The 72,089-nt window shown below is 37.3% G+C and overlaps 2 protein-coding genes, 2 long non-coding RNA genes and 1 other non-coding gene across 6 annotated transcripts; 4 read left to right on the forward strand and 1 right to left on the reverse strand.

The window, feature by feature from the left end:
- Positions 1-14,000: 14,000 nt before the first annotated feature.
- On the forward strand, positions 14,001-17,395 carry LOC113349260. Of its 2 annotated transcripts, none has more exons than XM_026593195.1 (6): positions 14,001-14,121; positions 14,219-14,615; positions 14,856-15,958; positions 16,161-16,336; positions 16,638-16,801; positions 17,125-17,395. In XM_026593195.1, the coding sequence occupies exons 2-4, from the start codon at positions 14,267-14,269 to the stop codon at positions 16,230-16,232; spliced, it is 1,524 nt and encodes a 507-aa protein (XP_026448980.1). In that variant the 5' UTR covers positions 14,001-14,121; positions 14,219-14,266; the 3' UTR covers positions 16,233-16,336; positions 16,638-16,801; positions 17,125-17,395. The 2 variants fall into 2 exon arrangements, with proteins under 2 accessions (XP_026448980.1, XP_026448979.1); XM_026593194.1 differs by having other exon boundaries at positions 16,161-16,289.
- Positions 17,396-19,715: 2,320 nt separating this feature from the next.
- On the forward strand, positions 19,716-21,937 carry LOC113349261. The gene is made up of 3 exons (XR_003360034.1): positions 19,716-19,756; positions 21,272-21,352; positions 21,442-21,937. It is a non-coding gene; the product is annotated as an uncharacterized LOC113349261 (long non-coding RNA).
- A 1,976-nt stretch (positions 21,938-23,913) lies between these two features.
- On the forward strand, positions 23,914-26,978 carry LOC113354010. Its single transcript, XR_003361644.1, has 5 exons — positions 23,914-24,093; positions 24,319-24,550; positions 24,640-24,730; positions 25,854-26,046; positions 26,558-26,978. It is a non-coding gene; the product is annotated as an uncharacterized LOC113354010 (long non-coding RNA).
- A 453-nt stretch (positions 26,979-27,431) lies between these two features.
- TRNAL-AAG lies at positions 27,432-27,512 on the forward strand. The gene has a single exon. It is a non-coding gene; the product is annotated as a tRNA-Leu (tRNA).
- An 802-nt stretch (positions 27,513-28,314) lies between these two features.
- Positions 28,315-30,345, reverse strand: LOC113352063 (protein translation factor SUI1 homolog). Its single transcript, XM_026595939.1, has 2 exons — positions 30,145-30,345; positions 28,315-28,740 (listed from the first exon to the last, which is right to left on the reverse strand). The coding sequence occupies exons 1-2, from the start codon at positions 30,343-30,345 to the stop codon at positions 28,315-28,317; spliced, it is 627 nt and encodes a 208-aa protein (XP_026451724.1).
- Positions 30,346-72,089: the final 41,744 nt, after the last annotated feature.

Consider the following 72,089-nt stretch of genomic DNA (forward strand, 5'->3'; position numbering starts at 1 on the left):
CACCAGCAACACCACCATTATCGCCAACCACCACCACCAGCAACACCACCATTATCGCCAACCACCACCACCAGCAACACCACCATTACCGCCAACCACCACCACCAGCAACACCACCATTACCGCCGACCACCACCAGCAACACCACCATTATCGCCAACCACCACCACCAGCAACACCACCATTATCGCCAACCACCACCACCAGCAACACCACCATTATCGCCGACCGCCACCGCCACAAAAAATGAATTTCATTGATCAATATTCAACAAAATAAGAAAAAAATGATGAAACCAAACAGAAAAAATGATGAAACCAAAATTGGTTTCACCAAAACTAGATGAAACCTAATTAGGTTTCATCATTTTTCCACATATTGTCATTTCGCCAACACAGCTTCAATGATGAAACCAAACCAAAATAAACTAGGCAAAAATGACCAAAACTAGATAAAACCTAATTAGGTTTCATCATTTTTCCACATATTGTCATTTCGCCAACACAATTTCAATGATGAAACCAAACCAAAATAAACTAGGCAAAAATGATGAAACCAAAGTTGGTTTCACCAAAACTAGATGAAACCGAAATTGGTTTCATCATTTTTCCACATTGTCATTTCACCAATAACCACCGCGACCAACACCATAACCACACTATGGTTGTACGGTTCTGAGTGGCCATAACATAGTTTTGCTACTCCATAACCACGGATCAAATTAACTAGTTAATTAATTTAGAATGGAATGCTAATACGATAGCCTCTCCTGCACCGTATCTTTATCATATAATCAGGACTGCCCATTTCAACTCCATCTCTTAGCTGTTCACATCGTTCCTCGATGGATTTTCTTGTCAACAGCCCCGCAAGAACTACAATATCATCCTTAGATATTGTCACTTATACTCAATACATATATTAAATATCAACAAAAGAAAACACTGGGTGAAAATAGAAGTACTGAAACAACTCAGAAAACAACTAGATGGTTCTACAGCAGAAGTAGCATATGCAAATTAGGATAAAAATTCTAAAGAGTGATGACCGGAGAAGGAAACATACCATTTCTCCTGATTTAGGTAGGAGACCATTCCACTTAGGAATGGCGTGTGGACGCCCTACATATGCAGTATTTGTTCCAGTAATGTCCTGCGGATTTCCAGAACATGGGCGTCAAAGATTGCCTGAGCTTCACTCTCCTGAATACAAACCCAAGAAGCTTAATTAGACATGATAAAATAAACTTTAAAAAGTACTAAAGAGCAGAATTGATCAAAATATAACATGACATTACCTGGAAGCAAACGACAAGATCTCCAATCTCAACTGTTCCACATTTGGAAGGCTCGATAGGGATAGAACGCTGGCGAATTGCCTTACATATATGCATTCACCCATTCATTTTACTCAGCACCAAAGTTAGCAAAGAGTACTCATTCTTCCTTCAGAAAAACATAATTCAAAAAGATCATGTACCTAAAAGATATAATTCTAACTTACTAACAAAAAAGAACCATAAAAGTAGCATGACTGACAACAGAAAAAAGAAAGATACTTCAGACTGGAGTATTACTAATCTAGTCGACAACGATTAAATCCTACAACAGGCACAATTAGCATACTTCAAATGCGGATGATTGCGTTCCTCACAATCTTCATATATCCTCAGCCTATGCTTCAGATTCTACTCAACCCCCTACAGAACCACCTCCCTCAGAAGCTGTTGAAGCTCATGATGCAACTGTTGTTACTACAGAACCTCCACCAGCTGAAAAATTCACCACCACCAGAGCTTTAGAAAGACCAACAACCTCCTGCAAACCCAACTCCACCATAGAATACCAAACCTTAGATGCCAACACCACCACCAGCAACACAAAAGCATAGAAAACCAAAAATAAAAAACAGATCAGTAAGTACATATATCCACAGATCTAAACCCCAAATCAGCAAAAAATAAAGTAGTTGCTTCAATCTCCAGCTACTGCTCAACCCATTCTCAGTTCAGCCTTCCCAGCACTCACTTCAGCTCTGCAACATCAACTTCTCAACAGCACAACTAGCACCAGCTGAACCCTTACCAATCTCAATTCCAGACCACCTGAAATGCCATGGCGTGACTGCACTCAGTTCAACCATCAACTTCAGTTCAGCTCAGCTCAACCCACACAATAATTCAGTTCCATTCACTCTTCCATAACTCAATTTCCCATTCAAGAATTTCACCTGCAATTGCTTCTTTCCATACTGCACATAGCACAATCTCAATTCTCAACTGCAACCCTAGCCACTGTATTTCAGAAGCTCCATAATCCATCGCTCCATTCACTGCAGAATCCACCAGATACAGCACAACACAATACCCATTATTCATCACTGGTTGTCTCCAAAACTGAGTTGCAGATGCAAACCATCTTCTCAATCATGTATTTTTTATCATCACAATAGGAACTAGTATAAGTAAACCACAGCCCTAATCAAGAATAAAAACACTTCAATCGAAACTATTACCTACAAAATCAAGAGCTTAAAATTTACCCTAACCCTAATATTAAAAATTACATTTCTAAACGTGAATATGATGAATAAGAATGAGTCAGATGATTACCCAATAAGGTTAGTCACAAAATTAAGAATCGAGAACTAGGGTTTGTTGTATCATGAATTTCTTCAAGCAGCAGCGGCAACCCCTGTAATAAAAACCCGAAAAACTGCTCAGATTTGAAATTAGTTGGGAGATGGTGAAATAAATTGAGAGAAATAGCAGAAGAATTTAGCATCACTTCAAATACAAAAGAGTTTTCATTGTGGAAATTTTCTTCCTGGTTAATGGCTTGAAATGAATCTGTTGAATGGAGTATTTTTCTTCAGAGAGGAGTCGGCTGTGAGGAAATTCGTCACCAACCCATATATGTTCTTCTTGTTCTTCAATTGTAATTACAGTTGCAACCCTAATTTCACCAATTTCTTCATCCGATCTTACAGAATCATCAAAACATCACCAGATCCACCTGTGTTTCCTTCTGATTTTTAAAATGAAACTATGGTTAGGGTTTTGATTATGGTTGATGTGACGTGAAGAGGAGTTGGGGATAAGAATCTCGAATTCTTCACCTCTTGAATCAGCGCTGTTCTTCTCGTGCAGTTCCATTGTTGTTGCTGGTGGTGGGAGAAGGAGACGGAAGAAAGAAGAAATCAGAGAAGAAGAAGAAAAGGTCGAAGGGTATGTTTGGCTTTTTTAAAAGTAACAAAAACTAAATTTACACATTATTATTTGGCTTGGGGTTTTTGTCCCAATTTTATTTGAAACGGTTTTTATTTGGTAGAACTAATATGACCGGTTTTTTCTTATCACTAGTTTGTTCACCTAGGGGTTTTGTCACTAGTTTTGTTCCTATTTTAATAACGCAAATAATTTTGTGTTATTATACTAATTATTAATTTATATATTAGTTGGATAAATTTAAAATTTAGTCGGGTTATTAATTTAGTACAAACAAAATAAAATACTGGGCTTAAAGAAAAAACATCATTGTTGTAGGTTTATTCCTGAGAATCACGTCACCCATTTAGTTGTCATAAGACTCGTAACATTCTCCCATCTCACATCACACTGCATTAATTAGAATAAAACAACCACAAGTTAGAGTGTATTTCTAAATAAAGCACAATCACCAAAATTTATCATACATCATAAAATAATATATCATTAAATTTTTTGTTCTAAGAAGATAAACATTTTACTCTCAGATAACTCTTTCTCTCGGTACTGTTTCCAGGGGTGAAACTAGAGTCTTGCTTATCCAAATTCGAGTCTGGCTTTTGGATGTCGACACCTTCACTTCTCTTTCACGTGCATTTGTACATGCAATTATATCTCTCTGTCATAGGGAAGACCAAATCTTTGAGTTTCCTTATATCTGCATGCAATTACATCTCTTCATAATTTCGAATTATTCCTCAACGTTACACGTTACTTTCCTTTCTAACTGCATCAACATCATCACCCTCCACCGGCAGAGATAGCTCCACTCAAATCAACCCAATTCAGCTAACATCTTTAGCAAGCCAAGTATGACCCCAGACTCCATTTCGTCTGGCTAACTTCGGATGCAACCATCTCAATCTCGGCCACTCCTTTCTGAATCCAGCCATATCACCCATTCATGATAACACTATTGCTTTAATCAGTCCTCGACATCTCCATCTCGTATACACGGCCATCACAACCAACACCAATTTTCCATCGCAACCAAACAATCACTTCATTCCCGTCGACGATCCATTATTGACAGCCATGAGTTGTCGGCACTGACTACAATAGTTGTTGTCGAACCATCACCAAGCACAGATCCATCTTCGCACCGTTCAACTTCAGCTCCTTGCCAAATTCAGGCCACAGCAAACTGCCATCGGGACATCATATAATACCACCGCCAGCCAAACCCATCATTACTGAGCTAAACCGAAACTCCATTCCATCTCCAGCCACCACTTTTCTTCACGACTTCAGTTCATATGCAGCCGAGATATTCTGAAGAACAACTATCAAAAAAACTCCACTGACTCCTGTCATTCATCACTCCGGGATAATTTCAGTTCAAGAATTCGTCTCTCTATATGTTCTCGTCACCAAGATACCCCCAAATGTCGCTTTACTTCCATCTTCTCAATCGAGACCAAAATAGGGTAAGAACCCATCTTTGCCAGCAGCTCTTCGGTCTTGTGTATCAGCTTCTCGTTCCCGGCCATGGCAGCAGAAACTCTCACTTCAATCGAACAGCAAACCCATACTAACTAACCAATCTGCATCTCCCTCTACTTTTCAAACGACCGCCACTGTTGCTGCTGCAGATGGAAGAATGGCTAGATTGATGAATCTGTAGCTTGGACCCATCTATTCTGTCTGTTTGACTGAACCACAGTTCAACCAACTCCTCTATCTTTCGAACTCCTAGCTGCAGCACCAGTTTAATTAACAACCTCATAAAAATCATCACTGCCCAAGTTAGTCGAACTCAGGTGACTGGATATAAACATTCCAGCCATCACGTCTTCATTCTCAATGCCTCTCTGCAAATCTTGTAAGTCCACTGCATGCGCTAATTTCAGCCAATAAAAGATTGGTACTTTGAATCTGAGTTGGAGGACATAAACTCCACCACTTGTCTCACCATCTCTGGGTCTGTCTTGTGTGCTGCTGATATATATAGAAATACCAGGCCAGCCATATTTTGTCATTTTCGTCACAAACGTTTCTGATTAAGTCGTTTATTCATCGGTGATTGAGTTTGTTTGTACTTTCTACAAAAGCACTAAAACAGTGTCATTAGTCAAAATATCGAGTCCTAACTAATATAGATATGGGCATAAAATGTAGCACTTACATGCCTATCAGGTTTTCAAAACCGGTAAAACAACAACTCATATTTCAATTAAATCAATAAACAATATCAAGAGTTAGTTTATTCAAATCATAATAGCCTCAAAACCATATGTATTGAAATCGAAAGTGGTCTAATGCTCTAAGTGGTTTCAATATAAAACCTTAGCTACAAATTTTAGCAAAATAAATATGGATTTCTCAAAACCCACAAAAACAATTACAAGAAAAATAGAGGAAAGAGTAAACCATTGTCACCGAATCGTCTCTTTTCCGTTCGATCTCTTATTCTTCCGCTCTTGCCTTCACGGATGTCTAAACTGCTGCCCCAGTCTGGGCGTATGTAGCCTCCCGTTGTCGGAACCCCCTTTCTGTTCATCTCGTCGAAAGTATATAGTTGTTGCCAAGTCTTCTAATTGGACCAGACAAGCACTAGCAAAGGCCCGGTCCAAACACTACCGACACCCAACTCCCTAAATCACGCCATTACCAAACATCCGGCCAGATTATCAACTTCCATCCCGTGATCTTCCGGATATCGTCTGTTACAACTTGCAACCAGTTCAGCCATTGTTTCATCGATTGCCCATAGCTCAGCCATCAACAACAACACCATCTCCGACCACTGCCCATTCAAACTACAACAAGTACGCTGTCCAGCTCTTCTCTTCCTAACTCAAGTGACGACACCACTCTTCCAATTTGTATCCTTCCCCTATACATTGTGAACTGCATCCGAACCAACACCTTTCTTCATCACGAGCTGCACCATCACGAAATGACATCGTAGCACCTCTCAGATTTACTTCCTTCTCCATTCTCATCTTCCTTTACCTCCTTCACAGACATGACAACAACATACAAAGTCTGTCCACAACATTAGGTTCGTAGTTTCCATATTGATCCATCTTCACTCGATTAAATCCAGCCACCATTTATTGCACCATTTCAACCAAGACCCACCTAACTATTGAATCTGACAGCACTTCAGGCCATCTTCTGATCATCTAGCTACCGACAGCAACAACTATGGCAGCAAAACTCCTTTTATTTCCATCTCTTATCATCTGAATGTGTCTCTCGATATCAAACAGACTAATCTCCTTCTCCTCAGCCTTTTTACAAACCAGTTGCAGGAAGGCCTTTGTGCTTTTGGAGGTCCGATTGTTGCCTAACTACGGGTTATAATCAGCTCACTTCTTCGATCATGTCTGCTATCTTGAGGACTTCATCTAAGCCCCAAGTTTAAACTCTCGAAACCAAACACATCAACCATAGCATCAACATCTCAGTTCTTCGTTTCAGCACTTTCATTAAGCCATCCAATTCAGTCAATACCCATCAAAATATGTTCCATTCCCCTGAATTCCAGTTCTCTTCCACCATTGCCTTTCATTTCTCGCACATCTTCGGTCATCGAACCAATTCATTTCACGCAAAGAATCTTCAATTTAAATTCCACCATTTTCCGTTCAAACCTTCTCTAATTCTCGAGCCTTTCTTCTGGTACATAAAAATTAGATGGGGAGATAAAAGCGCACCACGCGTTGTGGTTAATTAATGGACACGTTATTCATTATCAAAAAAACGGAGCGTTGTTCTAACAATTTTTTTTTTGAAATGTTATCCATTATATTGTTTATCATTATAATTGAATTTATGCAAGTTGTACGTATTTAATCTTAGTAGATACGTCCATCTAATTATAATCGATTATGAAACTCGTTCATCGTAGAATTCGTATCTGAAAAGATAGATAACAACTTTAATCACATAACAGAATTCCGATTGGATTATTTGGATACGACTAGATTGATCTTGGATATTGATTTTTGAGATCGTTCAAGTACTAACCTTAATAATCAGGTTCGCATACTCTTATCTATACTGATTGAGAAGAGGTTAGAGATATAAACTCTATATACATATGATGGCTGTCGTAAGTGCAATCAAATTAAATCACTTATTTCCACACAATTAACTGGTAATATAATGGAAGAAGGATCATTTCCACGAAGAGCAGTGAATTTTAGTTGTCAAAGTGTCACAAAAAGGGGTTTGTTTTAGATTTTTGAACAAAGTAAATAAAAACAATTGAAAGTATTAAATTGTAAGCAATAGAGAGAGATGATCGAGGAATCCTTATTTGTTAATAAATATTCATTGAAGTAGTCTATTCATCTATTCGTCATTAGTCATGGATTATCACCAACCGTAGAATAACATGTACGCTTAGTTATTCCCAAAATTCCATAAATCACTGGATAACATATACGCTTAGTCACCAGATTCTATCCATTTGAACTACCTTGAGGTACGTTTACAAGATATAATTCAGTCGAATGCTTTAGGGTTTGTGAATTTAGGTTTGATCCTTGTAATTAGACTTAGTACGCTAGGTCTACTTGCTAGGGTTGTGTCTACACACGATTGCTTTACAGAATCCCTCTACAAGGTTTCACGTTATCTATTTGTGCAAGGAATTATTCAAAAATTAGGGATATCCTAACCCTTACTAGCAATAGATTAAATCAATAAAAATATTTAATTGGCCACCTAAACAATCTATCGATCAATCATAAGTATTTTTTTAATAGTAAACACAAACGATAATCATATGAAGAAATCAAAATAAATTCATATACTGAACCAAAATCTTATTTACAAATTATAATTCATCCTCAATCAATAGGTGTTTATCTACTCATGGATGTAGAAACATCCATGATATACATATAAGAAAAGTTAAGAGATATCGTTACGATTGATGAACTGCTCCAAAACCCAAGCTTTCACTTTGTATGTGATTTCTCCTCCCCAAGACTTACAATTTCGTGCTCTCTCTCTCTACATGGACTAATAACCATTTAAATAGATTTCCATTGCTTGGCCCTCAAGTATCTAAGTCGGTTAAGGAACCCGACCCTAAATTATAATTCTATCCTCAATCCGACTTGAGGATCACTAGTTCCCAAAGAGAGGAAGATACACATGTATCATGCACCCCCCCCCCCCCCCCTCAAGAACTTGAACTCCTATGAAAGTTATATTTGGAGGTTAGGGAACTCGAAAGTTCCTTTCACCCTTCTGAACCATCTCTCTTTACTGGAAACTTGACCTTGACGTCTAATTTGAAAAGCGTCCATATCTCCTCCTCTTGTCTTAGTCACTCTTCGCTCCATAATGCAATCTTATTCGAGTGGTTCTTCTTCTTCCTCGTCTTTTTCTTCAAAAACACCAGATGAAAATGTAGTAGTTTTCTTCGTCTTCGGCTTGGGTGTATAAGACTTCATGTATGTTTGTAGTGCATCCACCTTTTCTTCCATAGTTTGTAGTTTGCTTTGCTTAGGATCATCATCTGACTTCGTCATCCTTGATCCCATTGTTCTTTTAATGTCTTCTTGCTTTTCGAGTAACTCACCAAGCTGTTTGTAGAGAGATCTAGTGAAGACCATAAACCACATGGATCTTGTCGGGAAACCGAGGTCACGTTCATCTCTAACCGGCATGTCTATATAGAAGTCAATTCCATGAAACATCCTACTTTAGATAACTTAGCTCGAATCCATCTCTTACATCTTTAGATTAGCATGATCGAATAATACTAGCACGAATATATAATAATACGATAATAGACAATCACACACGACACAAAGATTACGTGGTTCACCTTTGTAGGCTACATCCACGTCCAAAACCACCCCGAGAATCTTCATTATCGTAAAAAGTTATTACATCAACACACTTCATATAATCAACTAGTTATATAACCCACTAGCGCTAAACGTTAGAAAAAACAAGACATATTACGAAGAGTTTGCCTCTTCCTTTGTTCTTCTTCTTCCATAAACTTCCACCGCCATGGTTGCTTCAACTTTAGACAAGAACATGAATAACATCATGAATTCTAGCTTCCCCCATATGAACCCTAGAAACCCTAGATTTCTCCCATACACGTTCTCACTACAAGTCACTCTTCTCACAAAGATTATGCACCATCACCGACCATCGTAGGACACAATGGTTGTGACCCAATCACTCTCATAAAGAGAGAGGATTCTACAAGAGAGATTTCTACTCACAATATAAACCCTCTTATATAGTAGACAAATCCTTGCTTCCCAAGTCTTGGAGAACTTCTAAGAATAGTCTTCCACCTTAATTAGGAAATCCTAAACTTGGAAAACACTCCTACAAACCGTCACACAAGTTTCCTAATTCAAGTAAACCTTGTAGACATTCCAAACCCGAAACTTCCCTTTACCCACGGTTTTGACAACATTATATCACTGTTTCTGCTTCAAAAACGGTCACCTAAAGTTCAATTTCAGTCATATGGTTTTGTATACGGAACAAAACCCCAACAATCACCACCTTTTGTGACGTGAACAAAACCACCATCTTCACTCAAACAAGGCATGCATCGTTGACAACCTTTTGCAAGGCCATCCTCGCAGACATCATCACTAGGACGAATCAAAATTGTCTTGTGCTTTGAGCTTGAACGACCACCTAAGCCAAATTCCTCCTTTGCACTTGCACCACCGGAATCGTTATTCGTCGATCTTCTAGCATCATCACAAACAATTTATTCATATAATTTATACAAGTTTCTGCATGACTTGTATCAAACTACTTCGTCGCCATGATCACTCATTATTCCACCTTCGTAGAATTCTTATTCTTCGACACATGTCTAACACTTGACATTGTTTTATCTGAGCCATCAAACAATTCCAGACGGACTTAACCGACTTCAAGAACCAACCATCTTAAGTCATCCTCCATGTAGACAAAACATGCTACAATCTTCATATGTTGTGTATGAATGATTGTCACTTAGCACCACCATGATTCAAAACATTCTCCTGGCAATATTTTGCAGACACCAGTTGAACCCACGAACGATCTTCTCTTGCAAAGAAAACACATTCAACACGAATCATAGTCACATCAAGAAAATTGTCGAATATTTCTTAATGTCGTTCTATTCTTTGTTCGGTCTTGATTTACTCATCATCTTTACGAACTATATCATTCTGCTACGAACCAAGATTTTTTCTTCTTTGAAACCTCTTGTTCAAATTACCGAATCTCTGCCATCTTTATCTACGCTCACTGCACCACTTGTCGGGAAACCGAGGTGACGGTCATCTCGAACCGTCATGTTTACATAGAAGTCAATTCCATGAAACATCCTACTTTAGATAACTTAGCTCAAATCCATCTCTTACATCTTTATATTAGCATGATCGAATAATACTAGCACGAATATATAATAATACGATAATAGACAATCACACACAACACAAAGATTACGTGGTTCACCTTTGTAGGCTACATCCACGTCCAAAACCATCCCGAGAATCTTCATTATCGTAACAAGTTATTACATCAACACACTTCATATAATCAACTAGTTATATAACCCACTAGCGCTAAACGTTAGAAACAACAAGACATATTACGAAGAGTTTACCTCTTCCTTTGTTCTTCTTCTTCCATAAACCTCTACCGCCATGGTTGCTTCAACTTTAGACAAGAACATGAAAAACATCATGAATTCTAGCTTCCCCCATATGATCCCTAGAAACCCTAGATTTCTCCCATACCCGTTCTCACTACAAGTCACTCTTCTCACAAAGATTTTGCACCATCACCGACCATCGTAGGACACAAGGGTTGTGACCTAATCAATCTCATAAAAAGAGAGGATTCTACAAGAGAATAGATTTCTACTCACGATATAAGCCCTCTTATATAGTAGACAAATCATTGCTTCCCAAGTCTTGGAGAACTTCTAATAATAGTCTTCCACCTTAATTAGGAAATCCTAAACTTGGAAAACACTCCTACAAACCGTCACACAAGTTTCCTAATTCAAGTAAACCTTCTAGACATTCCAAACCCGAAAATGCTCTTTACCCACGGTTTTGACAACATTAGATCACTGTTTCTGCTTCAAAAACTGTCACCTAAAGTCCAATTTCAGCCATATGGTTTTGTATACGAAACAAAACCCCAACAGATCTATCATAGAAACTAAACTTGCTTCTGGTACCAACTTGATACATATTGATATATGTACCTTAGTGACTATTATTATTGAGGCGGAATTCATAATAATAATAGACGAAAACTAGAAAACAGAACACGCGAGAAACAAAATTCGAAGAAAATATCTTCTCTAGATTATGAAAAAAAACTATTACATTCTCTCTTTGTTACGGTCACAATCTCTCCAGGTAAATAACCTTTAACTATTTGCTAAGTTTGCTTATACAATAATTAATTGCGTCACAAACTTCTCTCAAGGTGATTTGTCTCACAAATCTCCCTTTCTAGGTGTGTCTGTATCACAAACCACGCTATCTAGATATCTTAGCTATGATCTAAACATCTCTATTTATAATTTTAACGGTTTCCCAAACCTTCTAGGAATCTATTTCCTTATCTAGGAATAATTCCTTATCGAGGTATATTTCCTTATCTAGGAATATTACCTTGTCTAGGAAGTATTTCCTTATCTAGGTATACTTTCTTACTTTGGTTTGGTTTCCCAAACCTCCCAGGAACCTATTTTTCCTTCTATAGGAATAATGCCTTAAATCAGTAATCCCTCATAAATTATAATATTTTTATCCTCAATCCGACTTGAGGATGATTACTAGTTCCCTGAGAGAGGAAGATACACGTGTATTAGTGTTCAAAGGGTGAGCAATATCGTCGGTCGTGGTCGAGGGGGTATTAACATTAACGATGTGGATAATTTGCAGAATTGGCTGAATTTTAGGACTCAAGATGCACAAACAATTTCCTTCTCTGAACCTCATAAAGTGAATTTTATGGCCAATATAATGTGGCATTAATGGAAATCCAGATGTGAGCTTGTTTTTGAAGACACTTAGAAGACTCCCAAAGACACTTGTTAGTTCCTGCAAAAATAATGCACTTCCGTGATCGAACTAAATCTGTAATAACTCCCAAATAACATTAGAAATAACCCTAACAATAGGAATAATACCTGCACTAGACCCCCACATCACTGGAATAAACTAAACATTGATGCTTCTTTCAGTATAGTTTCTAATATTGTCGGTTTGGCCTTAATTATCAAATATTCTTGAGGAAAACTGGTCAGAACAAGAGTCTTAACTGATTAGGCTAGAGATGCTGAGCAGGCTGAAGTCCTAGTAATGATGAAAGTTGTGTTTTAGGCCAAGCAACCTCAACTCGAGCAGTTTATCATTGAAGGGGAGATAACAAAAACGTGATTGATGCAATGCAGGACAATTTCTGGTGTCTTAAATGAGAGAATCTACATATCGTCCAACATGCTAAGGAATTTTTTCAAAGCTTTCCTAATGCTAGAGTCTGTTTTACTAATAAGAATGCCAATAAGGCAGCTGAAGCTTGCCAAGTTCAGCAGAAGATATAAATGTACTAGAATCTTTGAAGAGGATATCCCTGTTGAAGCCAAAAGCCAACTCAGTTGGGATGAAGTTATGTCAGCTAATAGTGTATGTCAGTGAGTTGTCTAGTCTTTTTTCCGTGTGCATGTGTGAGTGTGTTTGTTGTGTGTTTATTTATCTGTTTAGTTTGCTCTTTCTTGCTTAATGAAGATCTTCTTTTTTTCTTTTAAAAATAAAATAAAATAAATAAAAACAAAAAAAAAATCAAATTGAGTACGAGATATAAAAGATCTCTTTACGTACAGATCTAGCCATCTAGGACTCCTTATGTCGATTGAGGGGAAAAAAGGCACCTTGACCTATTTCCATTTTTTTTGATGCCTTAGACTAGTGGTCCCTAGACTACATCCAAACTCCTTAAATTGGAGTGAATTTCAGCAATTACAGGATTCGAACCCCTACCTCCGCAGTGGGAGGGAGCATGCCAACCACCAGACCACTTGGTGACTGACACCTATTTCCAAAAATAGATAATTAAGATTACGCCTCTAATTGATAATGATTTTTTTGCTATTAGTAAAAATAAATGGATAGGTGTTGTAACATCTACTTCAAAATAACCATATTTTGTTTAATGATGTGACCCCAGTTAATTCCATCGACGTCAAATCGTGGGCTCCATATTTTTACACAAAAAAAGAGAATAACTAACCATCCTGCTGAAAGGGTGGCCCTGAAAACAAATATAGGGTGTTTGAATACAATCTGAGAAGTTACTTTGATTTAATTAAATCGAAAAATCAGTTCGACGATACAATTTCAGAATAATATCTAAGAGCACCTCTGCATGATTGCTAAAAACGGGTGTCGGGATTAGCAGCGGTACCGTACACGTGATCCGACAATCATGATCAATTATTTTTTGTTTTATACTATATAATGGTATTCTTGTTGGAATTGGTATCAGGCTATCAGCGTTTATATAATGTTTGGATACACATTTCGAAGTCACTTTTGGATTTTTGGGAGCAAAAATATCAGAAGTTAGTTTGACCGTTTCGGTATATAATTTCAAAATGATTTCTACAAATAAAAAAATTAACTTTTTATAAAGCAAAATGTTTTTATTTCTGCCCCTGACTTTTGTTTCTGATATCCAAAGTGACTATAACCAATCACGCACTCAAAGGCTCAATAGACATACTTTTCTCGCAGTGATAAGAGGAAGTCGGCCATCCTCAGGTGTTTGCCGAGAGAACCCTAAATTAAAATCTCCTATTCCTTTCTCTCCCTCGCTTCGATTTTGGTCGCTCCAATATTCAGGTAAGAAATTAGGTTTCCTTAGTTATGTATTGATACGGTCCTTAGGTTAATTTGTCTTAGCATAATCGTATCTGAATTGATTTGCAATGCTTTGTAGTCAAACACCAATCAACTGAACAAAAAGACTTTGTTGCTGTTCGCAAACATGGTGGAGCTGTTCTTAGCTGAACTTCAGTGTAAAGATGATGGTAATGATAAAGATGATGATGCAGCACGAAGTATATCAATGATGAAGAAACTGGAATCTGTTATATGGTCGTTGATAACATCTAATGGTCGATCTGAGTCTAGATTGTGGCTTTGCAATACTATAGCATGTTCAGATTCAGTTACGCCGCAAGCTCAACGGGAGCTGTTTGTGAGCTTATTGAGGTCTAAACCTTCCGATGTAACCCTAGCTTCTCAAGTTTTGAGAATGATTATTGAGAGGAGACCTAACAAAATTGGGCATATCATAGCTAAGAAAAGTCGCTTACTCAAGAAATTCTTTAAAGGTATGTGTTCTTCACATAAGTAATACACTTATGATTATTATTTTTTGGTTGCATTTTTTTTGTACTGTGCATTTTTTTTTCTAGTGTAACTTGATTTTCGCAACCCAACATTATCAGAGACACATAAAATTATTGGGTTCAAATTTGCAATAGAGCCAGCATAAGAATGTGACCAAGACATAATCATTAAGTTATATTGATAGAGTTAACGCCTAACGGTCAATATTGTTGATGGTGCAGGAAACCCACAACGTATATTGCAATGGTTTAGTAATTTTGCTGGTGTTGGTGAATCTGGGCATAGAAAAGGTGCTAGAGCGATATCTCAGTTTTCTTTTGTTAACCGGGATATGTGTTGGGAGGAGCTCGAGTGGAAGGGGAACCATGGGCAATCACCAGCAGTAGTTGCAACAAAGCCTCATTATTTTCTTGATTTGGATGTGCAGCGGACAGTGGAGAATTTCCTTGAATATGTACCAGAGTTTTGGTCATCTGAAGAACTAGCAAACTCGCTAAAGGATGGTGAGATATTACAAATAAATACAAAGTTCTTTGTAGATTGTTTTGTTGATATGATGTATGGGGAGAACTCAAAAGATATATGGGAAGTCATTAATGAGTTCTTTCTGGATGAGTCATTCTCTTATCTTTGCCATCATCTTCTAATACTTCTTGAAGAACCAATTCTTTTCAAGTTCTTGAAGTCACTTCAAAAATATCTCACCATAACAATGGATTCCAAGTGTTTCACTCGTCCATCTTACTGGCTAGAGGTGTTGTTGTTTATGCTCGATGACTGTGCATCTGCTAGTGACTTACTTCTATTAAATGCCATTCTTAACCAAAGCCGCCAGCTTTTACGTCTTGTTCGTGACCAAGAGCACAAAGAGCAGTATGATACAATTGAAGAGGTTTTGTTGGAAATGAACATGTCCTCAAGCAGCTCCAATGTTCCTTTCGTGATAAAAGGTATAACGAAAAGGAAGGCGGAAGTGGTGAAATTGCTAGGCCTTTATTCTTGGATTCTTCAGTATCAAATGTTGCAGAATTGTGAAACTCCCGAGTCGTGGGAAGCCTTGTTTCTCAAGAACGGTATAAGTTTCCGGAGAGTTGAAAAGTATGATTTGCTACCAGATAGGTTCTCAGAAGGAAGTGGGTCTGATTCTGATGGTTGGAATTCAAGCAAATCCAAGAGGAAGAAGAAACAAAAAACAAAAAAGAAAAGAAGAAGAGATTCTGGTCGCAGGGATGCCGATGCAGATCTTGATGTATCAAGTGTTTGGCAGAGTTCTGATAGAAGCTGGTTACTCTCATCTGATGGTTATTCTTCCTTATGGAACAAGGTTTGCCTCCTTTCACTGTGGTTTTTCTTTCAGAATTCTTTATGTTGAGGCTAAGCATCAATAACTTGCTCAAGTCTCTTAGGTTGTTTCTGTGGATTACAAGTTTCTTTATTCATATACCTTCTGAATTCTTACCACAGGGGGTTAGACAACTTTTGCTGATGTATATTTTCTCTGATTTTGTCATTTCTGTGTGATGTAGGTGGATTTGCCAGAACACCTGGCTAAGCATTGCCTTTCTACATGGATGAAGCAGGTGTTTCAAGTGGAATAATTTGTCGAGTCGATTACTGTACACATGGATTTCATATGCATATCCCCGAATGACAGGGTATGGGATAGCTCTTTAGTGCTGCTTCAAATAGAACCTATGTCAATGTGAGATAGTACTTTGGTAGTACGGTACAGCTTTTGTACCTTGGGTGTTTTTTTTTTCTTTTTTATTTCCAGCTTTTGTACCTTGGGTGTGTATTTTAATTTCCAGTTTTGTGACAAAGTGGCTGCGAAAGGGCCTTTTCACCTTGTGATATTTTTATTTTTTTTTGAGAAAAATGCACACATTCTTGTTTTTCAATATTGACTTTGTAGAAAACATGTTACTTTAACCTGGTTTTTATCATCAGTCGTTGGGGAATATTATTTTTATGCACTCCTTTTGAGCCATTGTTTCTAATTCCAGGTTACGCGGAAGTAGTGCTCCAAAATTCCTCAAAGAACGAGCCATGAACATCCTCCAACATAACCCTAGCTTCTCAAGTTTTGCAGATGATTATTGAGAGGAGACCAAACAGAATTGGGCCTTTCTTAGCAAAGAAAGCCGCCTACGCAAGCAAATCTTTAAAGGTAAGTGTTCTTTACACAAAGTGTTACTTATGACTTTGCATTGTATTTTGAGTTTTTCTCTTCAATTCAAGATAGTAACTTGATGATCCCAACCGAATGTTATCATACACACATGAAATTGATCTCCAAGGTAAAAAATGTGATAAGATTATAACCAAGACATAATCGTTCGGCTGTATTGGGAGAGTTGAATTGTTAATATTGCTGATAGTGCAGGAAACCCTCAGCGTGTATTACAATGGTTTAGTAATTTTTCCGATGTTGGTGAATCTGAGCATAGAAAAGATGCTAGAGCCATAACTCAGTTTTCTTTTATTAACCAGGATATTCGTTGGGAGGAAACCATGGGCGATCACCTGCAGTAATTGCAACAAAGCCTCATTATTTGCTTGACTTGGATGTGCTGTGGACAGTGGAGAATTCACTTGAAAATGTACCAGAGTTTTGGTCATCTGAAGAGCCTGTAAACTCACTAAAGAATGGCGAAATATTACAAATAGATACAAAGTTCTTAGTGGATTGTGTTGTTGATATGATGTATGAGGAGAACTCAAAAGATTTATGGTAAATCATTGATGAGTTCTTTGTACAGGAGTTATTTTCTCATCTCTGCGATCATCTTCTCACACTTCTTGAAGAACCAGATCTTCTCACGTTCTTGAAGTCACTTCAAAAAATTCTCACCATAACAATGGATTCCAAGTGTTTCACTCATCCATCTTACTGCTGGAGGTGCTGTTGTTCATGCTTGATACATGTGTATCTGTTGTTAATTAAAGCCGCCAGTTTTTACATCTTGTTCGGGACCAGGAACGCAAATAGCAGTATGATACAATTGAACAGGTTGTGTTGAAAATGAATATGTCCTCAAGCAGCTCCAATGCCTCCCTTCGTGATAAAAGGTATAAAGGCAAGGAATGTGGAAGTAGTGAAATCGCTAGGCCCCTATTCTTGGATTCCCCACTATCAAATGTTGTAGAATTGTGAAACTCCCGAGTTGTGGCAAGCCTTGTTTCTCAAGAATGGTTTAAGTTGTCGTAGAAAGAAAAGGAGAAGAAATTTTAGTTGCAGGGATGACGATGATGTATCAAGAGTTTGGCAGAGTTCTGATAGAAGCTGGTTAATCTGAACTGATGGTTATTCTTCCAAATGGAACAAGGTTTGCTTTCTTCCATTCCTGTGTTTCCTTCACTGTTCATATTGTCTGGGCCCTAGTTAGTAAGTTCGCGAATCATTCGCGAATTTTTCCGTATCACGAATTTTACCGTCTTATTCGCGTACGTTTGCAACTCCGAAACCAAGTCGCGTATTATGTGGCATTCCCGGATTATTCGCGAGTCGTTCACGAATTTTACTTATCCCGAATGATACGTCCGCTTAATTCGCCATAAATTATTTAGCTTTTACTTTTCAAAGACTCCATTTTTTGGGCTTTACTGCCTCCCGAACATACACGACCGAATATTAGACGTGTTGTAATTTTTATGAAACAAAAACGACTGAAGAGATTTGAAGGTGAAGGTGAGAGAGATCTCAAACTCACTAACCAAGCATCTAAACCACCATACGACGTCCTCTTGGATAACTAATGTTGTATATATTATTAATATCATCATATTGAGTTTATTTTTTCCTTAAATAACTCACACATATGCATAAAAATTGGTCTATGACCTTATAAATACAAATTATTTGTTATATATAGATACCGAATTTTCAGAGCCGAACTCACATTTATAAATCGAATTATACACGTACGTATGCCGTTCCGAATTAATGACGAATCACATCCCGTTGACCGAATTTTGGACCGAATCTGAATTTTACAAAACCGTATAATACTCGTACGTTTGTCGTTCCGTACGTTTGCTGAATCCCGAATTGTTAACTAGGGTCTGGGCTAAGCATCTAATCTCTTAATGAGGTTGTTGGTATGTTTTCAGGTACATCTGATTTGTACTTCTTTCTTTATTCATAGAGCATATAATTTTTCTTACCAAACAGGGTTAGTGAGTTAGTCAACTTTTGCTGATGTAGACTTTCTTTGATTTTGTCTTTTTCTTTTATTCAAAGGAAAATTTTATTCAAACAAAATTGCTGAGTCATGAGCAACACTATGTCCTGATCTCCCGACTGACTTACAAAACCAGGCTGCTCTCCCTGAACATTGGCCCTATGAACCACGGGACTTGATTCATTGACAGAGTTTATTAGATTTTCACTATCCGATTCAAAAACGACTTGGTTGAGCTGCCCACCTAGTTGCCTCCAGTATATCCCTGCATTCCAATTCCTCTGCAGCATACTCTGGATTCAGTCCTCTAATGAAACTTCCATTTGCTTTTCCGGTATCCATTAGCCCCTGTGAAACATGTAATGATGTTGTTCAACTTCAGGCTGTCAGTTTCAAAATAAAAATAAATAAAAATCAGGATGTCAGGAATCGCTATTTGAAAAAACCTAGCTTAATTGGGGGCCATAACTTCTAATTGGGGGCCATGCACTACGGGACAAAAAAGGTCACTCAATCCTAATTTGGGTCATCCCTTAAAAAAAATATTTTCTAAATGACAAAACTGCCCTTATATGATTAGTATTAGGAATTAATTAGTTTGATTAGTGTGATAAGTGTATTTAGATTAAAATCTGATTTTAGGAAAAAAAATTGTGGAAAATGTGTTTTATGTGTTGAGAAGAAGAGGAGGAGTTTTGAGAGGAAAACCTAGGGTTTTTACAAATGAGTGATTCAAGTGGAGGGAATGAGATTGGTGAAGCTTCAAATAACAACAATGATTGTGTTGATGGTAAGATTGTCTCAACTAATGATATGGGTTGGATGTTTGATGAGGAGATGTTGATAGAGGAAGGCATGAACAACGGTTGGAATGAAGATCCCATGCTCAAGATGAAGGAACCAATACTCAAAATGAGGAACCCCAAGGCCAAAACAATCAGGTAAACTTCCTATACTCTTCAAATTGTCTGAATGGTGCTCCAAGTGGTCGATTGATGGCCACCACTGAAACATCCAGTGTTAGGGTCGTTATAGTCGGGTGTAGGATAAACTAACGACTCTCTGTAGTCGTCAGCCTTTTTGAGATTATTTTGACAACTTTCACCTGCAACTTTTACATGTTATGAAAAATCGTTACCGTTGTTTGATGAACATTGACGACTCTTTCAGCTAGGTCACGCTGAGTCGTTAGTCTTTTTTCTTTTAATGTTGCCGACTCTAAAGCCAAAACTTCCTGTAAATAGAACAACAAGGGTCGTCATAAATTTAGTTATATTTACTGACGGCCCCATGAATTTTTTTTGTAGTCGCTAGGTTGGATAGTTATATATATTAACGACTCTTGGGCTGGAATATCATATTTTTTGATTTCATAGAATCATTTCATTGATTCGTAAAAGGCATACATCTTGCATAGCATTGCATTGAAGGAAATGAAATAAAATAGATGATAACAGTGCACTTATACACTTAATCATATATGGCGTAGTTATACATAGTGCCTTCCAAGATAAAGTAGCAATCGTGAAGCTCAAACTTTTTCCCACGAAGCTCCTCATAATAGCGATACGCCTTCCCCAACTAAAAATGAAAATATACTTAGTTAGTATCGATCAAAGCTTTTTATAAGTTTTACCTCTTGTTAAAATACTTACTCTTACAACACTCAGCATATCCGGAAAGGCTTCCCTAACAGCCTTAAGTTCTCTTTTCAAAACATCACACTCGAATTGTATCTTCTTGAAGCGTTCCTTGACTTGTTTCAAAGACCTTGAGTTGCAATTTCCGTCCAACGCCACAAAAACGATGAATACGCGGTTTCACTAAGCATCCGATGTTTCATCAATATCTTTGTCTAGACTTTCAAAGTGGTTAGTGACTGTTTTCCAAGCTCTTGTAATGGCACCATTCTCTTCATTAGTGAATGGAGTCATGATGTTTCTCTTTTTTTTGCTCTTAAATGGTAATTAAATGAGAAGGAGAAGAGGATGTTGATAATTAGGGTTTTGATATGGAATAGGTGAGATATGGGCCTCTATATATAGAATGGAGCGTTCAAACGGCCTCAACCACATTTGGTTGAGTTAAATTCAAAAATAAATACAACCACTAACATGAATAGTTAATCCGTTAAGATTAAAACCAAACGACTCTTCGAGTCGGCAGCTAGTAAATATACCAGAGAACGACTCTTAGAGTCGTTATTTTATATGTATACAAGGTGACGATTCAAGGTGAAAAATGGGCAGAGTTGGTTATGTCTATCAATGTAGAGTCGTCACTTTATAAAAAGAGTCGTCATATGTCGAGAAAAGGGTCGTTTGTCTGCAGAAAATCTGGGTGACGACTTAAAGAGTCGTTCACCTGTAAATTATGCTGACGACTGTCTGGGTCGTCATATTAACATCTTACAGAGTGACGACCCTAATACTGATTTTGTTGTTCTTTTTCTGTAGTTGGTTGTACGGGTGAGCTCTCAACCTGAACCCCTCCACACTGTCGGCCCGGATACCTCCCAAGCATATATGACCGATTTGGTACGTTTTTATTGTTTGAGTCAATGTATATCCATACAAAAATTGTTTAATTAGTGTTTTATAATGAAAGTGTTATTTGTTTAATGTAGACGTGGAAAACAAAGGCTGAGGTCAAGGAATGGATTATTTCCAAGGCAAAAGAGAATATGTGCGTAATTGTTCAAACAAACACGTTGATTGTAAGCAAATGGAGATGGTATGCGAGAGAGCGGGGGATAAGGAAGAAAGTCACAGAGGGAAGAACTACAAGTATGTGAAGAAGACGACGAGGGTCTACAAAACTTCGTCGAAGAAGATAAAATGCCCCTTCAGGATTGTTTTCAAAAGGCATCCTAAAACTCTACTATGGTGGATGTTTAGTATTCCGGATGGTCGTCACAACCATCCTCCACCTAGTACTCTTTTAGGGCACCCAGCATATGCCGGATTGAAACCACATCAAATGGAAAAGGTTCGGCAGATGAAGCGATGTAGGCCCCTTAAGATTCTAAATGCAATAAAGGCGGAAGATAAGTCATCAAATTGATTTCAAAGGAGGAGTTATCGTGATTTCAACCTTGTCTTTCGTTTTCTTGTCACTACATTCCAAACACGATTTTTTTTTCTATAAGACATCAACTTTATCTCTATCAGTTAAAGAGTCGTCAATGATATGCTCTAACAAACTAACGACTCTTCATTACAAAGTAACGACTGTAATTTATAAGGTAACGACTCTTTGCAAAAATTGGACAATGAGGATGATCTTGGTCCTTAAAGGGTCGTTAAAGATTAAACTTGAGTCGTCAAACAAGTAACTGCCGACCCTATAAAAGAGATAACGACTCTAGGGATTATAGATTACTGATGACTCTAGTCTAGGGATTATATACTACTGACGACTCTATCGTTTTCTCCAACAGAAGGCAGTTCAAGTTCAACCCAGAGTCGTTACGCACTAATTTGGGGTCGTCAAACTACAGTCGTCATCTTCAACCTAATATGGCGACGACTCTATTCTAGGGCACAAAAGGTCGAAGTAGCAGAACAAGGGTCGTCATATTTACACTAACAGGTTAACGATTTTTCATAGAAAAAACATACAATGTAAGAGTCGTTAGGGTATTATTTCTTCGATACTAACGACTCTCACTCTGTAACTTCTATTTTTCAGTTACCAATCTCGATTACACAATCAAAAACAACCAAAACATCGAATAGGAGGTGGGTTTAAGTTCACGTACCCTCTAATTGTAGCCATTCCCTTTTTGGGTTTCGATTTGCTTGCTTCAGGAGCTCTTCGCCCGTACACCTTTGCATTCACCGTATCTACAAGATTAGGAGTTTGAAGTGCTTTGCGAGCAGTTTGCTTTGTTTTAGCCATATTTGTAGAAGAAGTTAATCGTCGATTAAAGTTTTATCATCGACGATTACGCGATGAATCGGTTCGAAGAATTTTCCTCGGTGGAGGTGGAGTCGTTAATGGTGGAGGTGGAGAAGAGAAAGGGAGGAGAGGAAGATGAAGATGAAAAGAGAAACTGATTTTGTCTTTGATTTAATTAGGATATATAGATTAGGGGTCTTAATTAGGATAGTTAATTAGTGAAACTGATTTTCAATTAGTGAAGGATAAAATAGTATATTCATATTGCGATATTTACTTCTGTATCACAGCCACAGGCCTAAAAGACTCTATCTTACCCTTATCCAATATAAGCCGTATATGCCCCAAGGCCCTGGCCCCTGAGAGCGTCCACAATGGTACGAGTATAACCAAAGACCAAAGACTAAAAAAAAAAGATCAAATTTGGGTTTAGTCCGTCATGTGGCGTAGTGGGAAAAGAGTAAATTTGATCGGGCGTTAGTATAATGTTCGCCTGAACGTCAAGCGTTGATAAAGCTTACGCCTGGCATGGGGCGTTTATATAGATTACGCCTGGCATGGGGCGTTTATATAGATTACACCTGGCATGGGGCGTTTATATAGATTACGTCTGGTCAGTGAGATTCCAAAAAAAAAAGAAAAAAAAAAGAAAAAAATGGGGCGGAGGTATAAAGCCCGCCCCAAGAAAATCTTATTCAAAATTTATATAAACAGGCGTTAAGTATATGAACGCCCCTGCATCAGGCAAATTTTATATAAACGCCCCAAATCAGGCGTAATCTATATAAACGTCCCAAATCAGGCGTAATCTATATAAACGCCCCATGCCAGGCGTAACCTATACAAACGCCCCATTCCAGGCGTAAGCTTTATCTACGTCCGTTACAGGCGAATTCTTTACCAACGCCCCTGCATCAGGCGTTAACTTTACGAACGCGCGATGACTGGCAGACATTATATCAACGCCCGTTGTGTAGGATCAGATTATATCAACGCCCGACTATATTTGGGTTTGGTCTTGGTCGTCGACCAAATTTGGTCTGGGTTTTAGTCTTTGATCAAATTTTGATCGATAGTCCGTCCCACTACACCTGTCCACTGGATCAAATATTTGGGTTTAGTCGTCCAATGCAGTTGCTCCGAGTGACCCTAAATATAAAATGAAGAAGCTTGAGAGTTAGAGAGAGAGATAGTTAGTGAAAATGAGTAGATAGATCTAATCACTGACTGATCATTAAAAAAGAAACACCTAAAGATATGGAATGTTTTGGAAGAAAAATAAGTAATAAATCAAAAGGGACTCGGAAGATCAAGAAGAAGAAAAGGAAGAAAAGAGAGGGTTCGTTTGCTGATCTCGGTTTGAGCGGAATCGGAAAAGGTAACTATTTCACAAGATTAACAGATCTCAATATTTTGATTTATGTTGTTCACCAGAATGTAATTCTAGTAATCTTACTCGGTCATCAATCAATTTTCTCTTTAGAAAACTAACATTTTGATTCTCCTGTACTCATTCACTTTGATTGGTTTCTTTTAGCGTATTTGAGTATGTAGTAAAGATCAATTGAGGCATTCTAAATTCTTGCGGTTTATTTATCTTTAGGACTTCCCGAAGATTAATTTGCTCATTCTAAGGCTTGTGTGCCGGAATGGAAATAATAACGCGAGGTATGACGAAGGTGATGCTGATGCAGACTGATGATCATCTTCGGTTTCCATATGAGATAAATAGGAAAGACATCACTATCAACACCACGCCATATGAATGAAAAGCGTCTTGCATATAAACCCAACGAAAGAAGCTTGTGAAATTTTGGACTACTGAAGAGCATCATGTAAGCTTATACAACTCTGTTATGTTCACCCTGTAAATTTTTTTCTTTTAGATTCATGTCTAATTAATTCTAACTTGTGTATTTGTAAGGTACTTTCTGATCACAATGTTAAGAGTAGAAGCCACCCGAAGCCAAGCACGCCACGGTTAGGAAATTTCCCTCGATGCAAAGCTGGAAATGGTACTTACTACTTACATAAAAATTATGTTGGTCTTTACAATCACTTTGCATTCCTGCAACTTGCATGCTATTCAAGGCTTATTGTTTGGTCTTTGATTTGATTTTTAATGGTTCAAATGTTTCTCATAATCGTGAGAAATTAGGTTTCCCTAGTTATGTATTGATTCCCTCCTTAGGTTAATTTTGTCTTAGCATAATTGTATCTGAGTTGATTGGTGATACTTTGTAGTGAAACACTAATTAACTAAACAAAGAGACTTCATTGCTGTTTGCAAACATGGTGGAGTTGTTTTTAGCTGAACCGTCTAAAACATTACAAAACCTTGCTACAGATATTGGATAATGCCACACCATGTTTTACGGCCGCCAAAAGTTACGCAACTTTCATTCGTTCACATTGACATGCATATATAGTGCTGCCTGCTCAATCTAGCAGCTTGCTTGTGTAATTTGTGTGTAATAGTAATTATGGGCCATGCCGTTTGATATGATCCCAGGCCAAATCAGTTGCCATATCTAGTAGTTTGCTTCTGTAATTTGGAAATATGGTACAACTGGTATTGCTCAAAAAGTATGTTAAAATACGTAAAGTGTGTGAATAACTATGAAATTGAGTTGGTTAATAATGTACATGGATTAGCTTTCTTCTGTGTGAATCTTTTCTTTTACCGAACAAAGAAACTCCAATTGTCTTCAGCACCTGACATTTGGAATGGTAGACGTTGTCTGATCAGCGGTTAACCATTTTGAATTGAGTGTAATTCAAGTTTATGAACTGGTCTTTATGAGTCATGGTATTGCTCTTTGGTTATAACTCCTAACTTTTATTGATTTGTTAACTGCCTTTGACCTGTCCAATCTGTGGAGTGGATGATTTGCAAATAATTGTATTCATGGCTGGGCAAGTCGTTTGGTCAAATCCGATTGGAAGAGCAGGAAAATGGTCTGGTGATCCTGACGATAAAGATGTGTTGTACATTTGGTTGAAAAACAAGCCAATTTTTTGTTGAATTTTAGACATACAAAACCTACATATTGAATCTTCATATGATAGGCGAGTAACCGGTGTGGTGTATAATGAGTTGAACTTACAAGTTTCTTAATTAATAACAAATTTTTGCAGGTTTTTGGATGTCTACTGATGCCAGACGTTTCACAATATCTGCAAAGATACCCAGAGTTTCAAACAAAAGCATAACTTTGGTGGTCCAGTATTCTATAAAATAAGAGCAAGACATCAAATGTGATGCTGGTTATAATAAGCTTCTTTCAGGTTATGTCAATCAGAAGAAATTTGGTGGTGATACTCCTTACAGGTCTGTATACGATTTCTCGACTGTTGCTTTTTCTATTGTGTAAAATGTGATACTTTACACATTTAGAGCATCCCTAGGTGACATGGATGACTTATGTTGTGTGTGTTGTAAAGTGGGTCTATTAGACCCTATCAACTGGATCATCACGGGATTGATGAAAGAGTCGCATGATCTCAAAGTATATGGGATAGTAATAGTAGAGTTGATTAGTTAAGGTCCAGCAACCATATGTCCTGTTCTCTCACTGAAATGAGGGTAAACAAAAGCGTGTGCTAAGATCTGCAGCAAGAATGTCTCCAGACTTCACTGTGGCATGTCACACAAGAAATTAAGAGAATGTAATTAGTTTGATTTCCACGATTGAGTAGCAAACGATGAAGCAATTGACCTGCTTCTTCCGCCAAACTTGTGCAGAAGTGGTTTTCTATACCTGGGGTGTCTTTTCACTTTCCCATAATCATACTAATTATATTTGAGGATAGCTGTTCTAAATAACTCTTTTTTTCTGCAGTTTAATGTTTGGGCCAGATTTATGTGGTTCACAGACGAAGAAGCTACATATTATACTTTCCTACAAACTGCAGAATTTCCTACGAACTGCAGAATTTGGGGAGCGGAACCAAAAGGGTTTAGGACATGTTTAGAGATTTAGTCTTACATTGGAAAACAATTATTACATAGTCATAATGGCATCATGGTTTTCCTCTCTTGTTTTTGAAGAGTTCCTGTTGTATTTCACTTGAAACTTGTGTGGATTTACCAGAACACCTGGCTAAGGGCTGCTTTTCTACATGTATGAAGCAGGTGTTTCAAGTTGAATAATCTAGTGATTTGATTATTCTCTAGTGCCTGCATGGATTTCATATGGCAGGATAAGACCGATGCATAGTGGTATTTATAAAATACCATTCCTATCCTCTTTATTTTTCTTCTCCTTATGACCCCCTTATTTGGTTTATTTACTAGTCTATCCTTTATGTTTATTTTTTATTGTTGAAACCCTAATTCTACAAGTTCCAAGATTTGTTTGTTTAGAAAATTGGTATAAGAACCCTAAAATCCTTCCTATAGAAGAGCCTCCAACACTTTGTTATTTCCAATTTGTAATTGGGTAGAAATTTCAATTTGTAAGAGATGCATCTATTATCTTCTAGTTTCCAATCTTAGAATTGGGTAGAAATTTGAAGATTATTATCTTCTAGTTTCCAATCTTAGAATTGGGTAGAAATTTGAAGATTATTAGAGAAGAACCTCAAATCTTTGTATCTTTCTTGTTCCAAGGATAGAAGAAGCATCATTTGAAGGTTGGTTACTTTTATTTCATGGTGTTTTATTATAATTTAACAATGTTTATTTATCTTTGGTCTGCCTGCCATCTCAATAATGTTGATATGGCCGAGTTGGTCTAAGGCGCCAGCTTAAGGCCCTGGTCCGAAAGGGCGTGGGTTCAAATCCCACTGTCAACAATTTTTCTTTTTTGTTATTTGGACCCCTGAAATATACTTAGTGAATCTAAGATGGTGTCAAAGGACTAACTCTGCATCAGGTGTGATGTACTTTTTTGCCCTAAGCGTTGAGTCCATGTCCCTCTCGGGTTTAGGGTTGTACCGTATACTTATGATTGATTTATTATTTTGAAACAAAAAAAGTACCCCCTCCGTTTTCAAAAGAGACCGTAGTAGTTTAGTTACTTGCCTAATTTATTTGGATAAAAATGTTAGTAATAAAAACTACCAAATATTGTTATAGAATTATAAATAGAAAATAAAAAAAGAAAGCTAAAAGGAATGGAGGATATATTTGTTTCCTCAATTATACAAATCTCATTAATATTTTAGATTGGGTCCATTAAAAAAAAATTATGAATATAAAATTTTAAGGGTATATCAGAGAGTTTATTGTAAAAATATGAGTATAAACATAAGCTGGACATAATTTTAAAACAGACCAAAATAGAATAGAGGGCGGTCTTTCAGAAACAGAGGGAGTAATTTATTTTTAATCCGAGTGTCGTTTTGAAAGAATTCAAGATTTCAATGGATTATCTAGCACAATTCTATATTACACAAGCACATCATGCAGAAAATTATTTTATTAATATTAATCATAATATAACACCCTTAATCTCTGGAAAGGAAAAACGAAACAAAATCAAAACTAAAACTAGCCTAAGAACAAAATTTAAATCAAAATCCAAACCAGTACTGGCCTAAGAACCAAATATAACTATCATAAAACCACTAAACCGAACCGACCATGGCTATTAGCCTAATAACCGTGGATCTTGATATCTTCCTTATCAGAAACACCAGCCTTGACAAGGGAATCAAGCACGTTCTTCCTTTGATCACCCTGGAGTTGAATAACTTTCCCCAATTCCTTGTCCTGAACTACATTCCCATTGCAGCATAAACCCTTCTTGAACTCCTTGAGAATGTTTTCAAGGTTGAGCTCCTCCGGGTTTAGTCCTTCGACAGTAGTAAGACACTTTTTCCCCTTGCGCTTGTGGATCCGAAGGTGCACGTATGCTCCCTTCGACTTCGCCGCCCGCGTACCTGAGAAGTTATCTTCGTATGCAAACGGATCGTCACCAACAATCCTAAGGTTGAGTTCGTCGAGCATAAGAGTTGAAGAGTAGAGAGACCGGCTTATGTGAAAACGAAAGAGCGCTAGAAGAAGAAGACGATTGGAAAACTGAGAGATGTGGGAGGAGATTAGACCGAAAAGGTTTAATTAAGCGTTTATTCTGTATGAGATTGTGGAGACGCAATGGAGGCTATTTATAAGTTTGCAATACTTGGAGACCAAGGCAATAGCGTTAGTTTAGGAAACTGTTGTATACTGCGATTAGGATACTTTGTGCCGACTCAATGTCAAACACCGACAGAGAGCAAGATTTTTTCTTTTGTTTTTTTCCCTAAAATATCTTGTGGAATTTTAAACGCCAACTTCGACCGGGACTCAGACCTTCGTGCCCCGCTCTCATAAAAACGCGCGCCTCTATCATTCTTAGCAACTGAGCTACCTAACCTTTTAATTGGTTGACTAACTGAAGCAGGTTTATGCAACGCCTTGGGGTCATATCAAATCTCCCTTCTTGGTGTAGTGTTGGCACTGCAGAGTTTTGATGACGATACCCGGTGGTTAAATGCTTTGGCTGAGGAGGCAAGTGTGCCACCGGTTGGCAAGTACGAAGTGGTGGCGCCATTTGTTTTTACGGACATATATAAGGCCTTGTCTTTATTTGTATAGATTAAGACTTAGTCTTATGAACTAGATCGGAGGTGCTAGATTAACATTTAAGTGTTGCAATTCAAAAAAAAAGTGTGACAAAAAAGTTAAGACTAGTTCTCTCTCCTACTAGATGAGAGATTTATTTTTGATCTGACAGCTGAGATTTAAAACGCTGAACCATTCATCGTTGGGCGCTGGATGGTTCATCGTTGGGCTGACGTGGACTGCTAATCTAGCTGCTAGATTAGCACTCCCATAAGACGTAGGAGGTAGTCCTGACTGCTAGACTAGCACCCCATAAGACTAAATTTATCCTCCGGACTTGCACAAGAGGTTTTGCGTTATAAGAGGCTACATAAGTACTGTCAATATCTCTTTCCCAAAATGACACTTCAAACATATTATATTTTTTTTTGATGAAAAGAAAATGACATTTCAATATGGTATCATTATAATGATTCCGAGAGTTCACATATTTTGTATCAAGAGGCACATTAATTGTTAAAAATAACGAGTTCTTTCTTCTTTCCGGTTGTTGATAACATTACCAGATCTTGAGACTGTCGTGTCTGCGGAAGATGCTAGCTCCATATGTGGATATGATCATTTGCACTAGTAACGGGAATTGCAACATTGCAAATAAGGCCACTGGTACACATGCCACCAAAGCCACAGCAACGGGAAACCAGGCAAATCTACGTCCTAGTACAATACTAAGTACTGCACTAAAGGATACCATCATGGCAGCAATAGATAAAAAAAGAGTTACCAGACCTATTATCGACTTTCTTCGCAACGAAGTAAGGAAATCCTCCTCCGAAAATCGTGATGTTAAGATTGATAAGAAGTTAAGAACATCAATACGGATGTGAGTGAAGAGAAAAGAGCCAAGGAATCGGCAATTGCAAAAACCATGAAGGAGTTCTTGCGCAAGAATATCGGTATGCCATTATCTTTGCTGTTAATGTCGCTAATGCTCCCACCTGGTGCAGTAAAAGGTGCAGCAAACACCACTGTAGCAATAAGGGTAGCCACCAGCATGCAAGATGTAGCTGTATCTTTCATCCACTTCTCTCCTTTCTCTAGTAAGTCTGCGTGTTGTTTTGTAAATAGTACTCTAGCTGTCTTTCCGTCGTTGTTTGTGGAGTCTTTAGTCATCTCTGGGGTAATTCTTTCCACCTCCTGGAAGAAAGGCATGAAGAGTATATGTAATCATTACTCATTAATGACAGTAGTCTAGGAAATACTTCTTTCATTATAGAAACAATAACATAAAAGGAAGTCTTCTGGATTAGGATGGCAAAAAATGTAAGCTAACTGATTGCTCAATTTATTTACCACAACACAACAGGGTCGTTCGAATTGGCCGAGGAACAAATTACAGTTTATTATCTTGGGGGAGTATCAGAAACAGGATGTAAATTGCAGTCTACCAAATGCTATAAAAAACAGTTCTAGCTATGCATGTGGACTTAGAAGACCAAAGTCCTTCATCTTATGAGTTATGGACACGCAAACTAAAAAGAATATACTTTGTCCAGCTGCTAGACGGGAAGGCAATCATGAGCAACTTAGAAGATTGCCTGCAGCAAATGTCTCGGTCAATGCTTGGATGAATGGATCAAATGTTAGACAAAAGAAGGACAATGGAAATTTATAGTACCTTAAACCATTGTAGCTCTCGTTGCATTTTTAGAGCTGCACCGGAAATTGAAATGAGTTTATGCGGAGGTGCTAACTTGGCTGCAAAATGTAAAATAGTGTTTGCTGAGCTGTCTTTTCTGCAAGTCCACGCATGCATACGCGACTTGTTCCCACTTACGAGCATATTGTAAACGTTTTCACATCTTTGATCTATCGCAAACCCTAAGTGGGACTTTCCGTCCACTGGATGCTAAAGCATATCAGGATCCATCAGAGCACATTCTTTTATAAACTCAACTGATTCATTGAGAATAGCTATCCTCGCAATGTGTGTCATTCGGATAACCATAGAAACTCCTAAGGGGTTGGCTTGTGCGAGTTTTGTAAAAATGCACTTGACTAAACTCAAATATTGTTTGTGCATCAGCTTCATGTTGCAAACTCGTTCGATTCCAGGGACTGCAAAATAAGTCAACCTTATCATGCAATCCAAATTAAAAAGGTACTTCTATCATGCAGAATTGTAAAAAGCCAACAACAAATTTGGGTTGTCAATATATAGTTTGTTAACTAGCTCTTACTTATAAATGACAAAATGGGTTATGTGATTTTTCTTCCATGTAACTCCGTTTTCAAACACTTTAGTTTAATTTAATTTACCACTAGGTTGCTTATGTTACATACTTTTGCGGAATAGCTCGTGAAGGATCCACCTGAAAACTGTAACATAAATCTTTGTTATCTATTTGTTGTACGTGGGGGAGAAAGGGATTTTTCACCTGTATGGTGAGCACTATGTCAAAAGAGTGGGAAAGGTTGTTTGTTGGAGAAACGTACCTGTAGGTCCAATAGATCTACATGTCAAGCTTTGTGGAGGATTTTCCATGTCTCCCCTTTTCGCATGCAAGTGATCCACCATCATAACTGTATGTATACCACCATAACCATCAGTACGCTCAAAAAATTAAGATATTCCCTTCCAGTATTTATCATTATCATAGTGATGATTAATAATGCAACTAGAGAGCGTAATAGATATCCGTTAGTTTGCTGCTCTAAAAGATCTATAGGATGAAAAAAGATGGAAAATTATGTTAAGCGGCTAACATGAGTAGATACATCGTTGCCAAAATGACAACTGACTTCCATTCAAGGATGCTTCTGGTATTCCCGCAATAGCTGCTAAAGCACAAGCACCCACAGCATGGTCAAGAGCCAGGTTGGGATAGCGCTCAATTAGTGCCAAGGCAATATCTACAACAATAAAAAAAAAAGACAATTGTATGTGAAAGTATTAAAGTAATTTAATGGAGCATATACTGATAAAAAAATAAGGTGTCCTGATTAATGGTTGTATACTAGCCTAACGATTGCTTATTAGTCTCAAAGCGCCACAAAATACCCCTAAAAGTTAATTAATTAGTATAAGACAACAGTTTATCTTACCATAGAAACCGGCACTCGTGATATTGAAGATTAGAGCACCAGCCGTGTCGCCCGAAAACGGATTCGAGTGATCATCAGTGGTGACCTCAGAAAGATACTGCACCATGCTCTTTTGTTCATTCGATGGTGAAGCAGCCATTGCCGCATACATGAGAGGAACGACTTCAATAGATGTACACTTAATCTGCGTTAATTTTGGGTTCCGGTTCACCAAAACCCTAGCAGTTTTTGTATTAGCAGCACAATGGAGTGCTGTTCGACCACTCATATCAGTCATAAATTCAAGTGCTTCGGGTTCCAACTCTTTGATAAGCTCCTCCACAAATAACCAGTGTCCTTCAGCTGCAGCAACATGCAATGCTGTCGCATTGTGTACAGCAACGACTGCTGTCTTGCCAGAGGGATCATCTTTGATTAAATCCCTGGCAGTATTCCAGTCACCTTTCAAGGCTGCTCTGTATAGGCCAAGGTACTCGCTGGGGTCCTTACTCGTAATGGTAAAGCTTGCATGCAAAGAAAAAAGAATCAGTTGCCAGCCTTGGGAAAATCGAGATAATCTATTTTCAGAATAGTTGATAATGCTCACCAGTAGATGAGGATGAGGCCCCTGTTACGCCTACCGTCCCTGATGTTCCTGCTCTTGTATTTGTTGTTGCCATTGTTTCCACTTCCTGAAAATTCTATAATAAAAACAGATATTTGTTGCAGTAATAAAACACAACCACGCATGAATTACATGTTCAACTACTCCATATACTATTGATAGCCGGAAATAGGAGTTTCCACAATCTACCTCATTTCCCAAAAATGATCATTAAACTAACCTTTGAAAACACAAATTTAACCGTGTGCAAAAGCACTTTGAACTCTGAAATATACACAACATTGCACGACACTCCGTTTGGTTTAACATATTTGAACTAAATGGAGCTGAATAGGGTAGACTTTGATCATCTCTGTATTCTCCATATGCATGTCAGACTATTTTCATATATCAACATTACTGTAGTATTTACAAGTCTTACCGGGATCATCGACGTGCTTACCTAGCATCATCCTTGTCCAAATGGATTTTCTTTAATCTATTCTCTGATGCATTCCCTTTTCGTATCAAAAAATAAAATTAAAAAAAAAACCTTTGGGGCCAAATAAAGTATGGTTCTTCATTATGCTTACCAAGTATATGTATATTATTAATCCGATAGGCCTGCTGAATACGGCAACTCAGTTGACATAAAAAAAAAGTGAAAAAGTAATGAATTCTCCAATCTTTATATTATCATCATCGATTAATTGGAAGCCATTATTTGAGGAATAATCAGCATCAAGAACCGTTCAAAAACTTGATTTCTGACTTTCTGCTCCTTAGACTATCTCTTCTGGTGCTTCAAGGTTTGGTGCCTTCACGGCTAGTTTGAAGTTCTGCTTCATGGTTTCACTTGGCGGAAGCTTGAATCTAAACTAAAGCGTGGAACTGTGTGGCGGGGAATTTAAACTTCATTAATTGTTCGAGGAGTTGGCACCGTTGGAGATCCAATGACTGAAATTATTTGCTAAATGATTTTGCCCCAAATCGCGAAGCCTTAAAATCTTAGCCGCATCTTCAAGCTGACGTGGATATTGACTTGAAGATAAAGATCGAGTCTCCATAAGACTCAGCCTTACCATGTATTTGGCGTTAGATTTTGGATAAATGCCTTCTACTCAAGAAAGAGTTGAATTTCAGTTTCATTTTGGAGACCTATTCAACCAATGGATATGCCAGGGAAGACTAGAGTGCCTCATTAAAACATGATGGCATGATGCCCATAAAGTTTCGATGTCTGTAGTTGCCAAGCCCACGAAATTCTGAGACCGGCAGTTGCATTAAATGATTTATTTATTTTTATTTTTCGCTAGGGAAAAATAATTTCATTAAATTAAGCTGAGATTTCAGAGCTTCAAAGGAAGGCAGGTAGATTATCCTCATTCCATTCATCCATAACATTGAAATTTCTACTTTGCAGCCTTACCTGCTAACCGTTGAGATTCCTACTCAAATGTTCAAATCTAAAGAAATTAATTCCCTGTAAGAGAAATAAACAATCATCTAGAACTGAGCAAGTGGACCAGCTAATATGTCCTTTACTTTTGTTAAGATATGAGATAGCATTTTTCGCATCACTATTAATGCAGACATTCATATAATTCTTCTCCTTACCCCATTTGACAACTTCAAGAATTGCTAAGGCTTTCAGCTTCTTCTGGGATGCCTGCAAGGCCTGTAACTACTTTGCACCTTTTATAGACTCCTGAAATATCCATTAAGACAATTCCAGAACCACAATTGTTAGTATTTTTTATCGAAAGAAGCATCACAATATACGAGCATACATTCTTTGTGGCAGAATACAAATTAAATCAGTATTCACCACAATGTTCAGGAGCTGACTAGGATTGCCATCATTTGAACCTAAATAGTTTCTGGTTTCATCATACAATTTTGGAGCATAGCTCACAGTAGACTGGGTGTGCAAATGTTTATCCTGAAAGATTTTTGCACACATTTTCTTCCATAAACAACAAGCTAAAGTCATAACTTCCAATATTTGATCCTTAAGATTACTCTATGAAAGTTGTATCATAATCCAATCTTGTATATTGATATTATAGTTTATGTCTGGTAGAACATAGTGGCTAGCTGGGATGGAAGACCAGGCAGATCTGGAGAATGGCCAATTTAGAAAATATATTCAGTAGTTTCAGCTTGTCCAGATTTGCAGGCATTATCCTGATTAATTATGGTCGAATCTAAAAAGTTTACTCCTAGTTGGTAGAATATGTTCCACACATTTCCAGAGAAAAAGTTGAACCTTAGTGTTGATGGGTGAAAACGATTTGCTAGTTTTTGAGGAAAAGTGGAGAGACGAGCGGTCGGTCCCTCGACCGAGCAAATTGCTTAAACATTTTTCAAACAGATGCACTGCACGGGAGTGCTTTGAGTTCGAGAGCTCAATCTGTAGGATTCCGGCCTAAAACAAGACAATGGTTGTTCCAGAGTCAATTCAGTCACGAAGAGGATGATGGTCGATCTGTATGAGGGAAACTGAGAAGTATGTGAGATCAATGATGATCAAGGATTGTGGATGTGTTGTAGGTTTCTGCAAGTGTTGTGAACTGTTGAGTTATAAGTTCTGATTGATTGAATTTTGCTCTGCTGAGAGTTCTTGCTCAGATCAGAATTCTTTATTTTTTCAATCGTGGATTCAGAAATTTATTTATATTGCAAGACTAGTAGACACATTGATCCCCAGTAAGTGTGACGGTGGCTGGAGTGAAAGAGTGGGAAATTGTGGTTAAAACAATTCCACGTGCGTGGGAGAATTGGTTGATTTTCCACCCACTGCTTTGTTAACTCCTTCAACTGCTTGCACGACTTACTCACATTTCTCTTCGTGGGTGTACACACGTGTCGTAGGCCGCCAGACCAAAAACCTGGTGAATATCCCCCCATGTGACATGATTGATGTCTCATGAATGTGGAGTCTGTAAGGTATACGTGTATTTAATTGGTCAATTGTTGACTTGGCTAAACTATGAGTCATAGCCTTGATGAGTCGAGGATAATGAAAAAATGAGATATGCTCTGAGACTCATGAATTAAGAGCAAGATGTCTGCTGAGACAATAACGATGCTTAGACGTTGAGTCTTTGATGAATTGAGATATATCATTTTACCAGTTGAGGTAATAGTAATGTTCTGATTATTTGGATTCACGCGCGTCCGATGAGATTGCTTTTATTCTGATATGTCGAGTATTCGACAGGAAATCAGATGTCAGATGTTTCTGAGTTATGAGTCATCTAGAGTGCTCATTCCTGATCTAATATGTCATGAATACTCAAATTGCAAAGTAGGAGTCATGTAAATATTGAATGGTCGTCCGTTTGAACCATGTTGCTCAATCGAGGAAAAATGTTAGTAGCAGAACTAAACATTAAATATAAATTAAAATATTGATTGCTGGATCAATATAAAAATTATCGAATTATCGTAAATTCGAAATCCTAATTTCGGAGAACTCTGGATCTTAGAAATGGAGAGTTGTCCAATATGGATTAAGGAACGTCGACCAACCAATGGGTATGAGAGCCGGCCATTGATGGTGGACGGTCGTCCGATCGTGCGGAGGAATTTTCCTGAACGAGGATTCATTGGAAAATCCTGAAAATAGGAATTATTACTATTGAAATAATAACGGAGAGACGTGAGACCGATCGGCCAGGTCCGGTCGTGGTGGTGCAGGGCCACCATGACCCTCGCACATGCATTATTTAGGTATTTTGTTGCTCGCTTGAGCAATATTCTAAATTTTCAGAAGAGTTTGATCTTGATAACTCTCAATTTTGCATGAATGAGTAAGTAGGACTTTTCTCGTGCGAGCCGTGAGAAGCCTGGACGGTCGTGGGACCATTTGACTTTTTGGCTTTTTGGATGTTTGAGCAATATTGGAGAAATATGAAAGATAAAAGTTTGCTCAAACGAGGGAGTTTCTATAAGATGAGAGAAGTAATAATAACAAAATAAGGGATTGAAAAGGCGTAGTACCGGCCACGGCCGTGGCATGGACGGTGGGCCTAGGGTTGCACAAGACCAGCCTGGAACCGAAGAACCGACATAGAACCGAAAAAACCGATCCGAAAAACTGGACTGGAACCTATATAACGGGTACAAGTTACCAAACATAGAACCAGTGTAGCACCGGTACATGCACTCGGTTCCTATACATTCCCGGCATGTACCAGACTAAAAAACCGATTGATATTAGTCGTTGATCTTTTGATAAGAAGTTAATGGTATCCATCGATCCTAGGTCTTATAATTATCTTATCTATCGACCATCTCTTTCTTTCATCATTATTGTTCTTCCTTATTTTTCTCTGAACTGAAAGTGAAGAACAACAGCAGCCGCACCATCGCTCACTTCTTTCTTCTTCGCCATCTCTGAGTCTATATCACCACCACCTTCTTCTTCATCATCAGCGAAAAGAAATCAATTACTCATTCTTCACCATCTCATAAGTCAACAACATGTAATTCATTCATCTTATTTTGGGTAATTTATTGATTAACTTAGGGTTCTTAATTATTAATTGCATGTTTGATTAACGTGTTTAATTGTATGTTTTAATATGATTTAGGGTTTTATTGGGATCGATTTGGATTCATTCCACTAGGTTTTATTTTCATTATGTTTTATTTTTATTTCTCCATGGATTGATGCGTGGTTTTTACCCTATCTCATTCAGTGGAAAGTGCTAGTGATGGAATTGATGGTGAAATTGAGATGGGTTTTGACTGAGTTTTCTTGTGTTATTGTCAAAGCTCGATTGATGATGGGATTAAGCTGCTATTGGTTGAAATATTGAAGAACATGGAGAAGTAAATGGATCTGTAGTTTGACAGAGAATTGGGTTTGTGTTGCTGCTGGTGATGAACACTGAAGAATGAAGATGTATGGGTATTATGTGTCTGTAATGGAATAGATAGATGGTGGTGTTTGAACTCAGATGAGAGAACGAGTTTTCGGTATGGAGATTGAGATGGATTCCGTAGCAGCTATGTGTATGAATTGATAAAAGAGAAAGTGATGGGCATGTTAGTAACCGCCGAAATAAATCGCGTTCGACATTGATTTGGTTCTTCTCCGCTACTAGTGCTTTGTTCAATTTCAAATGGAAATGCGGTGTTTTCTTAAATTATTCAAATTTGTGCGCATAATTGTGTACTACTAGATGAATTATAAACTTCTCTTTTTCTCGATTTCAATCTGATTATTCTAATTTTATCAAGTACCGGTACAGGTAGTGATACATGGGAACCGGTCTGTATGATATACAGGTACCGGGTTCTTAATAAACCCGTACTGTGTCGGCTCATGTGCAGCCCCAGGTGAGCCCGACCCCGTGACGATCTTCCTTATTTTTTATTATTATTTTTTAACTTGTTTGAAGAGACACGGAAAACTATGAGTTTTGCTCAAACGAGGAAGTTTTCTCAAAGAAGGGAGTTTTTCAAGAGATGAGGTAAAATAAGATTAAAAAAAAGATGGACATGCGTAGGACCGACCACGACCCGGGCATGGTCGGCCGGCTGGCGGGCCCGGTCCCGTGCGTGCGCCTCTTTAATTCTTTTTCTTTTATGCATACGTCTCCATATTTTCTCGCGCATGCGTATAGTATCTTGAAATATTAAAATAATGTTATTTAATATTATTATTAATAAAATAAAACCTAACAGTCGTGGGACTAGGTTTTTGGAGAATTGAGCAATATTTGAAAAAAATATGGAAATTAGGAGCTTTGCTCAAACGAGGGAGCTTCAAGAGATGAAGGAAATAATAGTAATAGAATAAGGAAACAGGGGGTTTGGGACCGGCCACGTCCGTGGCATGGTTGGCCGGTCCGTGGGCCCGGTCCCGTGACACCTCTTCCATATTTTTATTACTATTCCTTAGTTCCTCATATTTCCTTGTTCGTCCATATTTGGTTGCTCGTTTATGCGTATTTGGGTGCTCGTTCGTGCATTATTGTTACGTACACTCGCATTATTTTCTCGGGGCTTACTCGGTGCTGACCCAAATTCCCAAAAAGTGAATATCTATTACTAATCCATGAAATTCAGCTGAGGAATGCCATGAAACGGAGTAATTATATGTTATGATTATTTTCTAGGAATTCAATCGATAAATATTGCGCTAGAATTAATCAATGAATAGCTCTATACTTGCACGCAATCTATCTGTCTAGGAACATTATGTTTATTCGAGAATCGAGGTATGAGATGATAGAAGCATCATATTCGTTCACTGATACATCATGAAGACGTTATCGCTTTATACTAGCAGGCAATCTGTCTAGCAGTCGTCCATTCATTATCGATTCTATACAGAAGTGAATAGTGAAATTGCTCAGTATTGATGAAATATGCGAAATATTGAAAGCTCAGCTGAGAGGCTTTAATGATCGCATATTCATGCATGCTCTGGGAGGTTGTACGCTCAGTCAAAGATTGTGACATGAGATTTTACGTCTAATACAAATTTTGCATACGTGTATGAAACTAGATCAGAAATATGCAAAATTATGATTTTACGATCTTAACCTTTGTCAAAAATCCACTATCAACACTTAGGAAGAATGAGATCACTCCATAGAGCCTTGTCGATAGGAAACTTAGGGTTAGGCTGAGTGTTGTGAGGTAGTTTATTAGCAAGCAGTTTATACACCGACTTAACAGTGAGCTCCCCTGTTTCAGTGTAAGGCCCGATGAGTTTATCACAACCACATAAGGGGATTCTCATGCTACATATTTTTTTCCTATTGGTAGGTGTAAAGTAATCCTGAACTAAGGAAACATTCCAAGACTTACTATCTGAGTCTATAAATTCAGCAACCCTAAGGTAGATTCTTAAAATATTAATTGTAAATCTTCAACATGGCATATCAAAAGAATTAATCCTAAGCATAAACCATCATACGAAATGACAATTAATTAAGAAAAATATTTTTCTAATTTTAATTTAATGCAAATAGTCATATAAAGAATTAAATGAACTTACCACATGATGAATTTTGGTTTCCTCCGTCGTCCCAGAGAAAGGTTTAGCTCCACATAGTGAAAAACATGCTCAAAATATATTTTTATAGCTCAAATGGTGTTTACAAAGAAGAAAAGGGAGGAAAATAATATAAACCAGAAGTTTGCAACGCTTAGTGGTCGTCACAAACTCACTGTTACAACTGTTGCGAAGATCTATTGTTATATGTTGTTGCAGAAGAGCTGTCGTTTATGGGTTGAATATGTGACAGTCAAGAACGACAGTTCTTATCGGTTTATTGTTCTTCAGTTATTTCTTTACTGCAGCTTCTTATTCTTCTTTGTAGCCTCTCCCCACTCTCGATAGTTCTTCTCTGACATCCCAGCAACTATATATAACCCATCAACACCTCTAAATCTCACTAATTGCTCCTCAAAATCTCCATACTAAAGGAATATTATTCTCGGGAATAATTTCCCTTTTCCTGTTTTTCTCTGCATGCGTTAACTGCCGGCTATATCTCTTTAAACACGTTCCAAACACATTTGAGAAAGATTCAAACTTTCTGCAGCACACGCAACTTCCTTATTTAGCACAACATCACAAGAAATCCCGTGACTTCCTTCCTTCTCCTGTTTTACGATAATCACAAAAGATCTTCATAATAATTGCACCAACATCTCCTCCCATAATCTCACGTATCTCCCAAAATAAATCCAAATCAAACCCAATAATAATTCCTCCCTGATTTACCGAGAATCATTGGAAATCACCTTTTCATTCGGTATTAAATTGCTTACCATCCCTGTTTTATGACAACATGTCTATATCTATCCAAATATCCCAACAACTCTGACTAAATCTCGTGGAAATATCCTCCAGAAAATTACGCAGGAAGGAAAATCACTTTCCCGCCAAAACTGATTCTTAGAAGGGAAGAAGATGACTGCCCTCTATCAGACTCTTGGGTGCGAATAGCAGGTATCTGTAAATAGTAAAAGAGGGTGTCCCGTATCAACTAGGTGCCCCTTAGTAATTGAGGTGCGCCTTATCCAACAGTGAGAGTCCGAATCACATGTGTCCTGTGGGTGCCTTTATCAACTGTTCGAGCCAAATTTTCCAAAAATGTTTACTTCCCAAAAATACCTACAAACACAAAAAACACCATAATAAGTACAAAATCGAGTACCAACAATACAGAAAATTGAGGATAATTTAGACACAAAAATGTGTCAATCAACACTTTATCCCATTTTTTGAAATAGACTCCTCTATGACCATCCTTACCCCACCAGAAGTCTCTTTGAGACTTTTCCATATTATGAATAATGGAATCTGTTAAATAAAAGGACTTCATATGCTTACCAAAAAAATAAAAAAAACCTTTAGTAAAAACATATTATCGCATAGTAAGAAACTACAAAGCTCTGACAGATTTAATCAACAAGATAAGCATAGACACTCCTTGGACAACTGAAAACACAATGCATGAAGCCTTTACAATTTCGAGAAATCTACCCCAAGATCAGGTCAAGTACATAAGCAGAAAACACAACATAACAGCAGATTACTGTTGATGGTGGATTTTTGACAAAGGCTAAAATCGTAAAATCATAACCTTGCATATTCCTGATCCAGTAATCAGACGAATATTGAGACTCATGTCTCTCGTTTAAGCATGAATGCTCATTCCATGATGATATATGATTGAGTGTATTGCCTCTCAGAACATCCATAATAACCTCTGACCGAGTGTATTGCCTCTCAAAGCATATATGAATATGCAGTCTCTCAATTGAGACCAGGACATATTTCAATACTGAGCAATCTCGGTAATCACTTCTGTATAAAATCGAAAATAATTGGACGGCTCTTAGATGTATTAACCACTAGTATAGAGCAATAACGTCTTCAAGATGTCTCAATGTTCCTTGATTATACAGAATAAACATTCAGAACGAGTATGGCGCTTCTACTAGCTCATACCTCGATTCTCGAATAATTATAATGCTCCTAAACATCGTGCTTGCTAGTATAGAGCCATCAATTAATTATTTTTAGTCGCAAGATTCATCAATTAAATTCCTAGGAAACATTCTACGTTCTTTATCATATTTCATTACTTCAATTCATGGATTTTCCCAGCACAATTCCATGGGTTAGTAATAAATATTCAACATACGGGCATCTGGGCAACCACCGAGTAAGACCTCGAGAAAATGGTGCGAGCGTACTTAATAATAATGCACGAACGAGCACCCAAACGCACGAACGAGCATTCAAAAATATGGACGAACGAGGAACCTATGCAAATAGGAAGGAAAATGATATTAAATAAAATAAACAAGAGGCGTGGGACCGGGCCCACCGGCCGACCGGTCATGCCGCCGTGGCCGGTCCCTCTCTTCCGTTATTTTATTTTAATCTATTATTTTCCTTATTTCATGAAAACTCCTTCATTTGAGGAAACTCCCTCGTTTGAGCAAAACTCTCAGTTTCTCCATATTTCCTTCACACGATGAAAAATAATATAAAAATAGGAAAAAGTGTCACGGGACCGGGTCTACTAGCCGGCAGGCCATGCCATAGCCGTGTCCGGTCCCACACCTTATGATCCCTTATTTTATCTCATGAAACTCCTTCGTTTGAGCAAAAACCATGGGTTTTCCATATTTTCTCAAATATTGCTCAAACCATCAAAAAGCCAAAAAGTCAAATGGTCACATGACCGACTAGGCTACTCACGACAAATATTTAAATATTATTATTTTAATATTATTAAAATATTGATCGCACGAGCAATGTCCTACTTGCTCATTCAAGCAAAGTTGAGAATTTCAGTCAAGATCAAACTCTTCTGAAAATCCAAAATATTGCTCAAACGCGCACCAGAAAATACCAAAACTCTCAGGACCGAGACACGGAGACTATGGGGACACGGGCATGTCACCATGACCGACCAGGGTCGACCCTTTGTCCTGCGAGGATCCGGTCCCACACATCTTCATAATTTGACCTAATTTGTTCATATTGGGTTCAAACTCTTTCCAAATAACTTGGAATTTCATCAAACGATCGTCACTCGGTCCCACGACCACCAAGGGCCGGTTCAATGCCCTCTTGGTCGGTCCCTCATCTCTGCATAATTAGGTTTTGTTTCCTAATGCTCAGACGAGCATTATTTTAATAAATGATTAAACCAAAATTTAATCATCCTTTCACCAACTGGTCAACAAAGGACTTTGGTGCATGCTCACTCGAGCACCTGGGCGCTACATGGTCGGCAATCATCCCATGTAGTCGGTCCCTCCTTCATCCAGTGATTAATTTTCAGTAAATCATCAATTGATCAGTAATCGATCAAAATTAGGGTTTCGAACTGAACGCTCTGCAAATCATAATTCTAAGCAAGTTTTTAATGATTGATCCAGCAATCAACATCTTAATTAATTATATAATATTCGGTCCAGCTATCAATATTTTACTCAATATTTTATTTGGTCATGCTACCAATAATTCATCAAACGAGCAATATTTGCTCAGACGAGGAATATTGATTCAACTATCAATATTCAATAATTTATCACACGAGCAATATTTGCTCACACGAGCAATATTTGCTCAGATAAGGAATATTGATTCAACCATCAATATTCAGTAATTTATCAAATGAGCAATATTTGCTCAGATAAGGAATATTGACTCAACTATCAATATTCAGTAATTTATCAAATGAGCAATATTTTCTCTCAGACAAGGAATATTGATTCAACTATCAATATTCAGTAATCTATCAAATGAGAAGTATTTGCTCAGACGAGCAATATTTTCTTAGACAAGGAGTATTGATTCAACTATCAATATTCAGTAATTTTACTCAGACGAGCAATATTTGCTCAGAGTATTAATATTGATTCAACTATCAATATTCAAAAATTCATCATACGAGCAATATTTGCTCAGACTATCAATATTCATCATGTTGATTCAACTATCAACATTTATTCGAGAACTATACGTCCCAGCATACATGTTCAATCCAAGAATCATAGAGCATTCGACAACCATGATCGACTGAATAATACTTAGACTCATCATCTAATCAAGTCAACAATTGACTAATTAAATACACGTCTGCCCTGCAGACTCCACAAATCATGAGACATCAATCATGTCACATGGGGGGATATTAACTAGGATTTTGGTTTGGCGTCCTATGACACGTGTGTTCATCCACGATGAGAATGTGATTAAGTCGTGCAAGCGGTTAGAGGAGTTAGAAAAGTAGTGGGTGGACAATCAACCAAGTCTCTCCACGATGGTAACTGGTTTTAACACGATTTCCCACTCTTTCACTCCAGCAACCGTCACACTTATTGGGATCAATGTGTCCACGATTCTTTCAATATAAATAAGTCTCTGAATCCATGATTGAAGAACGAAGAACGCTCGTTTGAACAAAGAATTCTCATCCCGCAAGAATTCTTATCGTTTGAGCAATCACTCTCAACAGTGAAAACATTCAATCAATCAGAACTTATCTTATTTCTTCATGCAGAATACACAACACATACACAATCCTTGATCATCATTGATCTCACACACTTCTCAGCTTCTCTCCTACAGATCGACCCATCCTCTCTTGTGACCGAATTGACTCTGGAACGACCATTGTCTTGGTTTAGGACGGAGTCTTACAAATTGATCTCTCGAATTCAAAGCACTTCCTTTGTTGTGCGTCTGTTTTCAAAAGGTTAAAGCAATTTGCTCGGTCAAGGAGTCTCCTCGGCACGGTCGTCTCTTCATTTTCCTAAAAAACCAGCAAATTGTTTTCTCCCATCAACAATTATATAGCAAAGGAAACAAGGATAAAAAATCTTCAACATATGTCAATCCATTTACGATAAAGAGTTCGAAAATCAAGTGTTTTGCCCAATGTTTTTGATAAAAATGAAACTGTAAACTGATTGTACTACGTTAATTAGTTAATGAATTTTAACCTTTCCATAAAAAAAAAAGAGAGAGGATTCCTTTACACTTTTATTCTCACAATATCTCACCCTTTGGATGTCTTTTTTTGTGAATAAAAACCAAATGATATCGGATTCGAAATTAATATCTTTGGGAAACGTTCCTCTTACAAAGCTCTATATACCTACCAAAATGTGTACATCGCGAAATACTAAGCCTCACAATCTACCAATCTTTACCAAATGGTTAAAAATTTGTTGATTTTCAACCTCTCATTTTCAAAGTATTAGATGGTGGTGTTATATATCTCGGAATACGCTCATTTTCTGTAGAAACCTATAGGTTTGTAAAAGGAACATATCCAAAAAAATATTAGTTTGAATCCGTTACCATTTGGTTTTATTAACAAATGGTGACCAAAGAGTGAGAATAAAAGCATGAGGGAATCCTCCCCAATTCCAAAATATATAAAAACTCGGACAATCAAAGTTATGAAAGCCAAATTTCTTTGAAATACTAAGTATATCAATCTCCCTTTCTTGTAAAACTTTAATGATTCAACCGAATTTGACTTCAATTTGGATCAAATTAAAACAATATAGCTTTTTAAGTTTTTCTTAAATCCATCAAATTCGATCCAATCCTTGAAATTTATCATACATTTCTTTCAATTGAACTACAAAAGATTTCAAGTTATTTGAAATATTTATCACTTGAAAGAACGAGTAAAATAAAAAATAAAAAATAAAATTTGCTTCGGTAGCAGAAATTTGAGACAAGGAAAATCATATCGGTTTGGTCCAGATCCGACTCTTCTATCCACTAGATGACCGATGGTGTGCAGTTGTAGTGATATTGGAGAAAAATATGGTGAAATTAGAGGGTTATTGAAGAAAATGAGAAAAACTTTGAACGAATTGAATTTACGCATAATTTAAGAATCGAGTCCGATTGAAGCAGTTGGGAATTGAAATCTTTATTTATTGAGACGATTGCATTGAATGATTATTGTCAAAACTTGATATTTCTATAGTAATAAATTGAAAATAATTTGAAATATTTTGACGAAAAGTCAATCGAATTTGACGCAGTTGTGAAAATAATAGGATTAAGGTGTCCCAGGCCTATCATTTTATAGAAGTTTTGTTGTAATTAGAAGCTAATGCAATTAGGTGGAAAACAACTGCTTTACATCTTTTCTTAGTAACATGATAACAGTTTCATTACTTAAATTGTTGAAGTATAAATATAAGATCTCAAATAAAATGGTGAATCACCCAAGTAATGCTGTTCTTTTCTTCAAGCATTCCCAAGTAATGTTAAAGTGACCTTAGACAACAATTGAAGTACCAAGTAACTAAACAACAATTAACCCAGCAATTGTGCTGATAATACAAATTATCAAACTATAAGCGCATATTCTTGTGTAAATTGAATCGAAACTCAGGCTAAAAACCATGCAATTTGATATAGTCTCGATCTGCAACACCGGCCTTCACAATGAAATAACGGATGTTCCTGCGTTGATCGCCTTGGAGCTGAATAACTCTGCTTACTTCTTTATCTTGGGTTACAATATTACCATTGCATCCGAATTCTTTTTTAAACTGTTTGAGAATGTTCTCATAACTCAGTTCCTTCTTTAGTCCTTCAACTGTTGTAAGACATTTTTCTCCATTCCGCTTCTGTACACGAATGTGCACGTAGTCTCCGTTCACCTCTGGTGCACCCAAGAATATATTATCGTCGACGACGAGTGGATCATCCTTCTGAAAGTCGAGTTGTTGATTATTGTCGAACATACAAGATGATTGATTAAGAAGATTAATTTCAATTGGAGATCAAGAAAGATTCCAAATACAAAAAATGTTTTGAACGATGATATGAGAGGGCTAACTTGACGAGGGCATTTATACGCTGGATCGACTTCACATACTTGGATACCACGCATTAGAAAAGTACTTGTCGAATAATAAATCATTTTTATTTTGTCTTGAACTAGCAGTTGGCTACTTGCCCTGCACACTAAGGAGTCAACTCATACCGTGGACTGGATCATGTGGAATCTAGCTTTTGATGGTGATGGCTACCACCGCCTTTGCTGAATAAATTAGCGATGAGTCAGATTCGACTCCCAGCAAGCGCATTAGTTTTTTTTTTTTTTTTTGAAGCATGTAATTAATAACAAAATTAGGAGAAAATTATACGAGGGTATCTAGTACCTATGGTGTCGTTGAGTACAATTTGATTAATGAAATTTGGGATTGTATGTTCCTAAATTTTGGTTCCAAGATTCCTCGTTTAGCTTCCATCTGCTGCGTGACTAGCAAGGTCGTCTACCGTTTGGTTTCCTTCTCTATAGTTGTGCTTGATGGCTCTGTGGTATCTAATTAATGTGGTGCTTTATTTCCTTTATCATTCTCTTTAAATACCAAGGTGGTGCTGTAGCGGAGGTGACAAAGTGCAGAAGAGTTTCAGAATCCGTCTCTAAAATTACTTTCATCCATTTTCTATCTGTTGCGGTTCTTGTGGCTAGCAGCAGCGACCAGGTTTCTGCTATTAAAGCAGTAGTAATTCCTAGCGGTTGCGCGAGAGCCATGATGACTTTTGCTTCTGAGTCTCTGCAGATGAAGCCTTCCCCTGCCAATTCGGGGTGTCCTTTGGCAGCTCCATCTGTGTTGATTTTTATCCCATCCTACCAATATTGTTTTCGTCGTTCTGTTTCCTCTTGATGGAGTGGAAGTAGGTAAGTCGCATGGAAGAGTAGGGGGTACTGAATTTTGAGCCCATATATACTCCTGTTGTTACTTTAGGGTTGAAAATAAAATGTCATTTGATGTTGCTTGTTTCTGACGGTAGACAAAATCGTTTCTAGTCAACCAAAGTGACCAAAAGAGATAACAGAAAGAAGAGAGGATTGCGGGAGGGACTTGTTGTTGTAAAAGTTGGGAGATGGTTGTTGGAGGTGTTATTGCATTTGGGATGATAATGGGGGTATTTAGGGTGTAGGCGAGTTGATTGAGCAAGCGCATTAGTTTAGAGAGCAAGCGGGGTCTTGATTTCAAGTCCCAATGAAAGCATACATCATCCAAAAAAATTCGTTCCCGTCGGATTTAAGTCTTTCTTGATTTAGAGCGAAAGGTTTAGGTGCAAGTACTTCAGACTTAAGAGTTATGTAGTTTTCTTTTCCATTTGTCCCGGCTTTAGCATTTTCGGTTCTCAACCTTGCTACACCAGGGATACCCGAGACTGGTCTAGTTCTGGGACATGACGTGGCACAATTTAAATGATGGAGAGGGGAATGACTCTATTATTAGTAGCGGGTGGAAGTTGTCAACTTCGATAAAAAATTTATACTGAAAGCAATGAATAAATGAATGAATTTTGTGAATGATTGAATGAATGAATTTTATGAAAGAATGCATTTATATCGAAAGGCGTTTCTATCTGTATACTCTGTAGCACTCTCTAATGAATGAATTTTATATTTTTCAAAAATACTGAAAGTTCTGTAGTGAAGTACAAAGAAACATATGGTAGGAATTATAATGTATAAATGCAGTAACTCCCATTAGTACTACAAATTTGTTACCTCAGCTATTTTACAGTGATATACATACTACATATTGGATAAAAAAAAATTTAATAAAAATAGTAAGGGTAGCTCAAAGAAAGAGCAACCTACTCCAGAAGTACAACATTGGGATCAACTGGGCTAAGGATAGCACCAATAGAATCCCTTAACAGAATATGAAAGTTATTACAGTTACCCTGAAGAAGCAAGTTTGGACTGAAGTGTAAAGTTTGCCAAAATAAATGCAGATTGGGACCTTTCCAGTTTAAGTTTTGCAGTAAAGTAGAAGAACTGGATATCCTAGCTAATTTAGCAGCATTGTTAAGTTGCTGGGAGTCTACCTTTATGAGTCTTCCCAAGACAAAGTCTATGACTTCAAAATTCCTAAATTCATTCCTATGAGTTCCTTGAAATCTTTGTTGTACTTCTAGTTTGTAACCTTTCTGAATGGCATGTAGTATATCCTCCTCTTCTGCTTCAAAGTTAATGTTGGTCCTTTTCATCTCCTTTCCCCAAGTCAGTGCTAATTGAGCTCCTCTGTTGACTCTGCTTGCTCTGCTAAGTCCAGTTGTTGGGTCTTTAAAGTTTCTTTCTCCCATGCACTGCCCTGTGAAAGAGAGGGTCACAAAAGCAAAGTTAGTATAGTGTGATAGATCACTATTAGCCATATTATTATTAACTTCCATAATGTGTATGTTAATAGTGATGCCAAACTTCTCTCTAGTATTTCTATGAAGACTTCCTTGTCTTAGGTTTGGATCAGTGGTGTTGTCCTGATAGTAGATGTTGTTTAAGATATGCCCTGGATTGTGAATCACTCTGTTATAGGTGCATACGTGTTGAGTGACTTTCAGAGCAGTGGCAGCAGCATTATGATCTATGTTTCTGAAGATCAGATCACATCTAGCTTTCCAGATGAACCAGCAAATGGTAGCAAAAGTAGTATTCCAGCTAGCAGTGGGATTGTCAGGGAGGAACCAACTGTTGAACCAATCATCAAAGGATCTGTAAGCAGTAATGAGTTGATGATTTTCCCCAAAGAGATTCCTCCATACATCAGAGGAAGCTGGGCAATCTAGGAGGACATTAGTAATATCTTCAGAAGCACTCTTGCAGAGTTGCAGACAGGATCAATGTAATTCAGAATACCAGCTAACTTGGCATTAGTTGGAAGAATACCATGAGCACACTTCCATATGAATATCTGGGGTGGTGTCTAGTTTCCATATTTCCTTCCATGAAGTTGTATGGGTATCACTAGCATATTTATCATTAATTTGTCTGTCATAAAGGGATTTGACAGTGAATTTTCTTGTATGGGTTAAACTCCATTATATAGTATCCTCAGTATTTGGGTGATGAGTTGTCTGAAGGATAAGATTTTGGATGTCTTGAGTGAACCAGAGAGTTAGAACATTAAGATCCCACTCTCCTTGGGTATTGAACAGTTGATTGATAGTTTTCAGGCTTGATGGGAAGTGAGATGGTTTTTGGAGTATGTCAGGTAGATTTTCAATCCATCTATCTTCCCAAATATGTATATTAGTACCATCTCCTATTTTCCAGATATAATATTTCTGAATACAAGAAATTCCTTCCAATATGCCCTTCCAAATATAAGAATCAGTGGTCCTTGGCTTGATATCTATTCTGATGACTTCTTGTTTTGGAAAATGAGAGGCCTTCATTGTACTAGTCCATATGGAGTTTGGTTCTTCTATTAATCTCCAAGAAATTTTTGAGATCATAGCCAGATTGAAGTATTCCATATTTTTGAAGCTCAATACCCCTAACTCCTTTGGTTTATTGACAGCATCCCAAGCAATGTAGAATAGACCTTTAGGTTTGTCTTGATCTTTGTTCCAAAAAAAATTCCTTTGTGTAGCCTTTATCTCTTTGCAGGTGCCCTTTGGGATCTTGAAGAAATTCATTTGGTAGATGCTGAAAGTTGAGGTGACAGTTTGGACCATAATAACCTTTCCAGCTGTAGATATAGTTGATCTCCAACCAGCAAGTCTGAATTTTAGTTTTCAACACAAGGCTTGAATGCCTGAATCTTGCTTCTGTTAGTGAAGAGGGAGATCCCAGATATTTGTCAGAAGTGTTAATCCTTTGAACCTTCATTGCATCACTGATGTTGTCTGCAATGCTTGGAGCAGTATTCTTGCTGAAGAAGATTCCTGATTTGGAGAAATTTATCAGCTGCCCAGAGGAATGACCAAATTCTTGAAAGATCTTGATTGAGTTATTACATTCTTCCATATTAGATTTGCATAAAACCATGCAATCATCCGCAAAAAGTAAATGATTGATTATAGGTGCTTCACTGCAAACTTTTGTTCCATGTATGAGACCTTGAGATTCAGCATTAGTCAGATATGTAGAGAGAGCTTCCATGCAGAATAGAAATAAGTAGGGTGAGAGGGGATCTCCTTTTCTGAGGCCTCTAGTAGGTTTGAAAAACTTTCCAGGAAAACCATTTACAAGAACAACAAGATTGGTGGTGGATATGCACTGATGGACTAGATTACACCATTGGGAGATAAATCCCATTTGTTTCATAACTTGAATAAGAAATTCCCAATTAACCCTATCAAAAGCTTTGGACATATCAATTTTAATGCCCATAGTACTGTTTACTTCTTTTTTTCCCTTTCCTTGTATTCATATGGTGTATGTGTTCATGTGCTATGGCTATATTGTCAGAGATTTTCCTGCCATGAATGGAAGCTGACTGAAAAGGAGATATAAGATTTGCTAGAAGAGGTTTTAGTCTTTGATCCAGGAGTTTTGAAATGATTTTGTAAGTGGTATTGCATAAGGATATTGGCCTGAAATGGGCAGGGGTAGTAGGACTTTCTATTTTGTGGATAAGAGAGATAAAAGTAGAGTTCATTTATTTAATCAGATATCCAGAAGTAAAGAAGTTTTGGACCATTGTGATGATGTCTTCACCCACAACATCCCAGTTGGCTTGGAAGAAGTTTGGTGGGAATCCGTTAGGACCTGGAGCCTTGTCACCTGCCAAACTGAATAGAATATTTTTGATTTCCATAGCATCAGGGACCTTTAAGAGGGTGTTATTCTATGTGGGGGTAATAGTGGTGGGTATGAGATTTATGAGAGATTGGTTGATGGTTATTGGTTCAGCGGTGGCCATAGTAGCAAAGTGATTGGTGAAGCAGAGATCAACTTCTTCCTTGTTGTGGAGCCAAGAGCCATCATCTTGTTGTATAGAAATAATTTTATTTCTTCTGTATCTTTTCTTGGCAGATAAGTGGAAAACACTTGTGTTTTTGTCTCCTAGTTTGATAAGATGATCTCTGTCTTTGGTCTTCCAGAAGCATTCCTGAATGTTCTGTCAATGTTCAACTTGCTTTTTAGAATCCCTTATATCCTTACATCTATTGATATTTAATTGATTCTTGGTGATCCAGTCCAAGTGTTGTATGTTGTCTTCTAGATTGGTCTTGATATTACCATAAATCTACTTGTTCCATTTCTTTAATTTGACTTTAAAATCTCTTAACTTTCTGGCAATTTTAATGGCAAGAGATCCTTTGTGATGAGTTTTCCAACATTCAACAATGATAGCTTTGCAGTCCTTGTGATCAAGCTAAGGACCAAAGAATTTGAAGGGAATGTGGCCTTTCTTCCAATTGGAATTGGCATTGAGAAGAATTGGGTTATGATCAGAACCAATGGCAAGGAGATTGGAGATGGTGGTATTTGGGTGTATTTTAAGACAAGTTTCATTGGCCAATCCTGTATCTAATCTTTGTTCTGTGAGATGAATGCATGTTCTTCTGTTGGTCCAAGTGAAGGGACATTCTGTGTAACCCAAATCAGAAAGGTTGGCTTCTTCAATTTTCTCCAGAAAGATGTTAGCTTCAGAGGAATCAGTAGGGTGTTGACTGAATTTTTCATGATCATGCAGTACAAAATTTAAATCACCCATTATCAGTCAAGGTAAATTGTTAGTTCTACCAATATTTTCTATCATTTTCCAAGAATGTATTTTATCAAAAGTGGTGCAAGGGCTACCATAATATCCCGTGAAGAGCCAAGGTTACCCTAAAGTAGGATAGATTGTGGCACTAATGTGATAATTAGAGAAATCTTGTATTGTGACCTTTAGGTTAGTTTTCCAAGCTAAAACAAGACCTCCAGTAGTATTGGATTTTTCTTTATGTTCAACAAACCAAAAATTAGTGACACCTATATTACTAAGAATAGCTTTCAAGTTCCTAGTTTGTTGTTTGGTTTCAGATAAAAAGAAGATATCATGATTATGTTTATTTAGCATGTTATTTAGATGTCTACTAGTATTAGGTTGTCCTAGACCTTGGAAGTTCCATGACATGACAGAGTAAAATTTCCATAAGTAAGATGCATTAGGATAGTCGAAAATGATGATGAGGTAACCTATACATATAACATTTTGAATAATAATTGTGTTGTGATAAATACTTAAGCTAAGTTTGAGAACTATCCTTATAACTAGATTATTGTTGCTATAACTAAATAAATAACTTTGGGATAGATAGTAGAGAGTAAAACAAGTTACCTGATGACTTAGGAAAGGATTTGCTCCCTCAAGGGTACCAGTAGTCAAATCAGTCAGATGATCTTCTTCCATTTGCATCACATGGTTACTGCTCTTCTTGGATGGTTGATGATCCCATAACTGGGGAAGGTGATCAGTAGCAGCAGATGAGATAAAGAGTTTTCTTTTTGGATCAATTAACTGAGGATGAAGATCAATGTCTACAGCTTTGAGTTTAAACTCCTTCTTTCTTCTTTCCCAGAGAAAATTCTTCTGATTGTTAAAGTTTTCATTGATTTGTTTCTGAATATCAGCTAGAGAAGGTGTTGTTGCAAATACATTAGGTGTTAAATTTTTGGTGATTGTAGTCTGGATTTTTGGGAAAATATTTTCAGGGTTGATATTGTTTTCCACACCATTCTCAGGAGTAGGATGGTGTTTCATAGCATCAACTTTGATGTTGAAACTCTTCTTTTTCAGCAGTTTGTCCTTATTTCTGTTACTATCAATGAGTTTTTTTGTGTTTCTTTTGACAAGCTATGACCTCAGAGTTGGTAGTTGGAATTTCTCCATTGATGGGTTGATGTAAAACAACTTTGAATATGATGTAGTCCTCAGGAACATCCAGCTCCTCAGAGTTATTCTTTAGAGTGATCTGTCTTTGTACTAGCCTCATTTTGATGAAAAATTCCTCAGCAACATCTCTGTCGGTGTAATGTCTTATTTTGATGATGTTTTGAGGGCTACTGGTGTTTGAATTTGTTGGGGTGTTGGAAGTAGAGGGGTAAGAGTTATTGAGATTTGATGGATGTGCTTTTTGGGTATCAATTTGGGTCTGATCTTCCTTCTCTTAACATAGTGGACCAGGATGATCTAGAATTCTACAAACCTTGCAGAAAGCAATACCATGCAAGGAATATGCCATTTCAAGCCAGTGAGAAAGTGTTGGGGTTTCATAAGCATCAATGCCATATTTAAGAGCTCTAGTGACATCATTGGTTAAGAAAACTTCCATATTTTTTTCATCTTAAGCTTTCTTGGCTTCTTGAAAGATTCCTGCTGGATTTATGATGTTACTCATATCAGGAATGATGTGCCTTGGAACTCTTTTAACTAGAACCCAAATCTTGACTCTATAGAAGTTTGCTTCATTAATAAAATCTGGACCAGCAGGTGGGACTTCAGTTAAGACTATAAGTTTGTCAAAAATGCCTCTAGTACCTCCTTTTCTAAACACCTTGTAATCTTCTATGCTTCTTAGTCTGATAGAGTAGTATTTTCTTCTCTTCTTCCAAAGATTGACTTCAACATTTCGTCTGAGATAGTCCTGGTTTCATTGAAACTTTGCTGCAATATCTGCCAATAAAGACTTCCAATCCTCTTTCTTTTTGGGTAAAGTACTTTCAACATTGATAAAAACTTTTGGAAATAAATCTTCAGGAATGTTCAGTGATCAATTCATTTGTTCAACAAGATTTTCAACTTGGTTTGTGGGTTTGGTTCTTGATGAAGAGGCCATGAAAGATGTTTCAAAACTTGTAATGGTGATGATGATGATGTATAGAGTGGTGTTGTGTTTAGTACTGAGTCTAGTAACTTTAATTTGAATTTGGATGTGTAGGTAAGTTGTGTAGATGAGGTTAATTTTGTTGTTTAGTTGCAGATGATATTGATGTAGCTTAATAGTCCAAGGTTCAACTGAGGGGAAGTACAAGTGCCATGTGCTAGCTATACATTCCCATAACCCGTGTTGTTGAGCTTTGCTGACCAAGTTGAAGATTTTGACTACTGGTGCACCTTGAGAGGCCGACCTGTCAAGAAAACAAATTCCAGCGTAGTACAAGCTATAATGATAATGGGGGTTAGCTGGCCAATGCAAAGTATTTAAGGTAATACATTCTAAGGTAAGGCCTACAACATAGCCAAAGGTATCCTTATTTAAATTATTTCTATACAGCATGGGTACGATAATAAAATAAATAAATTTGGGTGCATAATATCCTTTAGTCTTGCTGGTCGATGTGGAGTTATTGCCTACTGGCAAACCTTGGGAGAAGAACCTGTCAAAAAGCCAAATTCCAGTGCAAAGGATAAAATGATGAACCACAGTCAAAGTTGGTCCATGCCATCTATTTATGGATATGTGCTCTATTTTATTAACCAGATAAGTTTTATATGAGTTAAAATTGAATTTAAATCTAGCATGCAGCAGTTTTAATAATGTGCAGTTGCTTTCTACTTTAGAATGCCAGAATAGTAATAGAACAAAGTTAAGGACAATTAAGCAATTAATTAGGGGTTTAATACTACTAAACCTTAAATAATAGTATTGTCCAATAGCTTTGCAAGTTGGCTCGTGATGGACGACCCTCAGTGTATGTTGTCATTCAGCTGTGGAGCGTAATCGAGTCAGATGGCTATTGAGCTAAGTCGTACTCGAGTGGGTGGTACGTGAGGAGGAGAGAGCAGTTATTGGCACCGAACTCTTCAAACCGACAAGTGTAAAGAATGATTCCCTCCATATTCATCTGTCAAAATTATCAACAAAGGGTTAGTTAGCCTTAAGTTAGAGCAGTTAATCCTTATAGGCTGTAGGTACTGAAGCCCTTCATGAGGGAAATTCGAAACGACAAGGGTAGGATTAGAAGTGTTGGATATGGTGTGAAGACCCAACACCAATCTCTAATCTGCTTTATAAATGCCTTTGTTGAAGATAAGAGTGTTTTCAGTTTCTTCTTTAATATTCCCCCAAAATATTTGCCAAAAACTTTGAGCATCCTTCCAATCCAGTCGCAATGTCTGATGCTGAGAAGAGTATTGATCGAAAAGGAAAAAGTAAATTGGTCGAAGTTTAAAATGAGCCTAGGATTCACTGGTATCCACGAGAACGTTGTGTAACCCGATTGCCTTATGAGATTGTTTTTCCACAAGGGTGTGAATCCCCTAGATATGAGGAAGATATCTCTTGGTGTTTGAATAATCTGCAGCACAATGTTGAGGTGAAGATTGAGGAATGTTTGCAAGAAGATGGACCACCAGGTATTGTGCATGAATAGCTGATGGATTCTCCAGTAGAGCGTCTTCGCCAGCATTTCAATCAGCCAAAGCCTGCACCCATTAACCAGGATAGTAGTAACCCTTTTGCTGATTTGCACTCCGGATTTGGAATTGGTAGCAGTACTCAATATGCACCAGAAGATGATGAACAAAATTCTCCAGGAAAGGAGAAAGATACTGGACACTGTTATGTTACTGAAATTCCCATGTCGACTGCACATCCACAGATGGGTGCAAGAGATCATTGGGTGTTGTATGCTTACCATCCCAGATACGGTCCGTTTGAAGTTCATGAGGGTGTTGCTGTTGTGGCGGATCGATTCTTGGTATCTAGGGTAAGTTGAGTTGGGTATCGATCAATTACACTTGATGCTAGAGAGAGATGTATGGTACGCCAATTAGCTGGTCAGCCTTTGCAAAAAGATGATCCCATGCGTTTTCCAGTTATGGATTCTCTGTGTCCTGCTACTGGTAGAATAAGTCGTGCTATCTTTGCAAGTTTTGAATCTCCAGGTGCCAATCCAGCCACCAATCCAACTGCTGATCCATTTTATCCTGAATTTGTACCTGAAATGAGTGCATCTACTACTGCCCATGTTGCTTCGATGGATGATCCAATGAGTACTCCAGGAGAGGGTGTTGATGGTGATGTTACTTGCAATGTTGAGTATCAATCTCTAGAACCTATGAAGAAGTTTGTTGCGCTTAGAGTTTATTTGACTCGTAGTCGAACTCGGAGCGTGAGCCAAGGGACTCGGAGCAAGACTCGATGTTCTCCTCAGTAAGAAATTGTTTAATCCTCATTCTTCTTTGTCTACCATCTGAGGTTCAGTTTGGATATTGGGTTTGATTTCATATGGGGGTTTGCTTTTTTTTTTGGGTTGTAGCACCTTTTTTTGTTTGAATTACTATGATTGATGGTTGGGTAATGTTTTAGACAATTATGTTTCTGTTCCTGGTTTTTTCTTTTGTAAGGATGCTTTTGTTTTACAAATATGATTTGTTTAGAATTGAGTTGTTCTTGTTGAATGTGGTTGGTGTTTAATTGAAATTGTTAAGGAGTATATTGATGAATTTGGGTATGTAAAACAGGATTACATGACCTAGAGAACTGAGTAGATTGAATGATAGAAATAGGTGCTGAAATTATTGCATAATTTGGTGAGAAACTATCAGTAGAATTGGGTAGGAGTTGGTATGGTGGAGCTATGTTTTTCATCCAGAGAAAGTTGATGATGAATGTGTTAGGCCCTTCTACTATGATACTGGTGATTTGTCTAGCAGATGTTTGGTGTATCTTGATATTCCATAATGAATTGTAGTTGGTGAAGATCCTAGTAACCTTAGGGATTGTAGATACCTTGATATTAGTAGTAGTAATTGTGAGTCTTGAGATTCCTACAATTCCTGTGATTTATGTGATTCTAGTGTTAGTGGTGATGTTTGTGATTCTTGAGATGCTTGAGTCACTTGAGAACTTTGGGTAATTCATGAGAACAAACAAAGCCGAGAGAGGAGAAGGTGAAGAGAAAAATTAGCAGAGTTGAGTTTCCGGCATGGAGACTTGAGAGCCGGTGAAAACTAGTCGTTAAAGAGCCGTTGCTGAGAAACAGGATAAAAAAACGGCTAGAAAAGGCCGGGAGAAGGGAAGAAACCGGAGCTGATTAGGTGGGGAGGAGAGAGATGGATTCGTACATCATGAGAGAGAATAGAAGCACCAAGTAGTTTTTAGCTATTTGAGAAGGCATCTACATATTAGATAATGAAATCTATAATTTTTTGTTGGCTTATATTTTATGGTGCAAAAATAGAGCATGTTATTATTATATTGGAAGCTTTCTCATTGCACAAGGTAGGGTGTATTTTTGTCTCTGAAGTCTGAACTAAGGGTTGTCGGTAACCCTTGAAGAAAAAGAGAGAAGAGAATTGAAAATTCGGTTTTGATAATTTCATTCTATATGGGTTTCTATGTGGACTATATCTCAAATTAAAGCAAGCTAGGGGAACCATATGTGCGTGCAAGAACATCCACATGCAATGTTCTCCATTTAATGCATCTTTTTCTAGGACCCAAACATGAAAATCTTATGGGTCTTCTGTGAAAGTTATGATCACGAGATGAATCATATTCATTTAGAAACTTGTCGGTGGTAGAATCAGGACTGCTACACTCCTTACGGGCAGAATCCCGTGGTGTGTCCAGAAAATCCCAATGGGAGGACCCCTCACAACCCGGTGGTTTAGCAAGGGGTGAATTTAGTGTGGATCTCATTCCAGTGTGTCTGTCGGGATACCCGCGGTGAATTTATCATTTCCGTGGTAGAATTGCTCAAACAAGTGTGGAGGTGTCTGTGTGTGGATAAGTTACAATCAACTTTATTGGGTTTTCAGGTGGAGCTCTCATCACTTGGAATAAATGATGGGTTTATTTCAATGTAGTCTCATCGTGGTTGAGATCGAGACACCAAGATAATTTTACTCCAGTGAATTCTCGGTAAAAGTTTGGAACACCTTTTGAAATTTCGTTTATGAATTTTATACATATAAGATATATATATCAAACGTTTTATGTACATTACATGATGCACATGCCAAGTTTGTATATTGCCACTCCTTAGTTATTAGCAAAAAAATGGCAATTTTGATCCAAACATTCCTTTTTAGGCATCTCCACCATGCTCAAAGAAACAAATATGGATATTATCTAGCTATTTCGCATTTGAATTCGTTATTTTTTTTTGGATATCTGCATCCGATAATTATCCGACAAATAATAGAAATTTGTTTCTGAATCTATTATGTTAATATTAAAAGATGTTGGATAATATTTGATAATTATATGAAATCGTGTCCAACGCAAAGAAAACATCTAATTTGATTGCATGTTTCTAATCACTTCTTGTTCTCGTGATTCCAAATCGTAACACTAAATTTTTGATTAATTTGACATTTCGTCACTTCTGTTTCAAACATTATCAACACATATCAAAAAAACTAGGTAAAATAAATTTATAACAATAATTCATATAAATATATTTATGTTATGGATACCGGATAGTTATCTTATAGGATATGTTGGAAATTATATATTTATACTCCCTTCGTCCTAGTTTAGATGCCAAAATTGGGGATTTTTTTTGTCCTAAAATACTTGTTATACTCCATATTTTTCCACATTTTATCCTGATTTGCCCCTAACTTGGAATCATGCCATAACATGGAGAATTGTGTATTTCAATTTTCAAGACACACTCTTAAATACTTTTTTCTATATATTTCTTCTAACTTGAATTTTTCCAACTAAACAACAAAAACCTAGACATCTAAAAACTGAGAACATTAAATACTAACCTAGGGTAATTATGGGAAAAAAATTATTCTCTTTGTGTTTCTTAATCTTTGTGCAAAATCCAATTTTGGCATCTAAACTAGGACGGAGGGAGTATTTGATATCTGAAACTTCCGGCAATATCCTAAATTCTTGGTACCGACTTGAACGGGTGTCAGATATTTGGTTATCTATTGGCATGCATAATTCTTTCTCTGCTGATGTGGAAGTTTCTCAAACTACCTTACAGTTTCTCTTCCTGTCTTAAATCATATTTCACTTTACGAAACTCTCTTCTAATTGTGTTTTTTTTACCATTTCAGTTCTTTGTTTCAAGCTCACTTTTGATCAAACAAAAAAGAGAAATCTTTAAAAGAACTGAAACAAGAAGGTTTCTTGATTTAGTAAACTGGTGTCAATTTTATGTATTTAAAATTAAAAAAGATCCCCAAATCAAAAAATCTTATTTTCTAAAATCAACAGATATCTGCAGCTAATTGGGATTTGATTTAGAGTGATTTTGATTTAACATGAAAAACTATCTGAAACTAATTGGGATTTTGATTCAAAGTGATTTTGATTATCAAATCCAATCACCGACTCGGATCGTTTTATCTCGGTCGAGTCAAGCGAGATTCTCACTGCAATCTCGGTCGGCGAGATTATAAGGTTCTTCTCGCACCAAGTTTTCGATGTCACAAATGTTGCTATCTCAAGCTTGTTGTGAAATTTAGTTGTCAAAACTATATCTTGATTTCTAGTCTACATTTAGTCAAGTCTCGGATTAGGATAGAAGTGTGTAGTTGAGATTCGGATATCATTTCCTTCTACCGTTTGAATGCGAACACCAACGAGATCTCTTGAGAAATTCTTCAACAAATGTAGGTGAAGATTAAACCACCTATTTCTCAAGTTTTCATCTTTCTATCTATGAGACATTGACGCATGATTAAATTATACAGTACATGCATAATAGAAATTTCGAGACAAGTTTGTCTTGAATATCGTTCTCGAAATATGCTAAGCTTAAGAACATTTGTTCATGCTTGATGAATTTGGTTTAGAACAATTTATTCCTCACTATCTAAATTGTGATTCAAGATTTAATCATTTGAAAATAGTCTGGAACAGTGGTATGTGTCATACTGGGAGAGTAAAATGGAGCCTTTTTGGGAGGGCCAGATGGTTGAAGAACAAGCCAATGCTCTTTATAATAACACTAGATTTGAAAACCGGCAGAAGTTTGACCCATATTCAGAAACCTATAACCCTGGTTGGAGAAACCACCCAAACCTTTCTTGGTCCAAGGGCCATAATCAAGGTCAGTCTAGTAACTCTCAGGTTCCCCCGGGTTTTGGCTATCATAAGAATCCTTCAGAACTAGCACAAACTCAGAACCCTTCAGATAAAAAGATCTCGAGTTTAGAAGAAACTCTCGCCTCGTTTATTAAAAGCTCTGAAAAGATCAACCATCTGGTTGCGCAAGGGATAGAAGAAAGTAAAAACATAGGTTATGCTAACTCCCAGGCCATTTCCGAGTTAAAAAATCAGGTTAGTCAGATAAATGAGACTTTGAGAGAAAAAGAAAGTTTCCTTGTCAACCACAACCTAATCCTAGGGGGGTCCATCAAATATCTTTAGTTGGTGAGGAATCATCAAACCATGTGAAATCGATAAAAACCCTTAGGAGCGGTAAAACAATAGACAATAAGGTAGGCATGACTAGTGAACATACTGTAGCTCCACCTTCTACTTCCCAAGAGGAGGAACATGTAGCTTAGGAAACTAAAACAGTCTCTAAGGATTCCCAAGAAATTCCTGATAGGTCTACCTATGTGCCTAGAGCCCCATATCCACATTTGTTAGCCCCAACAAAGAAGGAGTCGACTTTCAACGAGATAATGGAAACATTTAAGCAGGTGAACATCAACATTCCGTTATTAGAAGCAATTAGGCAGATGCCCGCTTATGCCAAGTTCCTTAAAGATCTTTGTACACGAAAGCGTAAGCTGAATGTCCATAAGAAATCCTTTTTAGCTGGTCAAGTAAGTTCAATTCTTCTGAACCAAACACCCCCTAAGTATAAGGACCCTGGGTGCCCCACCATATCTTGTGCAATTGGTAATCACATGGTAGATAAGGCATTACTTGACTTAGGAGCTAGTGTTAACTTACTCACGTATCATGTATACACCCAGCTAGGTCTTGGTAAGTTGAAACCGACTAAAATGACACTACAGTTAGCTGATAGGTCTGTCAAAGTCCCTCGTGGTGCGATAGAGGATGTTCTGATTGAGGTTGATGAGTTTATTTATCCAGGAGATTTTGTTGTTTTAGACACCCAGCCAGTTCAGGACCCAAGTGCTCAAATCCCAGTGATTTTAGGTCGCTCATTTTTAGCCACCGCTAATGCTGTCATCAACTGTAGGACCGGGCTTATGAACATATCCTTCGGTAATATGACCACTGAACTAAATGTCTTTAATGTTACTAGATAACCTTCTTAGAATGATGAATTAGAAGAAGTGAATATGATCAACACTTTAGTTCAGGATTTAGTTCAGGATAATTGGCATGATACTCTATTGGGAGATTCTTTAGATGAATTTGAGGAAACCATTCTCTTAGACCATATATGTGATCAATCTTTAGAAGAATCCCTTGAGTATTTTAAAGACTTTACGGACCCAGAAATTCAAGTAATAGTTAGAGGTTTGTCTGTGAGTAGTGAAAACCATAAGTTTGGGGGTAGTGATGGTTCTTGTGATCGTCAAGTTTCGCTAATTGGAGTCCCTAACTTGGGACTCAATCTTTGTGTGTCTGAGATATTACTTGAGTCTATTCAGACTCCGCAACCCGATCCTCCTGATACTGTCCAGGAGGTGGCCCGGTTATTAAATACCAGTATTTCAGATGAATCTCTTTATCGAGACACACATATGAAGATCTCTTATATCCCCCGGATAAACCCATTTGTCTTAACAGAAACCTTAGATGAGGATGTGTTCCTTCTATTCATTTTTCTAAACCAGTGCAGTTGTCTCATTTTTGTGTTAGCCTTATTTGGTCTTATGGACCCACAATTATTTCGACTATTGGTATACGACTTTGGAAGGTGACAATTCATTTTGAGGTATTTGATGACTAGCTAAAGACTTTAAATTTAGCATTTTCTGGGAGGCACCTACGCTCATGCTTACGGTAATATCCTTCCTTATTTCTTTTCCCTCAAGTGGTAACAGTTTCTTCTTATTCATGTTTTTAATTTCATCTTTAGAACATTGAGGACAATGTTAGATTTAAGTTTGGGAGTAAGGGAGAAACTTCTAGCGTCACATGGTATCCGGTTAGCTAAGTTTACATTCAGGTTCTCACCAAAAAGATAGAAATTAGAATGCTAGGGATAACAACCGATTGAGACATTAGAGAAAAAGACATTGAGATCCTTGAAATTCAGGAGAGAACTTGTTCCTTTTAGAGGGTAACCATGATGGACCTAACCATCCATGATGGAAAGGCAAGTAGGTCATAAGGAAATGCCAGAAAGACAAAGCAACCTATCATGTAGTCTTAGTTACTGGATTACGACTCTCTCTCAGTAGAAACTTATCAACAGATGGAGCGACATCAAAATATATGAAGAAAGTTGAAGACATTTAAGGTTTAGAAGCAACAATATAAAAGAATGATTCAAAAAATCAAAGTTGAAGACTTAGTTACAAGAAGTTATAAGAGCAAATGATATAAGTTGTTGAAGTTCATGATACCAAGACATTATAAGTTGCAAAGACCCAAGTTTTAAAGTCCTTCTCTCATGGCCATATAAATTTTGTCTTGTAATTTTTGTGTCAAAAAAAAAAATTGAAAATTGAAAAATCATCATTACGTTTTGTTCAATAAGGCCATAGGGAAGTAGAATTCTATAAGGAAGTTTCAAGCAAGAAAATAAGGAGAAAAGTTAAATTGTCAAGGTTCTACGAGGTTCGAGAGTTTATCATCAACAGTTGAAGACCGAAGAAGACGTTGTTTTTACTGCGTACTATGAGAGAGTCGAAGAAAGATGCATTTTGGTTGCTTTGTTAGTCCGCTTTCAATATGACACAAGATATTTCTAGCACTTGTTTAACTCATCACACGTAATTATTCCAGCTGTGTAGCAGATGTCCCTCTCATCTTTATCTCTCTCCTAATCTTATCCAGCTGTAAAGCAGCGGACGAATCTTACAATGTTTATCTAGCTGTGTAGCGGATATCTCTTTATCTAGCAGTGTTGCGGATGTATCTCCCCTTTTCTTTAGTCATCTTTAGAGCTGACACCTTTAATTTCTCTGGCATTCTAGTTACTTGTAGATAGGTTGAGAATTTTTATGTCCTCATAGCTCTTTGGATACTTATGACCAATTAGAAGTCATGGTTTTTGTGGGTACACCTCTGATAAACCCACCCGAGTTTAACTCGGTTTTATATTCGTTTTGCTCGAGGACTAGAAAATAATAAGTTTGGGGGTATTTGATAGACACATTTTTGTGTCTAAATTTTCCTCAATGTCTGTATTGTTGGAACTCGATTTTTGTACTAATATTGTGTTTTTTTATGTATTTTTGAGTAATAAATATTGTTGGAAAATTCGGCTCAAAAACTTGCTCGGAGAACTCCCGGAGAACGTACTTGAAACACCCCAGAAAAAGTGTTAAAGGCATCCCAAAAAGGCGTTAAAGGCACACTCATTTTGGATAAGGGCACCCCCAGACATCCCAGTTGTTAAAGGCACCCGTATATTGGATCAGGGCACTTCATCTTCAACCTTTGAATATTTGAATTTTGGCGGGAAAATTAGGGTTGAATGGCCAGAATTAGGGTTTGAGAATTGGAAGCTTTACAATAAGACTAAAGTGCTGATATTGAATGGGTATCTTTCTTATGCCTAAACAGGCCTGGTATGGTCGTCCGATAGAAACAAAAATGGCTAGAACAGTGATTTGAAGCGAACGTTTCAAATCTGGTTTTTGGCGGGAAACTTTTTGCAGACTCGCTGCAAATTTGTGTTCGAACTTTCGATTGTGTTTTGATGAGACTCAACGTCTGAAATCGTTAGGGGAGGTGTTATTTGGCTCAACAGGCGTGGTATAGGTGCTGGATTCAGTCCAGTTGGACTAGATAACCCGCAAGCAAAATTCAGGGGAGTTTATTCTCGGAAGAGGCTATCACGGGATTGCACAAGATTTAGACGTGTTTGGAGTGTGTTAAAATGGAGAAGAAACGTGTAGAAGACAAATAAGGATATTCGACAGCAACAGAATCGCGTGAGAAGACCAGAATGGAAAGGAAATATTCCCAAGAATATTTTCTTTAACACCAAGTAATGGAGGATTATTGTGGGATAATGAGCGAGATTTCTTGGTGTTTTGCGGTATATATAGGTTCCTGGGGTCTCATTGAGGAGGATGGAGATTTTTAGCGGAGTTTAGAGCATCACAGAGGCGTGAAATCAGAGTTGCAGAGACGAGTTTTTTGCTGGTGCTGTGAAGAACACGAAGAACAACGACCCACCAAAAACTGTCGTTCATGCTACAGTAACAGCGACATTTTGTAGGCAGACTTATTTGCTACAACAAAAACGACAGTTCATCTTTATCGTTCTCTGTAACAGTGTAATTGCAAACTGTTGCGAATCTCTGTATTAGCTCTTTTCACCTCTTTTTATACACTTTTGATCTATGAACCAATATTTTGAGCGAGTGAATAATATGAGGAGCTAAACCCAACCTTCGGGGCGATGGAGGAAGTCATTCTTCCAATAATTATGTGGTAAAATTTATATAAAATTATTTACGCAATTCTTTTATGATTATTTGCAACGAATGAAAATTGAGTAAATGATTTTTGTTAATTAGTTGTGTTTTCTCTTGATGAATTATGCTTAGTTTAGGACTTTTGATACTTCATGCTTGCGATTAACAATTAATGTTTTGAAAATCTAGTTAAGGCAATGATTAGAATCACAAATTCTTTTGAATTGGAGTAATATTGTCTAGAATTGCATGATAAAAATTAACATTGAATCACATGAATATTGGTGAATGGTAAAATCCTGAACCCCGGTTTCTCTAATTTAATCTTTACATCAACTTTTACTTGCTTTATTTTATTTATTCTTAAAATTTACATCTAAAATCACAACCTTCACAAGTCTTAACGAACCACTTTCTTACCACTTCTACAACGACGGTAAAAATACCATCATCTAGCAACTGCAAAAACTAATCCCCACACCTCATGTGTGATACTAGATGGTTTTGCTAGAGTCGATTCTTTTTTGACCTTAGGTTTCTTCTCGAGACCCTGTAGGTTAACGACTGAAAGACTTCATTGGGATTGTGAAGCCAGACGAAACTACTTTCTTGTAGTTGAGCGATCTGATCTTGCCATTTTCTATCAGGAGTTCAATTGAATAATTGACTTGAGATTATATATCCGATAGGGAAAGATAAAAACAAATCACAAACATATTCGTCTCATCGTTTGTGATTCCACAATATCTAGTTTCCTTACCATACGATTTAGATTATTGTGAGGTGATTGATAATACTAGGTTGTTCTTCGGGAATATAAGTCCGGGTTATCAATTAGTTATTGTTCTCCTTGATTTATCAAAAGACGGAACAAAACTCATAGGTTTATCTATGGGAGACATATTTATCTATTATCATAGACTTTTCTGTGTGATACAGATTTGTTTATTGAAGTCTTCGAATTTGGGTCGTAGAAACTCTTAGTTGCGGGTGAGATCAGCTAAGGGAATCAAGTGCGTAGTATCTTGCTGGGATCAGAGACGTAAGGAGCGCAACTGTACCATGAATCAGTGTGAGATTGATTAGGGTTCAACTACAGTCCAGACCAAAGTTAGTTTGTAGTAGGCTAGTGTCTGTAGCGGCTTAATACAGTATGGTGTTCAATCTGGACTAGGTCCAGGGGTTTTTCTGCATTTGCGGTTTCCTCGTTAAAAAATTTTCTGGTGTCTGTGTTATTTCTATTCCGCATTATATTTTGTTATATAATTGATATATCACAGGTTGTGCGTTAACATCAATCAATTAGAATATCCAACCTTTGGTTGTTGATTGACATTTGGATATTGGTCTTTGGTACCATCCAAGTTTATCTCTCTAGTATTTGATAAAGACTCGCATATTTCCATTTGCTTGAGTAAAGATCAAATCGAGAGATAGTGATATTAACTCATTGATATACTTTTTTTATTAAGGTTGAGTCTAACTGTCTAGTTAATTCTCTTAAAAGTATATTTGAGTTAGTCCATACAGATTGCTAATTGAAATATTGGGTGAGGTTGTTGTACCCTCGCTTTTTCACGAATATATAGTAGTTTTATATTTCTCTAAATAGATTCGAACATGATACTATTTCGGAATGGTAAAACTTGAATCACGATTTTGATTCCGAACAATAAATTTTCTCTAACCGAAATTCATCAAGTATGAACAATGTTCATTAATCTTAGTCATGTTTCGATAAGTCTTTTAACTTGGTATTTAGTTCTCGACTCGAAATTCTTTATATGCTTATGATAGTCTAATTAGTTATGCGACATTGTCTCATCCATAAAAATATAACTTGAGAAATGGGTGGTTCAATCTTCACTCACCTTTTGTTGAAGAAGTTTTCCAAAAGCTTCGGTTGATCTTCACCTTCAAAAGGTAGAACGCAATGATGACTTCCGTGATGTCTGTTTCTCAACTACACTTCCATCCTAATCTGAGACCTAACTAATTGAAGACTTTAAACCAATCTGCCTCCCACAGATAAGCCTATATGTGATTTTCGTTCTGATCAAAGATCAAGATGAGGTAGGAAATCGATTGCAATAGACAAAGTCTAGCAAACCTCAAATTTCGGTCTTATGACTCCCGAAGAGCAGCCTAGATTATTATTCACCTCACAAGTATAAACTTGTGGAATCACAAAGTCTGAGACGAAGAAACTTTGTGATTTCTATCTATCTTGTTTGTTGGAGCAAGAACTATCAAAATCAAAACAAGATCAAGATACACGAACTATAAAGATAACGATAGTTGGACCTTGCTTCACGAATCCCTAGGTGTCGCTAAACGCTAGAAGGGTTTTAAGGAGAGCATGACTCTAGTTTACAACTAGGACACACAAGAATAGTGTCAGGGATTTAAAGATCCCAGTTGCTTGAGGTTATCCTTTTATAGACTTTCAAGATCAAGGTTGCTTTAGATTTAAGCTACGGTATCTTTGGAATCAAGCAATCAATAATTACTATTAGATAAAAAATTTGACTTGATATTATCATAACATAATATAAACTCTGGTTAGGATGAACCGAACCGTGTATAATGGTTAGTTCATAAAAGTTAGCCGAAACTAGCCAATTGAACAATAAGATTAACCATTTTCATATAACAGTTTAAGACTTATCTTGAGTCATAAATGTGATGAATCATGTCTATATGTTTTCTTAGAGAGTTATTCAAATGTCGATTATCTCATAGAAATAATTTTGATGCATCTGAAAATATTCGACAGGGTAAGTACGTGTACCGGGTACGTGTACTGTACCTATTCGTGAATATTCTTGTCATAGTACGTGTACCGGGTATGTATACCCTTAAGACAAAAACAAATTCAGGAACTCACAGATTCTGGAAGGTATGCATACCTTTCCGGTTTTGAAACCAACAGATTTTTTCCGGTTTGCATACTAGGTATGCATACCTTCATGGTTCACGATTTCGCAGACTTTTTATGGTGTGGATACTGGGTACGCGCACCAAAAACTCGCTGACGAACTATAGCTAATCCGGTATGTGTACTGGGTACATGTACTGCTGCTCTGGACTTATAACAGTTCCACTACTACCACTAGAATGACCTAATTCTAAGGCTTCTAACCTTTTGGCTATGACAACTATTTTAGCATCTGACTCATAATATCCTTCTATCCTATTGACATTTCCTCTACTTATAAGAACTGTTTTCTTGGGTTCCCTACTATTTTCCCATTGTTGGGTCTTATCGGCGATTTCATTCAAAAATTTCATCGCCTCATCAACAGTTTTATTCTCAAATCCACCAGTGTATAAGGACTCAACCATGGTTGTTGTTGAATAATCTAAACCCTCGTAGAGGATCTGAACTAGCCTAACTTTATCTAAACCATGATGAGGACATTCAGATAACAAGTCATTTAACCTTTCCAGATGCCTATATACAGATTCTCCCTCTTGTTGAGCAAAAGTACAGATTTGTGTCCTAATAGACGATGTTTTGTTCCTTGGGAAAAACTTATGTATAAAGGCAGATGTAAGTTGGTCATAGGTTTCAATTGACTCAGAATCCAAACTATACAACCAAGATTTGGCTTTATCTTTTAAGGAAAAGGGGAATAACCTAAGTTTCAACTCATCATCACTAAGGTTTTTAATTTTCAGAGTACTATAAACTTCCTCAAATTCACTAACATGAAAATAGGGGTTCTCATTCTCTTTTCCCAAAAAAGATAGGAGCATCTGTAAAGTCCCATGTTTGAGTTCATAATTTGCCTCGGTTTCGGCTAACTTGATACAAGACGGACGAGAGGTCCTAGTTGGGTTTAATAAAGCTTTAAAAGTTGCCATTTCTGGCACTACCAAAGGACTAGGAGTACTTTCTTCACTAAATGTCTAGTTTCCAAAGCTGAAATTTTCAAAGACAGGGCTCTCAAAAGAAGAATCTTCGAGCTCCCCGCCTTCACAAGAAGAACTACTAGGTTTGTTACTAATCAAACGACCTAGAGTATTTCTTTTCCAAACCCGTTCTTTAATGAACTCGGGCATACACTAGAAAAACAAAATTAAAAAAAAGAAAATCCCTAAAAGGAAGGGAAGTTCTATGCAAACACAAACAAGGCTGACTCCACCACAGCAAACCTACTGAATTATAGCAAACAAAAAGCATGATGGCTCCACTTAGATTGTTTCTAGACCAGCTTCTAATCCTTCGAAAGGGAATTCGTTACAATTTAAGCAAACCCCAATGGAATCAATCCGAGTCAAAGTAAGTTGAATTGAGGCGAGGGAAGCTCAGTGGAGCTTTAATACCCAAGGCTTCACCGCTATTACAAGGCGGCGCAGTCACGCATTCAACTCACAGAAATCATCATGAACTTCGAAGTCCGCTTAAAAGAGTAACCAATATTTTTTGAACACTTTCCTACTAAGCTCGTTACCCTATAGGTCTCGTTCTATTCCAAATTTTAAAGCTTAGGTTCGCGTTTGGTTTCGTTTTCCTAAGGCGGGCAAGAAGAGAACGGTGATGAAATCCGAACCCTTATCTTGTATGGCCAGTCCTTGCCCTATACTAGGAAAATAAAGCAGTCGTTTTCAGTTCCTCTGCAAATATGCAAACGAAGGAATACAGTAACTCGCTAGCAGGGGATTCGCGAGTGTTTCGACAAACTTACCTCCCGTTGCAGACGGGGGATGAACCACTGAAGTCGACTCGGGCCACGACTCCTATGTCATGTACGAACCCGAGGGGCCGAGGCGATATCGTAATCGCCGTCCTTCTCTGCAAACAGTTTAATATTTAATACTACCCTTCCGTAGGGTTTAAAAATAAAAGAAAGTCCAAGTGTCCAAAGTCCAAAAGAGAGTCCAATAATAAAGTGCAAAAAGAAAAGAAAAAAAATACAAAATAAAAAATTCCTAATACAATCTAATAAAATAAAATTCTCTCTCTTTTTTTTTTTATTTTTTTCTTCTTTCTTTTCGGTTTTTCTTTTGACTCCAAATCTTCAAGTAATCACCAACAGCTTTGCCAACTTCTTCTTTCGCTCCGAATTCCAAAATCTGTAATGAAAAGACAAAAAGCCAAAAACGTAAAATAGAACAAATAAAATTAATAAAAATAAAAACCTAAAAAATAAATCTAAAAGCTCTAGCCTAAAGACAAGTCCGCGACGGCGGCGCCAAAAATTGATGATATTTTTACCGTGGTTGTAGAAGTGGTAAGAAAGTGGTTCGTTAAGACTTGTGAAGGTTGTGATTTTAGATGTAAATTTTAAGAATAAAGAAAATAAAGCAAGTAAAAGTTGATTTAAAGATTAAATTAGAGAAACCGGGGTTCAGGATTTCACCATTCACCAATATTCATGTGATTCAATTTTAATTTTTATCATGCAATTCTAGACAATATTACTCCAATTTAAAAGAACTTGTGATTCTAATCATTGCCTTAACTAGATTTTCAAAGCATTAATTGTTAATCGCAAGCATGAAGTATCAAAAGTCCTAAACTAAACATACTTCATCAAGAGAAAACACAACTAATTAATAAAACTCATTTACTCAATTTTCATTCGGTGCAAATAATCATAAAAGAATTGCGTAAATAATTTTAAATAAATTTTACCACATAATTATTGGAAGAATGGCTTCCTCCATCTCCCCGAAGGTTGGGTTTAGCTCCTCATATTATTCACTCGCTCAAAATATTGGTTCATAGCTCAAAAGTGTATAAAAAGAGGTGAAAAGAGCTAATACAGAGATTCGCAACAGTTTGCAATTACACTGTTACAGAGAACGATAAAGATGAACTGTCGTTTTTCTGTAGCAAATAAGTCTGCCTACAAAGTGTCGCTATTACTGTTGCATGAACGACAGTTTTTGGTGGGTCGTTGTTCTTCGTGTTCTTCACCGCACCAGCAAAAAACTCGTCTCTGCAACTCTGATTTCACGCCTCTGTGATGCTCTAAACTCCGCCCAAACTCTCCATCCTCCTCAATGAGACCCCGGGAACCTATTTATACCGCAAAACACCAAGAAATATCGCTCATTATCCCACAATAATCCTCCACTACTCGGTGTTAAAGAAAATATTCTTGGGAATATTTCCTTTCCGTTCTGGTCTTCTCACACGATTCTGTTGCTGTCGAATATCCTTATTTGTCTTCTACACGTTTCTTCTCCATTTTAACACACTCCAAACACGTCTAAATCTTGTGCAATCCCGTGATAGCCTCTTCCGAGAATAAACTCCCCTGAATTTTGCTTGCGGGTTATCTAGTCCAACTGGACTGAATCCAACACCTATACCACGCCTGTTGAGCCAAATAACACCTCCCCTAACGATTTCAGACGTTGAGTCTCATCAAAACACAATCGAAAGTTCGAACAAAAATTTGCAGCGAGTCTGTAAAAAGTTTCCCGCCAAAAACCAGATTTGAAACTTTCGCTTCAAATCACTGTTCTAGCACCATTCAATATCAGCACTTTAGTCTTATTGTAAAGCTTCCAATTCTCAAACCCTAACTCTGGCCATTCAACCCTAATTTTCCCGCCAAAATTCAAATATTCAAAGGTTGAAGATGAAGTACCCTGATCCAATATACGGGTGCCTTTAACAACTGGGATTCTGGGGGTGCCCTTATCCAAAATGAGGGGGCCTTTAACGCCTTTTCTGGGATGCCTTTAACACTTTTTCTGGGGTGTTTCAAGTACTTTCTCCGGGAATTATCCGAGAAACTTTTCGAGCCGAATTTTCCAACAATATTTATTACTCAAAAATACCTAAAAATACATAAAAAAAAACACAATATTAGTACAAAAATCGAGTTCCAACAATACAGACATTGAGGACACT

This window comes from Papaver somniferum, chromosome 2 (assembly GCF_003573695.1).
Source record: "Papaver somniferum cultivar HN1 chromosome 2, ASM357369v1, whole genome shotgun sequence".
Lineage (NCBI taxonomy): Eukaryota > Viridiplantae > Streptophyta > Magnoliopsida > Ranunculales > Papaveraceae > Papaver > Papaver somniferum.

Coding starts and splice junctions, on each gene's coding strand:
- LOC113349260 (XM_026593195.1), top strand. CDS start 14,267: ATGGTGGAGCTGTTCTTAGCTGAACTTCAGTGTAAAGATGATGGTAAT. Junction 14,616..14,855: donor ACTCAAGAAATTCTTTAAAG/GTATGTGTTCTT, acceptor TTGATGGTGCAG/GAAACCCACAACGTATATTG. Junction 15,959..16,160: donor ATTCTTCCTTATGGAACAAG/GTTTGCCTCCTT, acceptor TGTGTGATGTAG/GTGGATTTGCCAGAACACCT.
- LOC113352063 (XM_026595939.1), bottom strand. CDS start 30,345: ATGAAAGATACAGCTACATCTTGCATGCTGGTGGCTACCCTTATTGCT. Junction 28,741..30,144: donor TTTTCTCTTCACTCACATCC/GTATTGATGTTC, acceptor CACATCTCTCAG/TTTTCCAATCGTCTTCTTCT.